The 72,089-nt window shown below is 37.9% G+C and overlaps 1 protein-coding gene and 1 long non-coding RNA gene across 2 annotated transcripts; both read right to left on the reverse strand.

Annotated features, from left to right (window-relative positions):
• Nucleotides 1-431: 431 nt before the first annotated feature.
• LOC135073466 (uncharacterized) lies at nt 432-27,320 on the reverse strand. Its single transcript, XM_063967649.1, has 2 exons — nt 27,200-27,320; nt 432-5,923 (listed from the first exon to the last, which is right to left on the reverse strand). The coding sequence occupies exons 1-2, from the start codon at nt 27,318-27,320 to the stop codon at nt 450-452; spliced, it is 5,595 nt and encodes a 1,864-aa protein (XP_063823719.1). The 3' UTR covers nt 432-449.
• Nucleotides 27,321-61,761: 34,441 nt separating this feature from the next.
• On the reverse strand, nt 61,762-64,441 carry LOC135073544 (uncharacterized). The gene is made up of 4 exons (XR_010257635.1): nt 64,175-64,441; nt 63,414-63,628; nt 63,009-63,236; nt 61,762-62,249 (listed from the first exon to the last, which is right to left on the reverse strand). It is a non-coding gene; the product is annotated as an uncharacterized LOC135073544 (long non-coding RNA).
• Between the last annotated feature and the right edge of the window lie 7,648 nt (nt 64,442-72,089).

A 72,089-nucleotide genomic window follows, 5' to 3' on the forward strand; every position in this document is an offset into this window, starting at 1 on the left:
TGGTTTCTTATTTTCTACAGATGCGTAATTAAATTATCTACATTATACAAAAAGTTTCATCTCAAAATTTCCAAAATTGGCGAAGTTATTGACAAAAAACCTAAAACGGCTCTCTTTACGGTATTGCCTCGCGCAACGGACCATCCGTGCAAGACAAGGACAAAACATATTGCTATCTCACGCTCTAGAATGTTCGAAGCGAGAGGTCCGATATTTCTGTCTCGTTTCTTCTCTATTTTTTCCTGAACATTCCAGATTTTCCAGAAAAGTGTGAAAGAGAAGCTATTTTGTGGAAGTGAGAGATCAGATAATGCAAGAAAGAGGCCTACCGAGTGAGTAAGCGAGAGAGCCTGATGGTTTTCGCTACGGTATTGCCTTTTTGGCGAAAATTTCATGTTCATTTTCTTAATTATGAAACAGATTAGGTTAATTTGAACTAATTGACATGATTAATTCTGACTATTCTTGACGTCGCTAACATTCTCCCCCGCAGTGCGAAGCACTCCTTCCTCCGGATGCGACGTCTTGGCAGGAACCAGGACTACCACTCGTCGCGTCGGTCGCCGCAGCACTCCTCCGGGTGTTCGCACGTCGAGGATTCTTACTCTGCCGTCCGGTCCAGGATATACTCGCAGCACTTCCCCTCGTGGCCAAGTGTTTCTTGGTAGCGTCGCGTCGACTATTAATACGATGTCGCCGACTTGAGGGTCTTCGGTCTCCCGGCCGGCTATTTTCCTCGGCATCAAAGTTGGCAGGTATTCCTTCAGCCACCTTTGCCAGAAGTGGTCCGTCAAGCGCTGCGCTGTCCTCCAGTTCGCCTTCCCGACGAGATCGTGGTCTTCAAACACGCCCGGCGCCATTGCTCCGCAGGATCTTCCGATGAGGAAGTGGTTCGGCGTTAGGCTTTCTTCGTCTTCGGGATCCATACTGATGTGGGTGAGGGGACGTGAGTTCACGATATGCTCCACTTCAAGGAGGAGCGTGTGTAGGACCTCTTCTGGTGGTGATTTTTCTTTAAGAACGGTCATTAATGATGTCTTTACCGAGCGGACCATTCTTTCCCAGGCGCCTCCCATATTCGGACATCCAGGTGGGATGAATCGCCATGTGATTCCTTCCCTTGAGGCGGCCTCTTGCAATTCTCTATTGGCCCCCACGAAGTTAGTCCCGTTGTCGCTGAAGATTATCTTCGGCGTCCCTCTTCGTGCAGCCATTCTTCGCAGGGCCATGATCATGGAGCTGGTGCTTAATGAATTAGCCAGCTCCAGGTGTATCGCTCGGGTCGTTAAGCAGGTGAACAGGGCTCCCCATCTCTTCTCAGTTCTCCTCCCGATCGTGACTTGCATCGGGCCGAAGTAATCTACTGCTGTGCAGGTGAAGGGTGGTTGATGATGCTGCAATCGTTCGGCCGGCAAGTCTCCGGTGGGTGGTATTTGAGGCTCTCCCTTGTGGACTCTGCACCATTGACACCCATGTGTGATCCATCTTGTGGTGCTGCGCAAGCCGAGTACCCAGAACTTCTGCCTTATTTCGTTGATTATCGTTGCGGAGTTGCCATGGTAGAACCGTTTGTGATAGAACCCTATGATGAGCCGGCAGATTTGACTTTTCCCGTCCAGTATGATCGGGTTGGTTCGTCCTTCTCCCGAACCAATCTTCCTGGTGCGCGTCCTCAGTTTTAGGATTCCGCGGCCATCCAGGTATATGTCAATCTTCTTTAGTCGGCTCGAGTTCTCCAATGGCCTCCCTTTTTCGAGGCAGCAAAGTTCTTTGGAGAAGCTCTCCTGCTGGCTCCTCTTGATAAGCTCCTCTTCTGCCCTATGTATGAACTTATCTTCCAGCGTTAAGAAGACCTTTTCTTCTTTCTTCTCCCGGGGAACGTGACTCGGTGTTTTCTTCCATCTTCGGTTCCTGACGATGTGGACACTTCTTTTTTCCGCTACTCTTCTTCTTAGCAGGTCGATGAACTGGAATATGCGCGCTGTACTGCGTAGCAGTCGAGTCCAGTCGGAGAATCTCTTCGGGTCCGGAGTGACTTGTGGTATGACCTTCAATGTGGCAACAACTTGGGGATTCTTCTCTTCTCCGGTGAGTTCTTCTTTGACTTCAAAGCGTCTCGCCGGCCAATCTTCTTTGTTTCCATATAAGAAGGCGGGACCTTTGAACCATCTTGCGTTTTCATCAAACTCGTTCGGAGTGCCTCTTGTGGCATCATCTGCGGGGTTTTCCTTTGTCGGCACCCATCTCCAATCTTGAATTCGCGTCAGCTCTTCAATTTCCGCGAGGCGATGGGCCACGAACGTCTTGAATTTTCTCGGGTCTGCTTTCAACCATTGAAGGACGGTGCTGGAGTCTGTCCAGAAGGTCCTTTCTTCAATCTCCAAATCGAGCTCCTTCTCCACCGATGAGGCAAGTCTGCTGCCCAATAATGCTGCTTGCAATTCCAACCGTGGGATAGACACTGGTTTGCTAGGAGCTACCCTTGCTTTCCCAGCAATCAATGCGACGCGTATCGTGCCGTCTGGGTCTTCCGTTCGCCAATAGACGGCTGCGGCGTACGCTTCTTCACTCGCGTCGCAGAACGTGTGGAGTTGCCCTCTTCTGGTTCTTGGCGACAGGCACCTTGGGATCTTCAGTTCCTTTAGTACGGCGACGTCTTCCAAGTATCTGATCCATGCGGCGACTTGTGGTTCGAGAATCTTCTCGTCCCAGTCGATCTTGGTACGCCAGATCTCCTGTATGAGTTTCTGGCCCTGTATTAGGATCGGCGTCGCGAAGCCCATGGGGTCGAACGTAGACATGACGGCGCTGGTGACTTCCCTCTTCGTTGGTACTCTTTGCCCAGCGAGTACTTCGGGCGGAGTGTTCCTGAAGCCCACGTTGAAGGCGAGTGCATCTTCTGTGATTAGCCATCTCAGCCCCAGGGTTTTCTCTTCCTTGCCCAGTTCGAGGACTTCCTCCTGTCGCTGATCTTCAATTCCTTCGAGAACGGTTGGTTGATTGCTCCCCCATCCTCTCAGGTGGAAGCTCGCCTTGTTGTGGATCGTCTGTACCTCTTTCGCGATCCGCTTGGCTTCTTCTACCGTTGTGAAACTTTGCAAGTAGTCATCCATATAATGGTTCCTCCGTATTGCTGCCACGGCTGCCGGGTGTTCCTCCTTGAAGTCTTCTGCGTTCTTGTTCATGACATAAATTGCCGTAGACGGTGATGACGTTGCCCCGAAGATCACTGAGGCCATGCGGTACTCTTCCGGTTTGCCGTTCCTCTTGCTGCCGCGCCATAAGAACCGCAGACTGTCCCGGTCTTCTTCCCTCATTTTGATGCGTAGGAACATCTCCTTGATGTCGGCGACGACGGCGACTGGACCTTCCCGGAACCTGAGAAGCACTCCGAAGAGCGACTGCAATAAGTCAGGCCCAGGCAGCAGCGCATCGTTGAGGCTCTTCCCGTTGAACTTGGCGGCGGCGTCGAGAACTATCCTCGGTTTCTTCTTTATCGGGTGCATCACCGCGAAGTGAGGTAAGTAGAATGTTCTCCCTGGCGTCGTGGTTTCTGGAGCTTTCTCTGCATATCCATTCTTCAGCAGATTTTCTATTTGTTCTTCATACGAAGTCTTCAGTGCTGGGTCCTTGTCTAATTTCTTCTCCATGTTGATGAGACGCTGGTGTGCCTGATGATAGTTGTTCGGTAGAGTTTCCCTTTCATTTTTCCACAGCAGCCCAGACTCGAACCGTCCATTTGGTAGCCTCTTCGTGGTCTTCTCTAGGACGTCGAGTGCCCTTTTGTCGGCGTCATTACTTGGCCGACGTGCTTGCACCCCGAGCGACTCTATCTCGAAGTGCCGGCGGACCAGGGCTTCTGTTTCGTCTTCCATCAACCTGCTGTGGTGCACGAACTTGACAGGGACACTTCCTCCGGCGTCGCATCCGTGTAAGACCCATCCCAAGCTGGTCAAGGAGGCAACTGGTTCGGAGGCCTTCCCTTTGCGTAGTCTCCGCGTGACTATGAGCCCCCAGTTATCTTGCCCGATCAGTAGTTGTGGTTCTTCCTTGTCGTAGACCAGCTTGTCCTTGATCTTCTGTAAGTGTTTACACTTTTGAAGCATTCTTTCTTCGACCCCTTGTTTCGCCAGCTTCAAGTTGTCGATAGTTCTTGCTTCCATGTTGAGCTTATTTCTGCAATGGACCCCCTTGATCTTCATGTTGATCTTCTGGGAGTTGCTCTTCTGCATACCGTTCCCCCCGACCATCTCGATGGTGATGGCTTCCGGCTTCCCTTGCGCCCCAATCTTCTTTGCCACTGATGAATCCAGCAGCGTGACGGTGGATCCTTCGTCCAGGAGCGCGAGCACTTTTGCTGTCCCTTTGGGCCCGTAGAGGTTCACCGGCGTCATCTTCAAGTAGGCCTTTCCGCAGCTCGTGGTGTGTACCGACGATACAACTCCTTCGGCGGGCTTCTCTTGAGTCTTCGCCGCTGCGGGCTTCTCTGAGTGAAGACTGATGTGATGCCATCTCATGCACTTCTTGCATGGTTGTGCCCGACACGTGTTCCTTGAGTGCTTGAAGCGCAGGCATTTGAAGCACATTCTTGCCTTCTTCACCATTTCCCACTTATCTTCAACACTGGCTTCCTTATATTTCTTACATTCGTACAACCAGTGGTCCTCACGGCACTCTGGGCACTTCTTCGCGTCAGTCTTCGGTTCTTCACGGCGTCCTTCTGTTTGTTGGACATGGTGAACCGGCCTCTTGAACATATTTCTCTTCTGGTCCCAGGACACTTCCGGGGGAGCGTAATCACTGTTAATATCTGCTTCAACTTCCATGAAGTCATACATGAGTTCGAGCGCTGGTTTTCCCTCTGCCCGGCGCTCGCGTTGGTACATCAGCCACCGAGACTTCATGGTCGGCGGCATCTTCTCTATTAGACACTCCACGGCCCCTGGTGCGCACAAATATTCTGTCTTGCCGAGTGCCCTGATGGTGGCCACGGCATTGCGGACTCGGCTGGCAAACATGCAGATCTCCCCTGATGACTCGTTGACCCTTGGCAGCCTTTCCATCTTCTTTAACTCCGCCAGGGCTATGGCTCCAGGTCTGCCGAACCGGACCTCCAGGCTCTTCATCAGCTCTTCTGGATCCTCGGCGGTGAACAGGAGGCTCTTGACTGCCTCCCTCGCGTGTCCCTGGAGACACCTTCGTAGTCGCGCCAAATTTTGTGCCGGCGTGAAGGAGCGCGCGGTGTCTTCATATGACCTTCTGAACGCGAGCCATTCTTCACATGCGCCATTGAAACTTGGGAGGTCGACCAGTTGTCTCGTGAGGCCACCCTCTGCCCTCTGTGACAGCTTGGTGATGGCCATGGCTAACTCTTGAATGTCTGTTCTCCCTTCCGTAGGTAGCGGCTGTGGCGGCGGCGGTGGCAACACTTGCGGCGGCGGTGGCGGCGGCAGCGGTAGAACTTGTGGCGGCGGCGGCAGCGGCGCGGCGGGCGGCGGCGGCGGTATCGGTTGTAGTTCCGGCGGGACCCTCTCGGCGATGGTGTTCGAGTGGTCCAACCAATTTTCGACCTGCATTTGCCTGTACTGCACTTCTTCTGGATCCTCTTCCATGTCGGAATCCAATTGGGCCAACTCCAATTCCGCTTTGGCAACTTCTAGTTCCTGGCGGGCCACTCTTAATTTGGCCTCTATTTCTGCCCTTCTTCTTGACGAGCGGACGGAGCGCGTGTCCTGATTCACTCGTGACAGTCGCGGCGTTTGTTCATGCACTTGCGGCGTGGGTGGCGCGTACTGTCCTTCAACAGTCGGCACGGTGGTCACCGTAGTCGCGGGAGTCGCGGCGGCGGCAACATTGGCCGCGGTGGGCGTGGAGGCGGCTGCGGCGGCGGCGGCGGCAGCGGCGGCGGCGGCACGTCTCTTCTCTGCTTCCGCGATACGGGCCCTTAGTGCTTCGTGTGGCTTCGTGACGTCGGCGGTTATCTCCTCTGTGTAGGAGCGCGGTGCTGGTTCCCCTCTTCCCAAATGCACGCCGGGCTCTCCCATAACCCGGGTGCTAACAGCCGGCGCGGCGTGGTCCCTGGCGATGCGCGGTGAGGACGCGCCCCCGGCGGGATACGGGGTCAGCGTTGATGAAGTATCCGTGGTTTCCGTCGGAGTACTTCCTCCATGAACCGGCGGCGACGTAATTCTCCCTGCGGCGGCGGCGCTAGCCGCGGCGGCGGCACCTCGTAGCTTCTCCGACCTGGTGACAGGCATCTTCGCTATTCCCGTAATCCGGCTACTCGAAGGACCAGGAAAATGTGGTGGATTGCAGTGGACTGTATGCGTTTGTGTGTGTTCGAGAGCGCTGACCGGACGATGATGACTGCCGTTGAGAGCTTGCCCTTACTATGTCAGGCGTAGTAGGTGCTACTTGCAGGAATAAAACCACTATTTCACTTGCTGAGACTTCTCGCGTTTATTATTCGCTTCCTTTTCTCAGTTCTTGCTTCTTCAGATCACTTGTTGCTTGGAGCACTTGTTCTCTGAACTGAACAAAACAACACATGCCAGCTGGAGCGGTCCATTCCGTATTTATGGGGAGCGGCTATCTCCGTCCCGCTTTCACACGCTATTGCTATCCCTGTCTTCGGGAAATCCACAGATTTTGCTGATTTTCTCCAACTGGCAGGTAGTTTTACAATGGTTTCTTATTTTCTACAGATGCGTAATTAAATTATCTACATTATACAAAAAGTTTCATCTCAAAATTTCCAAAATTGGCGAAGTTATTGACAAAAAACCTAAAACGGCTCTCTTTACGGTATTGCCTCGCGCAACGGACCATCCGTGCAAGACAAGGACAAAACATATTGCTATCTCACGCTCTAGAATGTTCGAAGCGAGAGGTCCGATATTTCTGTCTCGTTTCTTCTCTATTTTTTCCTGAACATTCCAGATTTTCCAGAAAAGTGTGAAAGAGAAGCTATTTTGTGGAAGTGAGAGATCAGATAATGCAAGAAAGAGGCCTACCGAGTGAGTAAGCGAGAGAGCCTGATGGTTTTCGCTACGGTATTGCCTTTTTGGCGAAAATTTCATGTTCATTTTCTTAATTATGAAACAGATTAGGTTAATTTGAACTAATTGACATGATTAATTCTGACTATTCTTGACGTCGCTAACAGTGATAGTAATTGTTTTTGTCATCCATTGTGATGGTAAATATCTATTGGCATTACTTTCTGTTTTATTATGAACTCCAAGAATAATACTATAATGTTTCATCAAAATCGTTAAGTAGTTGTTGAGAGCAAGAGCAAAAAACATCCATCCAATCATCCCTACTAATTCCTGAATGGTGGAGTAATACACTCAACATCAAATAAACCGCACCTTCCGCGACGCGAACTTTAAAGATTTTCTTCTGACACAATCATGGTACCCCAACAATATTGGTGTTGTTTGAAAGCCCAATAAATATCCTCAAAGAAAAATACATTTCATTTCTAAATAAATGATTAACATATACCATAAATGTGACTTGAAAATAGACCTCACTTTGGGCTCACCTCTGGGATCAATTAGACCAATTTTTATGGTTATAAAACCAAATAAAGATCTCACGTGTCGTCTTTAACAGATGGATAGCGATTAATCCCAACTTAACGGTTTTAGTCTATAGTCATAAAAAATGGCTATAGCGTAACTACCTATTTTTTGAAGAAGTGACTCTGGATCCTTTTAAAGACACATTTTTGGGGTAAAAACCTTTCCTTTAATGAAATGAAGTTTAGAACTAGGCTTTCAAATGGTACCAATGTTGGTGGGAAGTGGGGATGCATACGTTTGATAAGTGCTTGTCGCGGGAGGTGCGATTTATTTGATGCCGAGTGTAGATTGGAAAAATAACAATATGACTATTTTATGGTCTAACGCTTAACTGAGTGCCAGAGGTATAGGAGCGGCACGGGAGGATTTTTAAGATGGTCAAACGTCAATGAGACTTCAGATCTCCTTCAGATTTGTATGCTCTGACTCGTCATAACCTATGTCACCCCTCCCGTGCCATGGGAACGGCACCTAAGCCTAAGGCGCTATACCTTAAAATATACTGGTCATCATAAAAATCGGCCCACCCGCGACAAGCACTTTCAAACGTATGCATCCCCACTTCCCACCAATATTACTATACTATATTACCATTTAAAAGTCTAGTGCTAAACTTCATTTCATTAAAGGAAAGGTTTTTACCCCAAAAATATGTCTGTAGAAGAATCCAGAGTCACTTCTTCAAAAAATAGGTAGTTACGCTTGAGCCAACTTTGTGGCTATAAAACTGTTAAGTTGGGATTAATCGCTATCCATCTGTTAAAGAGGACACGTGAGATCATTATTTGGTTTTATAACCATAAAAATTGGTCTAATTGATCCCAGAGGTGAGCCCAAAGTGAGGTCTTTTTTCAAGTTTTTCAAGTCTCATTTATTGTATATGTTAATCGTTTATTAGGAAATTAAATGTGTTTTTCTTTAAGGATATTTATTGGGCTTTCAAAATAACACCAATATTGTTGGGGCACCGTGATTTTGTCAGTAGAAACGAGTTTTCCTGTAAAACGTAGGTGGGCCGATTTTTGTTATGACCAGTGTACTTTTGTTATTTATCCAATCTACTTAAAGTCTCATTTTGAGTGTCGAGACTAAGAGGACCATGAGTCACTAAAATAACAAATGAGTGCCTAAAATACGAAACCTAATTGTTCAGTCTGAGCTTACATTGTTCAGTCAAGGTTTGTCGTCGGATTTATGCTGTAAAGCAAATTCGGATCCGTGATCAAAACAGTCGCATTGGTATTCTCCATTAATCCCGATAGCATGGTCCGCAAATGAAGATGGAGAAATAATCATGTCCAGATTTTGGTACTAAAATCTTCGGTAATATGGTGGTAGCTAGCCAGGCAGACTTAGAACGAGCCCTACCACCAACCAAATCGAACAAGGAAATCTGCCCTTACTGGAAATGGAACCCGGGACGTGCCGGGACCTCTGGGTCTGAAGCAGGTGGTCTTATCACTAGACCACAGAGGCAGAATAATTACTTCATTTATTTACTACTTAAATTGATTGATTTTTTTATGGATATTTCACATACTCGATGACCATTGCCAAGATATTTTAGTAAAAGACATACAAAGATATTTGAATATATCGTTGAATTATACGTTTGCTCACGGTACCGAGTGTTAGACATTCCAAAATAATACTCGTGCTTTGTTCAAATACCACAGAGTTGTGTTATTATCTGTTCATTATAATTCCATATCCACTTCCAGCAATTTTGAACTCTATTCTCGCTGCATAAGAGTGTTCATTTTAAACCACGCTCCTAAGTCATTGTTGCAACTAAAGCACAGCTCCCGAACTGTGGCAGTGTGTAGCTAACTTTATGCTGAATACCTGCCTATGATTTAGCAGTTTTAGCCCCACTTCCTCTGCGCTATATTAATTTATTTAGTGCATACTTGCACTTTCATAGCCCAAGCGAGAGAGTTTAAACTAGTTGTATCACTAGTTGTTATATTTTATGCAATGAAAAAATGTGTTAATTATGCAATTTAACATCGTTGTATGCGCTTTTACCAGTTACCACGTGTATGCTTGGTTCATATACAAATTTTATTAAATAGTTACATTATCAGATTCAAAATTATTATGTCAAAATGTGGACAAAGATTCCTTAAATTATCTTCTGTGCCTATAATTGGACTCACTGCTTCAGTATATAAACATAATTATTTGTTCTAACAGCCTTTGCTATAAATCAAAAGCCGAATCAATAAGCACCAATTGTTTCACAAGCGAACTTCAGTTTCAACTCCTGTACCGTTTAGGAAATAATTTGTTATTTCCAATCTCTTCGCCGAAGTTCCGAGCAGTTGATTCTTAATGATCCACTTTTAACCGATTGTTACTAAGTCCCTAATTCTGGTGGGCTTCAGTAACGTACTGTGCCCATCTAGGGCCCCGTATAAAAAAAAACAACAACAACAAACAAAAAGTTTGTCGGGGACCCGTAACGGGAAATGTCTTAAAAAAAGATCTTATCAAAGGTTATCAAAACTACAGAGCTTTTCAACTGCAGGTGTTAGTTTTTTTTTTACTATAAGGGGTCAACCCTCGATCGCAAAGCTCTGGCAAGCGAAGCGATCGACCTAAGCTTAGGCGCAGACCACCGACTTTTAGTTGGCCGATAGTTGGGCCCGATTCTAATTTGTATGAAGAATCGGCCGATGCCAAATCGGTGTAATGTGCGCACTTTCATACATCTCCATACTGATTAACAGTCCGACCCAACAATCGGCCATCTAAAAGTCGTTGGTCTGCGTCTAGGCTTAAAAAACTCGAAAATTCACGCAGGGCGTCTAAACGGCCCTGGGGCCCCTGTAGCCCGGGCCCCGGCGGTAGCTACGCCCCTGTTGGAGTTATTTGCCATTGATTGTTCGTGACGCCCAGTGGTTACTTATTTAAGCCAGCTTTGACTACGCAATTAATTTTACCGCTAAAAGTGTAGGAGGAAGCCATCCTGTAATATTAGAACAGAGGTTCCACTAATTAGTGTAACTTGATGTTTTAAGGTTTGAATGTAAAGAGAAATGGGCTATTTTTAGACTAATACAGTGTACATTAATTAATTGATAGTAGACGGAATCCAAGCCATTCAATTTTGCTAAAAACGCTTCCAAGGCATAGTGGCTAAAATGTTGTCTATCAATCTGGAGGTATAATCATATGTACCTACTAGATTTTAATATCCATGTGATATTACAAAATTAAAAACCTTGATATTAGGTACCTTGAAGTATCTTGGTTGGTACTATTACTTATTCTGTGCTTAAAGCTTTAACTGGTTTTCTTGATCGATATTTTTGAAAAATGAAGGAAGGAAGACCTGGTACTACAAGTACACAGCTATAGTTAAATTTCAACTTAAACACAATGAAAACTGCTTGAATCTAAAATGCTTCAAGTACTTTTAGGCTATTCAAAGCTACAAAGTTCCGCTATTAACCTAACCCGCCTATTTCATGCCTATAAATCAGACCCGTAACGGAAAAGTCTTAAAAAAAGATCTTATCAAAGGTTATCAAACTACAGAGCTTATCAACTGCATGTGTTAGTTTTTTTTTTTACTATAAGGGGTCAACCCTCGATCGCAAAGCTCTGGCAAGCGAAGCGATCGACCTAAGCTTAGGCGCAGACCACCGACTTTTCGTTGGCCGATAGTTGGCCCGATTCTAATTTGTATGAAGGATCGGCCGATGCCAAATCGGTGTAATGTGCGCACTTTCATACATCTCCATACTGATTAACAGCCCGACCCAACTATCGGCCAACTAAAAGTCGGTGGTCTGCGTCTAGGCTTAAAAAACTCAAAACTTCGCGCAGGGCCCCTAAACGATCCGGCCCTGGGGCCCCTTTAGGACGAGCCCCGTATTATTGAACGGCGGTAGCAACGCCCCTGTTGGAGTTATTTGCCATTGATTGTTCGTGACGCCCATTGGTTACTTATTTAGGCCAGCTTTGACTACGCAATTAATTTTACCGCTAAAAGTGTAGGAGGAAGCCATCCTGTAATATTAGAACAGAGGTTCCACTAATTAGTGTAACTTGATGTTTTAAGGTTTAAAATTAAATGTAAAGAGAAATGAGCTATTTTTAGACTAATACAGTGTACATTAATTGACAGTAGATGAAATCCTAGCCATTCAATTTTGCTAAAAACGCTTCCAAGACATAGTGGTTAATATGTTAGCAGCTCAGGTTTAATCATACTAGATTTAAATATCCAAGTGATATTACAAAAAACCTTGATATTACCTTAAAGCTTTAACTGGTTTTCTTGATCGATATTTTTGAAAAATGAAGGAAGGAAGACCTGATACTACAAGTACACAACTAAAGTTAAATCTCAACTTATACACAATGAAAACTGCTTGAATCTAAAATGCTTCAAGTACTTTTAGGCTATTCAAAGCTACAAAGTTCCGCTATTAACCTAACCCGCCTATTTCATGCCTATAAATCAGCACAGTCTAAATACCTAGTTAGTCGTGATTTCACCGAAATAATGAGTACCCATTTCCTCTGTTATACAACGGGAAATTTGTCCTTTGTACACACGACAGTTAAGCCAATTGTTTCGAACGTGTTCGGCGTTATGATCATTGTTCTTTGTCACATAGGGACTATTATTACCTGTATGTAATTTGTAGGGTCTGTGTAGCTTGTTACTACATAAGAAATAATAGTGCTCAGTCGCTTAATGGGTATTTGAAGAAGGCCTAATTAGCTACGGAGGCTCTAATTTATGTCAGTTTATGTTAATTTATGTATTATGTTTTTGTTTCATCTCATTTATCAACATAATTATAAGAGCTACGAGTATTTTCTTTTTTTGGAGTTAAAATTTTAAAGCTATCATCAAAGTCAAAGTCAAAATTTCTTTATTTGTTTAGACTAATAAATAGTTCTTACAAATCGTCATATGCTCTTAAGGAGCCTCTAACATGTCTCATAATCTTTTTACCCTACCAGCGCTTCGAGACCAACATTTGGCAAGTGCTGAGAAGAAGCGCCGCAACAAACTCAGTCACCACTGTCTGCCGGTTAATATAAATAAATAGAAATAGTAGTAGTAGGTACATTCGATTCAGGAGCAGTTCACTGAATTTACCATGCATTCTTGTATGGTGTATCATAAGAATGGGTATACAAGATTGCGTGGTATATTAAACAAGGTAGTGACGTGCTAATATCTAGACTTACATATTAAGGTACTAGTAGAAATGACTCGCATACATAAATTTGAATAACTTGGATTGACCAGTCCCCGAAAGCAGCGCCTGTTCACAGACATGACGAGTGAACCAGCCATCGCTTCACTCGACCATATTAGAGGGAATGTAACGACCCGCCTCACTACGCCGTGATATCGTTATTTTTCATGTGAATTAAGTTTCCTTTCAGTTCAAGTACTTACCTACTTGGTAGGAACTTGAGATCAAGAGAAGTTGTTACTACACAACGCATATAAATTGTCTTCTTGATAAAAAAAACCGTTTTGTATGAAACTAGTTTTCTGCCCGCGACTTTTCTCGAGTGGACCACTATCACTTGTGGACCCTAATTCATCCCCATTTTATAAAATCAGTTCTTGAGTTCTATGCCTATGTCATAAAAACTATCTGAATGCCAAACAGCTTATTCAGTTCCGAGGTTTGATCCGTGAGTTGGTAGATCAGTCAACTAGAAACAAAAGTGCCGAATTTTTCAACTCATTAAAAAAAATATAACTGTACCTACTGCCAAATACCTCTTTCCACTTGACAAACAAAGCGGCGTAGCAATGTATTCTAATAACATTTCAATAACAAACTTGTAAATCAGCAGACACCTCCTGGACATAAATATCTGGCGGCTCAACTCGCGTAAATTGACAGGGGTCCAGGATTTGTGGCCGCCATCTTATGGCGAGTGGACCCCAATAACTCTCGCCGCAAATTCACGAGTTTTCAAATGACCGATATAGCTATTGTATCTATCGATTCTCCGTTCAGATGTTTTGGATGGACTTAAATTTTTTTAGTGTACGGATTGGAAATCGTATTTTTGGGGGATTTTAAAAGCTGCTGAAATAAATGATGTAAAGTAGCTGAAATAAATAAAAAAGCTTCGCGAGCATTCGTTTGAAATCGTGCCGAAATCACCTTAAGTTTTAGCTGGAAAATTAAAAAAAGTAGAGATACAAAGTAAAAGATAGTAAAATAAGTATACACAGTCCCTGTATGAAGGTACTCCTTTAGTTAGCAAAATTCCTGTGTTTGCGAAAACCAGTGATCAGTTAGTATAACTTGAAAACCAGCACATTTAGCACATTTGACTAGGTAGGACATTATTGTTGCAAACCAGCATTCCTATTGTCCTATTGTACTAGACTAGCTTGGTAATCCATGTATCAATAGTCTTCTTAGAAAAAAAGCACGCAAAAAGCTTTAGTACAAGTGGTCAATTACGCAAAATAAAGGTCAATATCGCAAACTTCGACCACTATTTGACCTTAGTTCCTTGAAAAGTGATCGGGTAACAATAATTCGGCATTCTGTTTGCGGCGGCATGCGGGCGGTAAACATGTCTGTTTGAGTTCGAGCCAGAGCTGTTTTCTTGCTGTGTTGTTCAGCGCAGTTCAGCGATTGGGGTAATCACTTAGGTACATACGAGTACCTTGTATTGCAATTATTACGTTCAGCATAACATGGTTTTGTACAAAAAGAAAAAACGAGATAAAATTGAAACAGATTTTATAATTATCAAAATGCCATGCATATAGTATAGTGTCGCAATGAGCGATGCGAGCGATGGTTTTGGTTCGCAAAGTAAGAGTAGTGTTGATTACTAGTTACTACATAAATAGTACTAAATAATAACTATATTTTATAGAGGTTTTGCCGTGATCTGGGGGCACGGCAGTGCCCCCACCAAGTCGAGCAAAAAAGCGGCACGGCCGTACCATCCTTTTCTCGAAGCAATTCAGGCCATTTTCGACCGCCTGTAACTTCGTTGTGGATAAAACTAGAAGGCTGAATTTTCATTAGCTATGCAGGCATTGTAAAGACACGGTATATTTAAAATTTCATTCAATTTGAACCAGTAGTTTAAGAATTATAACGGGTCAAAGTTACTTAATTTTGTCACTCACTGACTGACTCACTGACTCACCGATCATCAAAACTCTAAGGCACTTCTAGCAGACCTAGAAGCTTCAAATTTGGAATATAAGTAGTGTTTGGTGTATGAATCAAGGAAAAACTAAAATATTTGGGGGCACGGTAGTGCAACCGCCAAGTCGAGTAAAATTTTTCAATTTCGGTCCAGTTTTCTAGATACATAACTGCTGTCTACAAAATACAAAAAGAAATGATATTTGGGGGCACGGTAGTGCAACCGCCAAGTCGAGTAAAATTTTTCAATTTCGGTCCAGTTTTCTAGATACATAACTGCTGTCTACAAAATACAAAAAGAAATGATATTTGGGGGCACGGTAGTGCAACCGCCAAGTCGAGTAAAATTTTTCAATTTCGGTCCAGTTTTCTAGATACATAACTGCTGTCTACAAAATACAAAAAGAAATGAGATCCCATCAAAAACAATACTTGTCAAAAAAACCAAGTCTCGCAACTCAGTTGTTCTACGGTAAAAAGTTGTGAGATCCATGTAATACCAAGTCCAGGCCAGGAAATCTTTAACGTTTTACATAAATATATTGACTTGGCCATCGCATGAAAACACGTGTAAATTAAATTATTTAGTGCGATGGCCAAGTCAATAATTTATGTAAAACGTTAAAGATTTCCTGGCCTGGACTTGGTATTACATGGATCTCACAACTTTTTACCGTAGAACAACTGAGTTGCGAGACTTGGTTTTTTTGACAAGTATTGTTTTTGATGGGATATAAATATGCGCTGCCTAAGGGCCTAATCTAAGAAGCGCAGTGATGCAGGGTCCAGCTATTTTTCAGGATACTGCATACATCATCAGCGTAAATCTTATTGTTATTTTATTAATGTTTCTGTAAACATTAAACCAAACCACACATTATATGTATAAATAGCTGCAAAGTAACAACATTAAAAGCGACACAAAAGTTAGCCTCATCGAGATACGAGCAACACAAATCAAAAGTTTCCCGCCCGCGTGTAATGAATTAGCACACTCTCGAACTGCATTAGATAACGCCCGCTATAATTATAGTCGATTGATCGCGGACCGCTCGCAGTGAGCGGCATTGGCAACGCCAATGAAGCTATAACTATCAACAATGACGGGTTAGAGGCGCCGCAGACGAAACATTTTGGTAAAAGGACGGTGAACTACTGTCAAATTGTATGAACTACTGTCAAATTAGGAGGTGCAAAACTGTCAAAGTTAGATTAACTAATGACGAATACCTACGCTGACGACAGCTTCCATTGTGGTGGCCATTGTCACCAGTTCAGTATCTAAGCGAGTGGTCTAACCATTTTCCTGGGTCAAAAAAGAACCACTCTCAATTTCCACGCGGATGACGTTAAAAGGTTTAATGCTATTTTTTTTATGCATAACAAGGCAGGTACTTGACCACAATCGCACCTGATGTTAAGTGGGATGCAGTCTAGGATGGTACATATCTGCCCATAGACAAATCCTCCCCAATCTGACTGCCAGTGTGGGAATAATCCAAATCCTCCATATTTTGCTACTAATAGATAAAAGAGGGTTGTGCTGCTGAAATAAAAACTAAATGACTCGATGATGAATATAAAAATTAATAATAACCATAAGCATAAGTTAATCTAATTCTTCATTTCCCAAATTAAAGTAACCGGTAAAAGTATATTTGACAATCGGAACGGAGAGATCGGACATAAACCGGTGTCCTATTTCACGCTGACTTTTTTCCGTTTTTGCTCCCGTCACTCTGCCCTGTGACGCGGTAAAGGCCATCAGCGCTCTATAAAAACGGCAATCAGTCATTCCTTTACTGTGTTTAACTTACTACTGTATTGTCACATCTTTATTCGACTATTTGAATATTGTGTGCTATAAATGATTGAGCATTTCTTTTTGAGTTGTAATCATCCAATTAATGATGATTGAGCATTTTTTTGTACGTTGTAATAATCTTTTCGCATAAAAATGGTGTTAAAAAAAAAATTCCAAAAAGCAGATTTACAAAAAATATCTCGCTATTCGAAATTCGAAGGAAAAAACTCAATTGTTCATGTTATTGTGTTGAATAATAGTAAAAAATGAGTTTTTTCTTGCGCATTTCTAATAGAGAGTAAACTTCCATTATCTCAATAGAGACCTCTATTATCTCAATAGAGATAATAGAGGTTTATACATTCTGTCCACATGCAGTCGCATTTTTTCATAGGCAAAAGGCGCGATTCGGAACGCACGAATAAAAACACGTCATCTGAACCAGCTCTCTATTGAATAAATGAAGACAACAGATTCATGAGAAATCCATAGCGTTTGCATTACTTGCAATATGGCTTGTGCCAGTGTTATTACCATTTTATCTGACCGATAGTCATATCGTCTGCAAAGAGCCTTATTCCCGACGGGCAAATTTTACAGCGGCGCTTATGACGGCTTTTGAGTTCATAAAGTGCATGATAACGGGGCATTTGAGCCGTATGTTTGGCTTTTCATTGCCAATGCGCTCCATTTTAGCAACAGAATATGTAGAAAGTTAGGAATATTGTATTTCGATACTACACTCAAATTGATTACATGTAAGTGCATGCGATTGACTGAGCTAATTGGATAACAATTTAATTGAAATTGGAGTGAGGTGTATTAGATTAATCCTAATTACTATGAGATGACTGGTGGTATGAAGGATGTAAGTAGGATGAAGGATGTAACTCATACCTATAGTAGAGTCTTTCGTGGCTCTAGAAAATATGATTGAAATCACCAGGCACCTTTCAGACACCATTTTCCATCTAAAATACACCAACATATGCTATTCCAACAAGTCTACTCCTAATAGGTAGGCACTATTTCGTTTCCATACATCTTTTTGTCGTGATGCATCAGAGGGCCTTGTGTGAGTTTATATCAAACGCGCTCACTAGTGCGTCAAAAAATGGCATTAAATGTATAACGGATTGTACAGCGCCCCTAGCGGAAACGTTCAAGTACAAAAAATTGCATACACTTTTTTAACGCGCTCACTAGTGAGGTCGTTTGATGTAAATTCACACTCAGGCTCCTGAACACAGTATCAACTTAAATATAACACAAGCACGAGTAAAGCTATTTTAGCATTGTAGCAAAAGCAGAACATGCAAGTTAAGTGGCACGTTACAGCCAAATATAAACGTAACAAGCTGCAGCGGGTTCCTTTATCAAAGATACACATCGTCCGGCGATACTCCGCCGTAAATTAAGGGAGCTCTCGTCCTTATCTTTAGTGCCCTGTCCACTCGCCGCCGAATTAACTAATCCCGGTTACTAGTGTGTGTTGTGTCGCTATGATCGTCATTTGTTTTTTTATGATTTATATTAGAAATTGTTGTGATTGTGACGCTTGAAGGGATAATAAAATATCGTACATTGAACTCAAAGATCTGTCCATAACCACTTCCTAAATAAACTCTATTTCTTGTCTTTCCGGCCCCTGTCCACTCGCCGCCGAATTAACTAATCCTGGCTACTAGTGTGTGTTGTCTCGCTATGATCGTCATTTTTTTTGTAAAATCGATGATAATAGTTTTCTGTGTGACGTCATTCTGATCTTCATTTGTTTTTCGTGAAAAAAAACGAAGTAGGTAGCGCTACTAAGCAAAACCCTAATGAAGTATCGTACATTGAACTCTATTTCTTATCTTTAGTGCCCTGTCTACTCGCCGCCGAATCAACTAATCCCGGTCACTAGTGTGTGTTATCTCGCTATGATGATAGTTATTTGTTTTTTTTATGATTTGTATGTATTAGAAAATGTGACGCTTGAAGGGTTAGTAAAATATCGTACAATGAACTCTATTTCTTGTCTTTACGGCCCCTGTCCACTCGCCGCCGATTTAACTAATCCCGGTTACTAGTATGTGTGTTGTGTCGCTATGATTTTCATTTGTTTTTCGTGAAAGCAAATTAATGATGATCAAGAATTTGGCAGATTTTTGACGTTTGTCAAGTTAAAGTAAGATGGTGCAACCCAACCATAGTAGGTATGTCTTTGTGATGCAATTCTGATCGTCATTTGTTTTTCGACACCAATCGCACGACCATCGCATGAGCCTCGCTGCTGGTACCTACCTTCTGTGTGTGATGTCGCTATGATCCTCATTTGTTTTTATTCTGAAATCACCTTGAGTTGTGAGTGGGTGACGTCATTCTGATCATCATTTGTTTTTTTCTTGTGTAAATAATTCAGTTGATGCGTTTTGAAGAAGTTCTAATAATTTTTTTCCCTTGATATAGGTACATAGGGTTTCCACAGAAGAACCGGAGGTGGATGACGTCAGGATGAGCTCAGCAGTCTGTGCGTGATGAGCTTACAAGTGCCAGCGTGCTCAAGTCTGCGGTGAGTCGAGACGAGCAGTATGCGGTGCTCTATCCACGGTGAGTCGGGATAGTGAGCGGAGGCGTCTTCGATGGTCGGGCGTGGAGCTGGGCCAGAGCTGTACCCGTGACCAGTGAAGTGACGGTTGCTTGCTGCCGAGGAACCAGGAAGGTCGGTTGCGATCTGCGATGGTCCCTGAAGGCTGGATGCTGGCTTGTTGAAGACTGGAGCTGATGACGCAGTGGCGGAGATGGTGAGGATGGCGGAGGCTGATGCCGAAGATGGTGGCGATGGAGGTTGCGTCTCACATCACGTCGGGGTCACCAATGTGGGATATAATGTTCATCCACAATAAGGAAGCTAGATGTTAGTGCTTCCTTCCGAGCGGGTGTTGTGCTCGGGGACCAAGGTCCAATTTACACCATCTTGGTTTGCCTATATATACTTGGCGGGATATAAAACTCCGTCACCGCGATGCAGGTTTGTATGAGCGGCGGAGTGTGCCATAGTGAAGTAGTAACAGCGCCATCTGTTGGTCACTAGTTTGTAGTGGCGTATCGTCCATGTCGCCACACCAACAAACAGATTTAGTTTTCGTCCACAAATATCCAGAAAAAGGTAAGCCTTTTACAACTCGAAAACTTTTCTCGCGAAGAGATTACTAGTAAAGGACAATGTTCGTTCTCCATACATTGTTCGCCGTTAGATCAACAGTGCCGAAAAAATACTTTCTAGGTTCTAAATGACACAAATCTTTATGTAAGAACAATTATTCCTGGCGGACCAATTCTATAAACTTATTGATAGCAATTTTGTTATCATAACCTCTTACTTACTAGTATTGTATTATATTATTTTATGCACATCGATTTGGGAGATGTTCTGTATTGTAGTTGTCGCAGCCAAATTGTATTATAATATTAGACGGGTTTTGGAAACAGCTCGGCGTTCCACTTTTATGATTTACTTACTTACATTTTGCACGTAAATAAATAACATGAATCCTATGTTTACTTTCCACTCTTGACATTTAACACGTGACTTACCAAACTAACTATCTCCATGGTTACCGTCTTAGTCTATGCATGACTAGGGATTGAACAACTTTTAATTGAATATTATTAACAATTCGCGATAATTATTATCGATTGAAAAATATTCGGTATTTGAATCGAAAGATATATTCAGTTTTATCAATATCAAAATATTCAATTTTAATAATAAAATAAATATTATTTACTACCACCTATGAAATGTTCTGAAAATTGCCTGGAGCGCTCCCCCAATCCTGGGTTTTCCCTTTCCAAGCTGAGAGGACATCATTTTGGTTCTATCGATACATTATAAAGGTAAGTACTTAATATTTGAAATGTATTACCAATTATTGTTATAAGCATTTTGAGCGAATAAAACTTTCAATTCTATTAGAACTTTAGACATTTCTCTCACTTTAAGCGGCATTGGATTTTTCATCGGATTTTGAAACTGTTACAGATATATTAAAGATGATCCCATATTATTGTCATTGTCTATATCAGTGTTATGATCACAATTCTTTTTATTTTATTCATGACCTTCGACCAGTTAGACACATTAGATAGCTTCTTGTAGTATCGTGCAATATATTTTTAACTTTTAATTAAAATCTAGTCATACTGTAGCAATTTGGACGATTTATTTTATTTACAAGATCGGTATCTTATTGTCTATGATGACCGCAGTCAACATCACTATTACATGGATTCCTAACAATGAAGTACGGCTATTTTTAACTTTTAATTAAAATCTAGTCATACTGTAGCAATTTGGACGATTAATTTTATTTACAAGATCGGTATCTTATTGTCTATGATGACCGCAGTCAACATCACTATTACATGGATTCCTAACAATGAAGTACGGCATTGCCTTGTGCCGATTTTACATAGATTTTATCGACACAAATTATGGAACTTCATAGGATATGGAGCAGGCCACGCCCTAAAATGTCCGGATGTCGTCATAGTATTATCACAGAATACATAACAGTAGCAACAGAAATTGCACTCCTTTGTGTAGGATCAGATGCCGACATTTTAACGGTAATAATAATAATGCAAAATATCCAACGCACATGGTGCATTCGAAATCGCACCTTACTACTACGCTCACAAGAGCGCATTTTTTTTGTGTTTAGAATTGATCTACGTCACCGCTCAAGCGTCAGGGTTGTATGAGCAAAGTAAAATAAATAAATAAAAACTTAATTTTAAGAAGCATTTATTGTATTTACGATTAGAAAACTTTAATCTAGTGGAGTTTGTATAATCGTACCATCTCTAAAGTACCTATTAATAAACTTCAGTGTTGCGATAATTCGAAATTAAACAAACAGTTTTAAAAGGTGTAGTGTCGGAAAATAGACACGGTGAAGTAAAGTTAATGTTTTTATTAGCTAAAATAATTTTTTTGCTATAGTTTTTTGTCATAAGTATTTCAAAATAATTTATTATTTAAAAAGTGTAGTTTTTTTTTATTATTTAAATCACTACAGTTAATTATTATTCCTAAATATTACAATTTTTCATTAAAGAAGAATAACAGTGCTGTTGGAACAATAAACCTTGATTGCGACGATGATCGACCGAGCGTGTATAGAAATACGCGTGCGCAAACAGGCGCGTGGCGGCCCGGACTGATTTGCAACTTGAAGTTGTCGCGCGCTGTAGGTAATTATCTCGGCCGGCATAGGCGAGTGACGGAGGCCTGGTATTATGGAATACATATAAAAGACTTTTAATATTTCATTTTCTAATCCTCAAGTGTCCGTTACAATCTAATTAATATTTAAGTATTCAAAAAGTAAGAGATTAATTTTGATACTTTACTGCTGTGCCCAGGAATCTAAGGCGGTTTCTGACAATGTCCTTTCATTTACATCAAAACACCTTATGTAATCCGAAACTCGTGTAAGTTAACTTCAAAGGTAAGGCTCTATATCACCAAGTTTGCTTCGCAAGTTAAATCGACCGGCTCGTAAGGTACGCGAAGCTGCTTTGACTTTTCGGCACGTACAAAGTTGATCTGTTTTAGACTAGGGTATTTTTATCGTTATTTAGTACATGCTTTACCGTTTTTGCGAGTGATGATGGAAGATGTTTTGCTTTGGAAAGTGCGAATAAGATGTGGATGGGTTAAGGTGAAATAGTTTCAACTATAATCAGGCCTGTTCATCTTCGCGAGTTTGCATCGAAAACAAAACACGCGCGACTACCCCTCCTGAGATACCAAATCGACAGGACAATCACGAGCGAGTATTGACGCACGCACGTATTCTTCACCCATTTGCATTGTAAAGACAATAAACCATATGTAAAAACGGTGTTGCAATTAATACTCTGCAGTATTTTTTAACTGCCTGAATAATATTAGAAACACAAAATATAATTCATGCTTATTCATGTATTTCCTCCGCCATTTTTCGTAGTTTGACACCTCACGTCACACATCATTTTACCGAAATCAGCCCTATGTCATTGGCGCAGTGCCGATCACTGACGTTTGCCAACAAAATGGTGCTCGACTCTTGAGACAAGCTAAATGACATCATATTGTTAACGACATTGAGCATACATTTTTTTAAATACCTTCGCGAAGAAAATCTTCTGTACGAAGTACTTATTATTATTCTGTGCTATAATTCAGTTACTGTATATTGAACTTTATTCCCCTTATGGTCCAAAAACAATGAAAAACTAGAACTTGTTATGCCCGTTAAAGGCTTTTAAAGTCCGTATTACAAAATTAACTACTTTCAACATCAACTTCATGTATATGATTGGTTATTTTAAAAATTTCAACCAAAAACATTGGCTGAAATCTTATATATACTAAACGTATAGATTCGTCATAAGCTTATGGCAGTCCTGAAAAAAAAAACGCCTGAAAATATAAACTCGTGGTTTTTTCATCCAACTGCTGCCACCTGAGATTATCAGTACATCGAACAAGTGAATATCGAAAAGACAATGTTAATTTACGCAAAAAACTTTTTCATTATACGGGACTATTCCCACCTCTCATTCTCACTGCTCCAACTCCTGTGTAGCCAGGCCAAAACCCAACCAGTGAAGGTCAAGTTTGTCCCGGGGGAAAGTTAAACTGTCATTGGGCTCAACGAAATGAATCAGAAAAACATAGGAGGAGTTCGAAATTAAGGTATACTTTGAAAATTATAAATAACTTGAAAAAATCGAACTGTCTAAGGCGCGAATTGAACCCACGACCTTCCTCTTGCCGGGCGACTGCTCTTCCAACTGAGCTACTTAGACACTGTATGAACCCGTCGAAGTTTTCAAGTGTAATACGCTGTTACGGCCAGTGTTTGAGATGCGACTCTTAACGCTAAAAATTAAACAAATAAGGTATACTTTTTATTATACAAAACATTTTAACAAATTAAACCACACCGCGAATATTTTAATAACACCGGTACATTCGAAAGTTACACGACCGCCTACCTGCAAAGTTCGGGCAAGTGGAAGCCCTCCAGTTATCATTAGCGCAAGTTCGGAGACCGTAAGCTCGTGATGGACGCGTGTTGGCTCTTACTATACCCGTTGTTAACAACTACAAGTTTTCATTTCGTTAGTCCCGTTGCAAGTACATAAAAGACAGGATAAGTTATAAATGACATACTGTTTTCATTAATGTATAACATAGTTTGATTCTCAGACAATAAAATCGGATAATATTTTGCTTAACTACAAGTGCTCTTGCACATTTTTATTAAATACGTTTAAATTAGGTTTTAATATTATTTGTCCAGTCAATTTATAGCTTAAAATTTTATTTAAAAATATTTATTTATTTAAATATTTATCTCTTTTAAAAAGACGATCATAACCTTACAGCACATTTCGTTAAAATACCTACTAACAATATACTCAAGAATACAAAATACAATGTAAAAAACAAGTTCAAAGCTCATATGCTGAAACCAAGGTGCCATTAACAACGAGTTTACTCGAGTCTAAGTCCATGACGTATGTGTTGTCTCTACGACTGCATACTTGCCGGCTCCTGCTGAACTTTTTGTTTAATACTCTTCTACTTGCTCATTAAAGTAACATGTAAGATTGTTGGCGAAATCAGACATACTTTTCCGTTCAATGAAGCTGACGCCCGTATTCACAAACGATGCTTAAGTGAAGCAGTAAAGAGAACGCACAGCGTTGAATAGAGCTCTGTGAATGGTTCGTGTGTCACCTCATAGTAATGTTTGTGAAAACGGGTGAATATTAATGCTGGGTTGCACCATCTCACATTAACTATAATAAACGTCAAACGTCAGTCAAACTCCATATAGATACGGTTAAATTACTTCATCAATCTCCAAACAGTCGCTTATGATCGCATAACCATTGCTTTTATTATCTATTGTCTCGTTTTGCGTGGTGCAACGTAGTTTTAGAAAATTTTCTGCTTTGTGCGAATATAAAATGCTTAATATTTGCACACTAAATTGAAGACCTGAAGGTTGAAAAACAAAAAAGAGATATCACATTTACAATCGTGTCGTTGTTGTAATAACTGAGGTCACAACTTTGGTGACAGACTTTATGACGTCTGACAAGCTCAATCAGACCGACAGCTTAAGGTGCATATTTCTTTTCAGGCTGAAAAATTTTCCAAGAACAAAAGTGCAAGAACTCGGAGCCTTTATACGTAGTAATATTATGTATTATTTGCTTTAAATTCAAATTAACAGGAGTGAGAACAATCCGACAAAGTGATTTCGTACTAATATGTACGTACCTATGCCACCTATTGATTGAACCTAGATCTAACTACTTGATAGTGGTGATATGTTTTTTGTATGTAATAAATACAAATTACACACACAGTAGGTATATCCATTTAAGTGTAAAAAAGAAGTGTCTTTTACACAGTGGTGTAATGTTTTTAAGCTCTCGATCTATCTGTAATAAGTCACCCTTATCGTCACCGGCAACGTTGCACTAGCACGACCTGCCCACTTAATTTTGTCCCTCAATTAGCGAGTGGATGTCATCTTTTGCGTCTCATTTGTCGGGATTAGTCTTGTAGCGACTGCCGGGCTCCGGTTATAGGCAGTTATAGCCGGTTATCGCCGGTAAGGCGCGTCTCGACGGCTAATGGTGGCTGTGCTGTTAATTGGACCCGTCTTTTGGTAGGTTATACCTTCATTACGTTCTATTCCATTTTGTTAGATAATAATGCCGGAGACGTCGACGGTTTCCAGTGTCGTTTGAGTGTTTCACTGTCTCGAGTTTCTGAGAGCGAGCGATAAGGAATTTTATGTTTTTAAGAAGTTTGCCCGATGAAATCTTTTATCGGGCTATTGCTGACGGACGGAACTTTGGAAACTCGCTCAATGTAAAAGAGATTAAATAAAGTATTGTTGGTTCAATTTCGAAATTGAAATTCCTATCTTACTATGCAAACTTTATTGGAGGATTATTAGAAAGCGTAACTCCAATATTGATAAGGGTTGATGGATGCATACTGGATGATAAATAGCTCAAAATAAATTCTTTTTGTAGCCGCTCTACCTCTTTCTTTTCGTAAAGTTTTTACTCAATTAGAGGTCGAACAAAAAGCTTTACATTTACTCGAATATTTCATATAGATTATAATAACTTTATTTCAAAATCTAAAATAAACTTTTAAAGCAGACGGTTAGTATTCATAGACGTACCTACTCAAACTTACAAAAAAATCTACTACTTATACTTATACTATAAAAGGGCTTTCACTATGACCTCCCCTAATATCATTCCCCAATTAGCTAGTGGATGTCATATTTCGCGTCTCATTTGACCGGATTAGTCTAGTGGCAACCGCTAAAATCCGGTTATGGGTGGTTACACTCACGGTAATAAGTGGGGGTGTATTTCCGATCGTGGTAAAATGACTCATATCGACAAAGTGCGAGATATTTTGTTAAGATGAAGTCTACTGTCAAGAAATCATTGACCTCAATGGGTGATTTTGATATTATTTAATTGTAAGAATAAAATCTGTACAATTAAGAATATATAACGGGAAATACCCGCCCTAGCTAAGTATTGTAAAGCACACAGACAGGCAACACAAGTCACTGGTACTATGGACTTTTAAAATGGGATCTACAAATTTTGATCCTAGACCACTTACTTTCCCCAAGAGCCGATATTTTAAATGCAATCTGCATTTGGCACTTAAATTGATAAATAATATTAAATTACTATGAAAAATCATTTATCAAATCAAATCCTCATAATTGTGTTACGTTGTAAAAACGTTCATTATCACCGCGCTTAACCCGATTGATTTGTTATTAATCCACTTTAACCAGAAACGAGTCTCGATTAATAGCTCCCACTGCATATAAATGAAAACGAGCTCGTTACGGTAAACCGGAACGAATTACCTTTAAATATATGACACTAGATTAAAACGACACAAATTTTAGAGCGCATGCAAATGCTGCAACTATTTTACATGTGATTTACAGCCGCACTGTAGACATTACTTAAAATGGTCGTAAAAACTGTTCAGATTACACCAACAGGCGTATGTGTCACATAAAAGGCAGTAATGGTCGCTGTAAATATTGCTACTATTCTGGCGACCGTGCTCATTTTTGCCGAAATGTGACCGCACACGCCATATCACGACGAAAATCTCTTTTTTTGACGTTATGGACTCATACGTTATTTCGCGAAATAACTGAGGGTTAACTACGGATAACGTTTCGAGACGAAAGCTTTTCTTTTCGTACTCATACGATATACGAGTAGAGATTTTGTAGTGTGGAAAATATGAAGTTATTAAACTGCAATTGAAATTCATAAGCCAAAAGCACACAGCTAGCATAATTTGTTAGTAGACGATGCCACAATATGCAAGCAATTTGCTAAAGTCAGATACCTTAAATAGTGATTCAGGGGCAAATGCGCCATACTTCAAAAGCATCACTTAAAATGACAGTTTCCTCGAAAATAAAACTTGGAAAATAAAATGTATCCTAAATATGCACCTAAACACAATGCACTGAGAATTTTCAATGGAAGTTTCTATAAGAGGCTACTAGTTCTTGGAGTACCTTCCCTCTGGATTCTCATGGGAGCCGAGAACGGGCTGGAAGTAGGAAAGGATGCGTTCAGCTGAGTAGTTTGCAACTTTATCAAGTTTGCTGACGTCGCAGCGTCTTTTCTGGATTTCATACTAACGCCGAAGCTAAAAGTAACATTGAACGAGTCTATTTCTAGTGTTACAAATTACTGTCCAAGTTAATAATAAAAATATTTGGGCTAATAAATAATCTAGCTCGCTATTATATTTTAAAGACTGTAAACTCTTGAAAAATAGTCTGACAATAGTGACTGACTTTCTTACGAAGCGCTGCTTTTTCTCAGCACTGACAAAAATGTTTTTTTTTTTTACCATTTAAACTTTAGCTGGAGGAACATTAGAATCTGGCTCACATTTTACGGCAATAAATTACTTTTTATTTGTTGTTGATTAAATCCAAATGAATCTAAACCACAAAACCTGTGAATATTACGTTATGCCAATACTAATGCAGACAAAGTCACGTGTGACTGTCAGTCGGTGTAACGGACTACAACGCCAGCTGTGGTTGCGGTTTCGATTCCCTCTGGGAGATAATATTTGTGTTGTGGACATAAACCTTAATTTTATGCACAACGTCATGGGCACAATAAATTATGTCCTGATATTAAAAATTCTTTTGCATCTATTTAAAAATATGATTGATCCTTTCCCTAGTTACACTACTAGTGTACCTATAAAAAAAATAAGTATTATTACGATCAATCACCTTATACATAATTTGAATCATTAAGTTGATTGCACGAGTATGAGTTACTAATGAGATTTTCTTGCGAATTCATCTAGATATCAATTTTATTGGAAACCATATTTTATCATCATCATTTCAGCCGTGGAACGTCCAAACCGTATTTGCAGGTACGGTCAACAGCACGTCAACGTAAACACTGTGGTATCTTACGTAGTTGCGATAGGGGCGACTTTGCAACGAAAATGTATAGCTTGATGTGCTGTCGACTGTACTAATTTGTTCCAAAACTCGAGCGTTGCGTACTCATAAAAATATTTATGTAAGAATACATAACACCCTTATATCCGTAACTAATTAGGTACCTACATAAAGTCTCTGCCCTTCGTTCGACAAGGCTACAAGCTCCCATTGTTATTAATTGCCAATTTATAAGCTGGGTGTTTTACTATCAATAAAATTCGTATTGAGTATCGACAATTGCTTATTACTCAGAGTAATGCTTTTCAAATGGAGTCGTAACTGTAATAGTTGAGCCATAAAAATGTAGCCCGACAAAGTAAATGGTCGGTGTTTTTTGATGCTAGTTGTTTCTTTGACAGTACTTTTGTACTTCGTAGAAGCTAAGTAATTTAATAAACTACCGAAGATTATTATGGTTTCTTAAACATAATATTGCTTAAATATTAATTTCAAATTGTCATAATACTTTTTTCCGTTGATTTGTATGGAAATCAACGTTTGACGACACATTTGTTAATAAGTATCTTTCTTTAAGTTCAGCTGACGGAATGATTTTATTGGTTTCAAAATAAAAAATACTTAAAGTACCTCTATCAATACGAAAATAACCCAGTTTTTACGCATAGTTAATATCGTATCTTTATGAGTTGTTTCAAGGAATTTTGTTGATAGTGAAACACGATGTCATATTTCTTTTCACACACGCATTTTAACGCCTCTATACAGCATTTTTTATTCACACCTGTTTATGTCCGTAATAAATGGAATATTAAACTAAAACAAAAGCTATTTCGTTTACTTCGTTAACTTCATGGCCGCACCGCAAAACGATCGACACTAAAACCCGTAACGGCGTCTTCAAATGCACAGTTTGTGTGCATTAAACGTCTCGATAACAGTTTCATATTATTATCTTATAACGGCTCTATGGCTTACTGGTTTCTTTGGCTTGGCTTCTATGGCTTACTGGTTGGGCAGGCCTCCCACTAGGTGGACCGACGATCTGGTGAAGGTCGCGGGAGGTGCCTGGAAGCGAGCGGCGCAGGACCGGTCGGTGGAAATCCTTGGGGGAGGCCTTTGTCCAGCAGTGGACGTCTTTCGGCCGACACGAGATGGCTTTCTGGTTTCACAGTTTTGCTCTTGATCCTAAGGTCTTAGGTTCGATACTTATGTGAGACACTCGAACATTGCACGTGACTGTGATTCTGTCCATCAGAAAGAAGAGTTCTGGGAGCGTAGTGTGAGTTTAAGTCAAACGCATTCCATCCACCACCTAACTTTAATGGTAACTATGACGATGACCGGTGTGAACCAGTTTGAAAAATGTTTTACGTTTGTCAAAGTTAAAGTAAGATAGTGCAACCCAGCCTAAATGTAGGTATGACGGATTGTACAGCACCCCCAGCGGAAACTTTTAAGAACTAAAATCTTCAAAGTGATGACGTTTGATGTAAACTAGCCCTCTGCACTCGGAGTTCACATTAGTTCGAGACGAGTGACCGATTTTTGAAGGTGGTGAAGGTTTTCCATGCTATTTTAATTAAAACGATAATTGTGCCCCTGCGTATTAAACTGGACAAACCGATTCAAAATACTGTTTAACCTTTTAATCGCTTAAGCTTTTACTAGTCAAAATGATTAATTTGGCTAATTCCCACAAATTACGACAGCATGCAAATGCAATTGTAAGCTGCCATTAGTGGCGCTCTCCTGCTCCCATCAAGCACTAGTAGCTGGATTACCGCAGAATTGGTGGACAAATACAGCTGTTATGCAGCTTAAATACAGCTGGTATACAGCTCATTTCACTGCTCGACCTAACCGCGCCATTGTTTCACGTTACTGAAGTTCTTACTTAAACCTTTTAATCCAACAAATATTTTAAAGTACCTAGCAGATATTCCTATTAGGGTGGGTCAAAAAAATGTTTTTTGAGTAATCGATTTCTAATAGCGAAAATATGTTGTAGTTAGGTATCATTATAAACCCTTTAAAATATTATTGAATTATTTTAAGTGGAACAGCCCGCGCAACGTCATTGAAGTTTTGAAAGAAAAAAGTTTCAGTATCACACACACACAACCTGCATGCAAGCCTATGTTTCTTTTTTTTGCCCCTTTGACTGTTTTTTACGAGATTGTAATAATATATAGAATCCATTATTGGCTGTAAGAACAAAAATACCTGTTTGTATTATTATTATAAAGAGCTGTGGTTTCTGAATAAAGAAAAATAAAATAAAATAAAATAAATCAACTTTTACACCCTAAGTTACACGTTTGAAGTTGGGTATAGTTTAGCGTTTTAATTAGTATCCATTGAAATACACGTTACTTCTGTTAGAAACCGTGTTGTTTATTAAAAGACAATTTTTTTAGGTAAATACATTCAGGCTAGTTTTTTCTGAAATCATGTGAAATTGTAAATTGTGTAATTTTTGTTTTATGCTTTGGAAGTTAAATTTTTCTATCATGTCAGATAATAGACAGTCATACAAGTGCCCTATATTAGTAACTATAGAAGATATAAAAGAAAACGAGTTACCAACACACCAGGATGTCATGAAATGTTACGAGTGGAATAGACTACAGGTAAAATTTTAAAATAGCAGTAACTAAGAGCCCCCGTGTTCCGAAATTGCAGAAATTGTAACTGAGAAAGTTGAAGAAGTATGGCAAAAGGCATCAATTACTGTAGTCTCGCATACAAGAGTCATTCAGCTCCTGAAAGCTTATCATTCTGTCAGCTGAGAAAAAAACTGAGTTCTTGCAGCTAAGCGAAATTTTGATCGATATTTGTTCATGCAAATGCAAGTTAATAAGTCAGTGCAATTGTACCAGAGAAATTACAGTCCCTAAAGAAGAACACAACTTTTTGATTGATCAACAGGGTGAGAGAAAAATGAGAATCGGCCGTATTGATCGCAATCGAACAAAAAGTTTACAAAAAAGATTGTACGAAAGCAAGCTTCAACAAAATATCTGTCTGAAGAACGATAACAACTCACCCAAAATGCCAGAACAAGAGTTAATGTTATCAACGAGTAGTGATACCTGATATTAGTGTTTCTTTTCCGGAAAGCATATAAGAGAATCTTGCAGCTAGAAAAATTCTAAAAACGCGTATTTCACCTACAAACGGGAAAATTACCACGTACTTTTGAAGTGCAAAACTTAATTTTGATGCTAAATGTTACATTGATCTAAAAAACTGGCAAGATACCAGCTTTGATCCACCTATTCTAAGTAATCATGCGAATGACGAACTTATTCAGATAATAGAGAAAAAAGGTGACGAAAGGATTTTGTATATTAGGCTGCCTTGACATACACAGGCGATTGAACTATGTGTAAGGATAGTGACAGAAGCTGCAATATCGGCATGTGATAAAAGAAACAAGGAATGGCATGATTCATGCAAAACTTGCTTCTAGGAAAGTTATGCCGAAATAATAGTAAGCTGGATTTTTTGTCCAAAAATAAATATTTTTTTTGATAACTTATTATATGTACTGGTTTAAGTTTTTTGTTTTAAACGTTAATATATGTCTTTCACTAAATATTTGCATTGTTTAAATAGTAACGTAAGTGCGCCTATTAACGACCCCCCAAAATTTGTAGTCTATTACCGCCCTATTTTTCTTTCTTTCATGAAAGACATAATAACAGGTTCCAGAAAACACGTTACCTAAAAAATATCTAGATATGTTTATTGACTATCACAACGATTAAAGTTTGTGTTCGTAAATAACCAGTAAACGGAGTTATTTGACATTAAATGGGACGCGCCCGCAACGGGCGCATTTTTCATACTGATGCGCTCCCCAGTGGCGTAGCTTGGGGGGGGCAGGGGGGGCCATGGCCCCGGGCGGCATATGAAAGGGGGCGGCGGATAAGAAAAAAAACAAATAAGGTGAATAGTGTACCTGAAGTCCATTCAATATATAGCCTGACCAGGAACATAAAAACCCTCGCCATTTTGCGGAAATCTAATGGTACTAATTTCTTTTAATGGCAACAATAACTAAAAACTTCATTGACATGTCACCTTGCATGTCAGTCTATTGCTGTCAAAGTGTAAACAAATTTTATTTTAAATGTGCGCAATTGATTTTGTGAATGAAATTGCTAAAATCTTTTTATAGTCGTGAAAGAAAAGTGGTTCACAATGTGTTAAAGTATTTGTCGAAGAGAAATACCAAGGGTTCGGACAATATTTTCATTGAATAATGTTTCCAACAAAGGTTGTCAAATTGACTGACATGTTTATCGTATAGTACAGTCCACTATGAAAATTAGCTGTGGTTTGTTTCAACTACCTATTTTAAAGTTTTTTGTCACTTTCTAAGTGTTGAATTTTATGGAATTGGGAAAGAAGTACCGAGTTTGAAGCGTTCATGGGCAGACATTGCAGTTGAATATTCAAGTTCTGAATTTGATTATTGATGAATAATAAAATAAATCCTACTAGCTCGATTGATGGTTTCATTTAATTTATTTAAACCAGGTTACCTATAATAATATGTTTTCGTTAATTTATGAAAATATTAAATTAGCCCGTAATCCTGAATCCTGATACATAAAGTTAGCCTATTAATTTAACACAGGTACGACTGTACTCAGTGTTGCACTATCAAATGCAATTGATGCGCCTCTATGCCAGGGTTTTTATATTCCTGGTCAGGCTATAATATTTAAACTTTAACCCTCGCTGTACGAGGTGGGGTGTGACACACCTCAGTCCTTTAAAAATCGCCATAATTTTAAAAATTTGCAAGTGCTGAATTTGAAATTCTCAGTAGCTGGAATTATGGCGCTGCTGCTTCAATCAGCGTTCCAAAATCAGTCCAGCGGTGACTACCAACTGAGTTACATGCCTTTAAAGTGCGTATGGGTGTCACACACCCCACCTGGTACGGGACGTTGTTAAAAAGTTTTAAAAATAATCTAACAGTTTTGGTGGAATTTATATATTTTTAGCTTTGTTAATTGAATAAAATTCAATACAAATAATATTTTTCGTGATTTTCACGGAATCTGAAATTTTTAAGCACTTTTAGTCAAATGAGATGACTTTTAGTGCGAATCTGGAAGTTTAGTACTGAGATCCGAAGATGTATGTGAACATACACTTATGGGCTACAATTTATACTTGGTGATACAATTTATGGGCTACTGAAATGGAATAACATATTTTATAAATAAATAAAATTGTAACGCTCCCATTTGCATTAGGCTAGTTTCCTAAAAAAATTTTTTTAGTCCGTCATGTTTAATATCAAAAAATATTGGACACATATATTTTTAATTGTCAATCTAACTAATAATTACATAGTTATGGTGCGTTGAAGTTCCGCACGACGTCACAACGTGCGGCACTTTTATGCACGCATTGACGTCACGTGCCTCTTCTTATGAACTTTGGCGCGCTTTATCTCTTTAAATTTTCATTAGTTTGTAAAAGTGAAAAATACGTGTAGAGTATTTTTTGATAAGTTAACTGACGGACTAATTAAAACTCTTGCTTTTTGACCCAAGAAACATCCCTACTTGTACTTTGTTAAAAAAAACTGTTCTCATAATTAAAGGCACTAATTAAAAATTATACATAAGAAACTGATTCATAAATTACAAGAACAACGGAAATTGCGTCTTTTTGTTTTTTTATGATAAAAATTTCATAATACATATTTTCAGCTCAGAGCTTTTCTTAAACCTGATTAGCATTTAGCATACGTAAATAATCAATATTAAATATTAAATTCCACCTAAAAAAATGTGCAATGAAAATTTTACCACTTTGTATATTGGGGTCTGTCATACCCCACCTGGTACGGGACGTAACTTTTAGTCACCTGGTACACGGAGGGTTAAAATATTTATAATTAAAATAAAGGGCGGCGGATTTCCGGACGGCCCCGGGCGGCGAAAAGCCACGCTACGCCACTGGCGCTCCCAGCTACTTAAGGTGCACCTTGTTATTAATTAGCGATTTTAACACATTTAAAATGAGTATACCAACACGTTTTTGCATAACAATATTAATTCGTACTTTAGTTTCCTTAATAAAACTTCAATATAGCCCTCTCGCTGTATTTTTGTCGCTTAAATACAATTTTAAATAAGGGCGGTAATAGAAACACTTTTAATAATTTGGTTCCTAATAACGACCCATGGCGTTTGTTAGAATTTTGATAACGTTTTTTATTTTAGTATTTATATCTTTAATTACGCATTTAACCTCCATTTTGTTATCTTTATCGATTCATAAGAATATTTCACATAATTAAATCAATTAACGCCATATGTTAACTGTCATAGGTTTGGCATAAAACTGCAATGAACATTAAAGAATATCTCTAATAATGTATGACAATAGATTTTATAAAAACCTGTTAAATTCTAATTAGTACCTATTTGATATAAAATAAAACCTAATAAAAATGTCACTTCACTGATCACGTCTTCATTAAAGTAGATATTTTAGCTGGTTACTGTTTTTTTTACGGTCGCTAATAGAATAAAGTAATAATCATACTTAATTCTATTACCGCCTCATAACTATAACGCCACCTGCGAAGACTTATAAGCCTTTATTTTGTATATAACTAACATTGATGACATGACACCAAACCAATCATGCGTTATCACAACTACTATGTAACTTTTTAGGATCTTTTGAATAATAAAAAAATAATTTAAAATAATTATACAGACAGTGTCCAATTGTTCATAGTTTAAATTAAAATACAAAATTACACACAATTAAAATCAATCAAAAACTAATTAAAAATTATAGTCAAATTAAAAATAGAAATAAAATATTAAATGAAAATTAAATTTTATTAAAACTCAAATACAGTTTAAATAATGACCCCCACTACTCACTAGAACACCGGGTACCGCGTAATCAAGTATAATAGAGGAATTTATTATTTTACTATTTCTGCTTGATTATTTATTTATTTTCGAGAAGCGTGCCTTTTCTCTTTTAATAATAAAAAAAATAACTTGAAAAAAAAAAACAAATTTAACTAAAACTAAAAGCAAAACAAATTTAACTTGAAAAAATCAAGTGGTTCCCGAGCCTCTGAGTGGGAATCGAACCCGTGCCTCTTGGAATATACCCAATTGAAGAGCAATATTCTTAGCGGTCGGTAATAGAAACAGAAAAAACGTTAATAGAAACACTCCTCGTCTATAGGTCGGTAATAGAAACAACTGCTTTTTCAGATTAAATTGCTATTTATTAATTATTGTGTGATTGTATACTCATTGTTACTACTTGAATTCAAAGATTACTTCATCATTGTTTTAAATAAATTAAAGTGTCTTTTCTATCACCACGTCTTATATCTAATTTTCTAACGTTTATCCGAAGACAGCTTAAACTGGCGGTAATAGGCGCATTTACGTTATTTTAAGTAATTTATAATAAAAAACAATGCCATTTAGTAATGCGTGTTTTTTTGAAAAACCTAAAATTTTAAAGCGCATGCGCGGGCTGAAGATGTATGTTTAAATATCCGTTTTTTAGCTAAAACTACTTTTTATAGTACACTACAACATAATATTACTATTAGAATTTGATTCACCAACTTTTATTTTTTTCCATACTAGAGTGACCCACCCTAATTCCTATCGAGTTTGAATTCGTAATACGCAAACCATATGAGGTAAATAGATACTTTTATAGGTACTACGTTACAGTAAATGTCATAGTGTACAATTCGCACGTACAAAGACAAGTTTTTAGATATTTTAAAAATCAAAATAATAATATTGCAAAACTTACTGCAGCAAAAGGAAATATAAAAGTTATTGAACTCGCTACAAAGCTTCTTTCGCCATTCCAGTGTCGGGGAGATTGCGAAAAAAACCGCGATATTCATCCAACTTCTCGAAATCATAAATTTGAGTTCCAATCGGGGGTTTCCGGTAAGATTTCGTAATAAAAAATATCGAGACTCGATATTTTCCGCAATCTTTAAAGGACCTTTGCGAAGTTCGCGATGGACTTCAGTTTGCAAAGTTTCTAGTTGAGGTCCGTGGTAAGTTTGTTTAAAACACTCGAGAGGAAACCTTGTGTATGATTTTTCAATTACTTAAAGATAATTTTTCTTTAGGGATGCAGTAATTTGACAAACGTATTTTTTTTTAATTTAGTACTTAATCCACTGATCGTGGAGGTGCCAGGAAAGTGACCATATTGAATAGAGAACACTTTTACAACACAATCACATTGTACTGGAGAAAGTTTGATGAATTCAGCTACAGCTGCACACCAAACGTGGCACACTAAGCCACGTTGTGAAAATTCATAGAAAGTACAAGTCATCGACATACTTCTTTTGAAATAAAGCCGTCGACGCCAAGCTGTTAGCAGGCTTACAGCAAGGCTGGGTTGCACCATCTTACTTTGACTTTAACAAACGTCAAAAGTCTGTCAATTATCATACATAACATACCAGTTATTGTTATAGCTACGGTTAAAGTTACATGGAGCAACTAGTCTCCACAAACATTACTATGAGGTCTGACAGAGCGCATGGACGCACAGGGTAACACAAGAACCAATCTTAGAGCTCTATTCTACGCTGTTCTTTCGATTTGCTGCTTCACTTACGCAAGCATCGTTTGTGAATAGGGGCGTAAGTGTGATAGTGCAACAAAAATGCCTCAAATTGGTAAGAGACGTTTGACTAATACGACCAATTGGATGCCCTCAAATGACTCGCGTCCTCTACATATTGCCTCAAGCCTTGAGGCGTTTAGGACAGCTTGAGGCACTCCAGTAATTGGGTCAACCATTAGACTCGCATGCTTCAACGTACTGGCCAGACTATCCGAATGATGGTATGTACAGTCGATATTGCTATACGTAGGTAATCGTTGCAAATTCACACTTAATATGATCACATAAGATGCAATGTTTACGTTCATGCGTCGTCATCTGTACATACATTTGCAAGAATTTATGCATTTTGTGTTTTTACGATTGATTGAAATGTTATCGACGTCTGAGATTTGGAAATCAATACGTCAAATTAAATGACAAATATTGGTTTTAAACCTATTTAAAACATTTTTACACCATAAAAACGTATAGCTAAGCTATCTTATTAAACTACCACCAAAATTGTAACTAAGTTAATCGTGTTATCTGTGTCCGGTAAATAAGCACAAAATGATATTGCCACAATCCCTCTTAAAGTTGTGTACACAACACTTGACTCTTGTCTCAAATTTATTTCGGTCCTGTATGCAAACATCCCTTCCCAAATTGTAAAGGCAACTTCAAATCAACACAGAACCCTCCAGAACAAACTCGAAAAACATCCCGGGAGTTCATAATACAGCGCTGAAAGATGACAACTCTGATCAAGTCGATCGAAACCCTAAAGTTTCTCTTTGACATAAAACGCCACTAGTCTAAGAAATCCCTGAAGAATCTTGTAAGGCCAGCCGCGCGTGAAAAGTAAATTACACCAAAAACATTATATTTCATACTTATCCCTTTCAAATTGAGTTGTAACCTGTCTCCTGCTCTGTTTAATTCAAGATGTTTACTTCAAAGACCCATTCTAAGTGAAAAGAATACAAAGAGATTTTTAGCATTGCAAGATTGCAGTGATTGTTTTAAACGGTTTTTTACATTCTATTAAGAGTCGATAAGTCTTTCTTTTCAAGCAAAAAGGACTCAAAAGCAAACCAAAGGACTTTCACAACGACCGGTCCTACGCTACCCGCATCCAGTTTCTTCCCGTGACCTTCACCAGATCTTAGATATTAATGAACTGTTACTTAGTCTTTTATTTTTCTTATAGTTTAATCTTTTATTTTCCTTCTTTTTCAGACAGCCTGCGACATCTTAGACAAAAGCGATCGTCTGCGGTGCACCTAACACAACTTGAAGGGTTGGAGATCTCAGACCCAGATAAATTGAATCGTAGGTAAGACCCAACGTTTGTTTTGATTTTAAAAGCATGTCGTTTCTTTGGGAAGCCCTCATGTTTGCTGATACGTATGAGCAAACTTTTAGAAGGCTTCTGAAGAATTTCTTTCGTATATCAATTAGTAAAAAGGTACTTACAATAGTAACTTACTATAACAGGTTATCGATTATTGAGCAAGATTTCACATTGCGTTATGAGTTTGTTTGTTTGGGGTCATCTTAGGCTGGGTTGTACCATCTTACTTTGACATTAAGAAACGTCAAAAATCTGTCAAAATCCATACAAAATACACCGGTTATCGTAATAGTCACGGTTAAAGTTAGGTGGTGCAACTCAGCCTTAGAATCTAATTTTCACGTATAGGCAAATAAAGCAATTATTCGATGAAGTTGTGATCATTATGTGAAAATATGGTACTAATAACGATATTTAATATTCTCATCGAATCATTATTATTGAAAATTGGAGAGAATCTACAGTTAAATATAATTGTAAAACTTTTATATTTCACCTGAAATTCTCGTTAAGTGATAATTGCAACGACGCGATACACGAAATTCGTGAAATTAATTTCAACCCATACAAAATGTAGGATTGTTTCCAGAAATACGTTAAAAGAGGCGATTCATCCTCATGCAATAAACACCTCAACTGTCCTTTTTGTGGACATCGCATCCGGACGATTTTATTTAAGCATTTTGTATTAACTCCATGATACGTTGTTCAGTCAATAGCACATCAGAATATACATTTTTTTGCAAAATCGCAGCTTTTACAACTATACAAAGATACTGGTGTTTGGCAGATGATTTTGATTAGTTCTGCAACTGACAAAAGACTTCGTTGAACGTAGCCGCTAATTTTTAAGGTTCAGCCAAACCAACGCGATCAGTCGGCGTGCAGTGATGGTGACCAGACTTAAAAGCATTAGGTCAATGCATTTAAGTCTAATCGCCAATTATAGCTGCACGCCGGCTGATTGCGTGTGGTCGCGTTGGTTTGACAGAACCTTTAGTCTCGCTGCTGAACTAAAACTGTGTTATTTATTTACACGATACAGTTACATGTTTGCGCTAAATGTTGTTTTTGATTACAGTTTAGAATTGATTACATAACAATATCTCAAATTAAGTCAAAGAATTACAACAATATTTTATTACCTTTGTTTATAATGAACTGTCTTTTGCCCACAGCTTCGCCTTCGTTAATTTCTATCTATCACGAATGTCTTTATCCATCCATTATTTACCCTATGTTCATCAGAGACCATGCAGAATTTCAATGGTGAAATAATTTTTGAAGTCGTAGTTTCGGAGCCTAGGTATTCAATACAAACAAACAATGAATAATCTTTCTTCTTTAGACATTTATAGACAACGTCTCAAAGTCAATGTCAAAATTTTCTTTATTTGTTTAGACTAATAAATAGTTCTTACAAATCGTCATTTTGCTCTTAAGGAGCCTCTACATGTCTCATAATCTTTTTACTAATATAATGCACTTCGGTGGTTTATGTTTATAGCCAAAATTATTACCTACGTATTTCTACGACGACTGCACAGCCGAGATGGATTGTTGATTGACTTCTCCCCCGAAGTTAGGACTGCCTAATTGGACGGTTTGTCTAGTAGACATTCTAGTCAACTAGTTTAAGACGGAGTTTCTGGCGTTATAACCAAAAACAGAACAGCTAATCCTGCTAACATCGACTGGCGAATATTTAGGGTGAGTTGCACCACCCAACTTTGACCGTAACTATAACGATAACCGGTGCTTTTTGTATGAAATTTGACAGATTTTTGACGTTTGTCAAAGTTAAAGTAAAATGGTGCAACCCAGCCTTAATGAATGAATATTTAATAGGCAAATGGGAGAAGTAGCTGAGATGATAGAAGAGAAGTTATAGGCTGAGTTACACCACCTTACTTTGACCGTAACTTTAACGATAACCGGCGTTTTTGTATGGAATTTTACATTTGTCAAAGTTAAAGTAAGATGGTGCAACCCAGCATAAAGAGAAGCTCTACTTAACTTTTCCATTGAGATAGATTATTAAAAACATTAACACCTGAATATAAGTAAGCTGCTTCATTCTTTAATCGCCTCCATATTATTTTATACCAAAAATATGCCCTATAACATGATCAGTGGTCAAATAGATGATTTGAAACCACCAATCAATTGACGTACTTTTTAAAACTGTCAAAACGAAACTCTCCCATAGATTTTGTATGGCAATACAAGCAATTGACGTCACTATTTTGTCGACTCAAAATAGCCTATCTATTGTGTAAGAGTAAATAACAGCTTGAATTATTGACTGGTTCACAACATGAAGTAAGCAATTCAATGTTTCATTTGAAATAGGTACAGTTTGCAACATAAATAACTTAGTAAAGCAAACAATCGTGGAAGGCCTGATTCAAAAATTGCTAGTGTTAGGGTTTCCTTTAACTCTGACAAAATAATTATACCCATGCTTAAATATTGCAAATTTTAGCTGAAGCCATTTATCTTGCAATAGTTACACAATTTAGTCTTTTTTTAAATGCAGCACAAGGTTGGTATTTGACCGCAATCACAACTGATGTTAAGTGAGATACAGTCTAGGATGATACATAGCTGCGTAGTAAATGCCTATTCACTCTCATATTAAAGAGGCTCAGATAATACTCAACTGTGTGTAGTATTCGGGAAAGACAGCAGTGAGAGCACAAGCACGACCGATTAAAAAAAAACATCCGCGACAATGTGCGGCAACCCTAAAACTAATCGTGTGAGCTATAATAACTTTCTCACTACTTTATAGCGCTTACTTGCCTCATTTTAAAGCTACGAGTGAACCAAAAACTTATATTTTGCATGCATAACGTTTTTCACGACTGTCCTAATAGTCAATTTAACAGTGATCGCATGCCGATACCACGTTATTCGGTTTATTTAGTAATTTTCAACCACAATCAGTTGTGCATTCACCGTTTTCAATGAACAAGTAGAATTATTAGGTTCTAACTAACCCTATTTTACTGTGGATTTTGTTGGCTTAATTGAATCCAGGCTCCGATCTGCGCTAGCTAAATAATTAGATTGGGGTTTATTTAATGTTGTTTCATTGTATCGTCTTAATAATGTCGTACTAGAGTCGCTAAGTTTTAGAGCTCATAGATATTGCTTAAACCTACTTCAAGACGTAGGCCGTAACTTTGCCAGAGAGGGCTTAGGCAGTCTACGAACCAGAGATAAGAGAAGAGTGTACGAAAACTTCGCGCGTTTCGTGAGAACTCCACTTGTATACAGACAGCATAACAAACAATGTAAATTTTTGTTTAAAATAACTCCTTTAAAGTGACAAGGCGAGTAGTCAAGACTGTTTTTTACCTATTTTTTATCGAACACGTAGCGTTGATGTTCTTCATTCTATAATCAGTACATGAGGCGAACTTAATGCCATATGGCATTATTTGCCAGCTAACCTTCTCGGGTTATGAAAAAACAATATAATTTTAAATTTTATATCTTTAATTTTTATTAAGTTTCAGCTAAAAATATAATGAACTTGTTCAGAAAAAGTGTTAAATTGTTATTTAAGTTAAAATTAAACCCGACAAGCGCAGGGTATGATGATAATTTGTGGTGAAAATGACTCGCGTTCAGTTCGTTTTAATACTACGTAAATCATTACAATGACGCAATGAATCAAAGTGAAAAGTTATGATTACGTTAACGGGAGTTTCGTTATAATTACTTTTTGTGCTGCTTAAAACTACTGAACTCACGAAAATTTTTTGTGGTCGTGAAATAAGGTCAAACGTCCGAAACGCTCGTATAAATGTAGGTGGAGTATTGAAAGAGTATATTACATAGATGTTTATCCACCAGTTTAGTAAGTAATGGGAAATATGGGCCAAAATCTCCATTTGTAGGTACTTGTTTACATACCCAGAGGGTAAATTGGAGAGGATAGGACTCCCTTTACTGCACTGCAATGGCTACAGGCGCAACCACCATTTATCCAACCAGAAGTTCAGTGTGCTTACTATGAGTTTACGTTTGTACTCGATAGCGAGGACGCGGACGTCATTTTTTACGTAGTCGCTAGCGAGCACACCTAACGTAAACTCATGGTAAGCACACAGCTCAGCTCTGCTTAGGTTTTTCGCAGACTTTGCCCAGTGATCATGATTTATCACGAATTGTCACCTATAAGTGCACTACATGTAGTTACAGGACCATTTGAATGGCAGATTCTTCATTTGTAAGGCAACTGCACTGTAAGAAGGACTGTCCGTGTTACTTATCCTAATCCACGTGTGGAAAACATTTGGAAATTCGATGTTAGAAGCCTTTCATGTAGAATTTAAGGTTTTTCCACTTCATCCCTCTGGATGTAAATCGCGTTAAATTAAAAAGTACTTAATTTCCTGATTATTAGCGTTGATTACACGTTGATAATTACCGCTGGACCGTTCCGATGCGTTTGTAACAAGAGCATTTGTCATAAGTAGTTCCGGGCCGGACGCGCGCGGTGAACGGTTCCGGCATTATTATTAAATTACGGTTTAATGTAGCGGCGCTGAAAAATTGGTGCGTTTTATCTGTATTCCCGAGGGCCAGAGGTAGTAATGTATGAGTGATATAAAACACTCTTTTGTTTCTTTTTTAGGGAGTTTTGTTTAAAAAAGTTACACCCATATTCACAAACGATGCTTGCTTGTGAAGCAGCAAATCGAACGCACAGTGTTGAATAGACTGTGCGTTCACGAGCACTGTAAGACCTCATAGTAATTTGTGAATAGGGGCTTTATAATTGTAGCATTCAAAGGCTATATTCAAGTCAAGTTCTATGAAGCAAGTAGGTACTTTGAAAAGGTGGACAGCTGAACAATTTTGTTATTTATAAAACGTAGGTAACTCAATTTCACCCAGGTAATGTGAAAATGAATATTTTTTTAGATGTGATCATTTTGTTGCAACTTATTTCAGGTCAGGTTTTTTTAATCGTGATAAATATCATCTATGTTATTTATTGAAATTATTGAAAGAAAGAAGAAGAAAGAAAGAAAATACATTTATTGGACTATGTTCGGCAGCTGACGTCCTATCGCTGAAATGATGATTATGATCATAAACATTATCTTTTAAAAACGTCTATTGTGCTATGATTTAATCAAATTCAATGAATTCAATTTGATTCAAAACCAAATCAATTCGATTCCAAACCAAATCAATTCACAGCTTCAAGAGATCGCGGTTACGAACGCCTTCAAATAACTTGAACGTAAAACATTGAACTGGCAAATTGCCGCCTATTAAGTATCAATGGTACAGTTTATATTCACAAGTTGACAGAGCAACTTTGTAAGTATTTTAATCGAGGAAATATGTTAATTTGATGAACAAAATTAATTTCATCAGTCGAATAATGGCGTTTAATAGTACACTTCAAACGCGCCCGTCTTTTATTAATTTCGGCAGGACCATTACAAAGTTTATGAGGCTTTCAATATATTAGTTAATTAATTCGTTATAATGTAAGCCTCGCTGCTTGAGTTATAGGGCGGTCATTCATTACAGCGAGGTGTAAATTAGGTGTAATTAGACAGTTAGGCTGAGGCTACACGAGGTGGAACGTCTTCTTGTACGTATAATAAAATTGGCGATGAAAAATCTCCAGCTTTCTGCATGTGAATTTTGTTAAAATGTAGTCTTTGTTACTTTTACACCCGTGCCCACTGCATATTTTTGAGATCATCTGGAAGTCATAAGTTCTAATGAAAATCACGAATATTGGGTCGGATTCTTTAGAAATTTCCCTATATGTAAACAAATATGGCCAACTGACATTAAAACATTTTTAATCTGTGCCCTAGTGAGGCGACAAAACCTCTCGTTAATCGCGGATTGAAATTATTGTAGTACTTACGTATAGCCTGACCAGGAACATAAAAACCCTCGCCATGTTGCGGAAAACTAATGGTACTAATTTCTTTTAATGGCAACAATAACTAAAAACTTCATTGACATGTCACCTTGCATGTCAGTCTATTGCTGTCAAAGTGTAAACAAACTTTATTTTAAATGTGCGCAATTGATTTTGTGAATGAAATTGCTAAAATCTTTTTATAGTCGTGAAAGAAAAGTGGTTCACAATGTGTTAAAGTATTTGTCGAAGAGAAATACCAAGGGTTCGGACAATATTTTCATTGAATAATGTTTCCAACAAAGGTTGTCAAATTGACTGACATGTTTATCGTATAGTACAGTCCACTATGAAAATTAGCAGTGGTTTGTTTCAACTACCTATTTTAAAGTTCTTTGTCACTTTCTAAGTGTTGAATTTTATGGAATTGGGAAAGAAGTACCGAGTTTGAAGCGTTCATGAGCAGACATTGCAGTTGAATATTCAAGTTCTGAATTTGATTATTGATGAATAATAAAATAAATCCTACTAGCTCGATTGATGGTTTCATTTAATTTATTTAAACCAGGTTACCTATAATAATATGTTTTCGTTAATTTATGAAAATATCAAATTAGCCCGTAATCCTGAATCCTGATACATAAAGTTATCCTATTAATTTAACACAGGTACGACTGTACTCAGTGTTGCACTATCAAATGCAATTGATGCGCCTCTATGCCAGGGTTTTTATGTTCCTGGTCAGGCTATACCTATAGAAAGAATTTATAATACTTTATAAAGCAATGCATTAAACAATTAGTAGTACATTCAATGAAGAAAAAATACATTGTTGATTAAGACCCTATTTAAATCTATTTAAATGCAATCAGTAATAAAAATGATTGAATAATTGAAATAAAATCGATTAAATTTACCGACTATTGTCTATGACTTACAGGTTACAACACTGATGTGTCAGAGACAACATGGAGATAACAAATAATTTTAAACTTCAAGTCAATTTGACAAGTCTCACAAATTTTCATCGTCCACATATTTTGCTAAAATAATTTGTTTAAAGATTGATTCCAAACTTGTATAATCGTGAGAATAAAGTTGGTTTCATGGGCTTGTGAAATAATTTGTATGATATTATGAACACGTAAGTGATTATGGTGTAATTGTGTGCAGAAGTGTTTGTTTACATATAAGGAAATTTCTAAAGAATTTAGGTATAAGCTTAAATTCAACATATTAGTAATTCATATTAATATTCCTATACATGGGCCGGTGAATGCTAAGTCCAGACCTATTTGTGGTTTCATACAAATAACACTCTCGAAGTTTACCATGTAGTAGCTGCTCCTGAAATAATTGAAATCTATCTTAATCGAATCGAAAGTTTTGAAAGACTAAGGCTGAGTTGCACCATCATAATGTTACGGTTAAAATGACAATAACCGGTGCTTTAAGTATGGAATTTGACAGATTTTTGACGTTTTTCAAAGTTAAAGTAAGATTGTGCAACTCAGCCTAAGAGTTATTCCTGCTCGGTTTACTGTTCGAAACTTCGCATCCACTCGCAGTGACTTGCTAAAAATACTTCGCGAACCGAAGGCCGGGCCTCCAAGGCGCCTTCGTAATTATTTCTGAACGCAACTAGCTTATTAGGCTTCATCGGAGTACAATTCACAAAGGCAGAAAATTAAAATACACCCCGTTCTCGTGAACGGCCGCGGTTTGTGCAAATAGATTTAGTGATGTGCTCGGTTAAAGTCGAAAATATAGTCGATTAATTTCGATAAATAGAACTAGGTACCTACATCCAGAAAAAAAAATCAGTTTTGAAAAAAATTGAAGCGCCCACGTCTGATCGGGTCGGATCCGAGGAACGCGGAATCGAACCTCGCCGCGCTGGACTATTGTGGTGAACCCACTCGTAACACAAGCATATTTAGCTTACCACGAGAGGTTAACACTTTCCTGGACAGTGAACTGCTATGACAGTCATTACAATTAAACTTCTATTGTGTCTGGGTCAGTCCGGAAAAGTGTTAACGGAACAAAAAAACTTACGGCCATCTATTATACCTAGACAAGCGAAAGCCAAGGCTTACAACAAAATATTGCGAATCTTAAGTATCAGGTACACCAAAATAAAAACTTTATTTAAAAACTTCATAAACATCTTTTTATGACGACCATACTAGAGCCTAATTCAGCTTGAATATTTAAAAACTTAAAAACATAAGAAAGTACTGCGCTATTATAAAAAGAGGCCATGTTCCTTAAAGAGATTATGTTCCTTAAGAAAAGCTACTTTAAAAAAAGAACATGTTCCTTAAGCAGCCGCACATCACTAGCAGTTACCGCCAAACTTCCGTGATTCAGCCTTATTAACAGAAGGATCATTATTCGGCTGGCAATTTAATTCGGGCCCTTACAAATTACGAGTGCTCGGCACTCTATTACTGCCTATCTCGTAATAGCATCCACGCGGCACCGGTTCATGAATGAACTGAATTTTTCCTTCAACAAGCTCATTCATTAGCTTATTTTGTTAGTGGCTACTTCATTGGTGCTTCCTCTGCGGGAATTTTCGCTAAATCCCGTTATTTTGTTGCGGAATTATTGGCTAGTGTGGAGATTTTTAATCGAATGTTGTTTGTTAACTTGCTGAAAGTTTAAGAGGAAACCAAACTTCACGATTAAAGTTTATTGCAAACGCTACTTACTTATATGAAGTCATTAATTTTCTACAAATAGGCTTTTAAAAAACGCTTTTACACGTCCCAGTGTTACTTTAACCTTACCACTGTTTTGTCCCGAATTGGGCCAGTGTTGAGAAGAATTAACGTAAGAAACTCAGATACCATTGCCTCTTTTTCAAAGGTTTACAGGTTTTTTTCAGAGGGTATCTATAGTATTATTTTATAAATGTTGAACTGAGCTAGGCAGTTAAATATTCCAAACTTCAGTACTATTAATAGTGGAACATGAATAAACAGTAAAATAATAGCAAATCCAAAAACTCATACAGAGGAAAATGCAACAAGATGAAAGCAAAAAAACATTCTACAGTCATTAAAGATTACAAACTCTTCACAAAACGAAATGTTGGTGCTCAACCGTCTGCAGCGGAATCACTAGTTAAAATTAATTGTACGCCGCTTCATTCACAAAGTGTACTGCTTGACACAAATCGGAATGGCATACTGAAATCATTTCAATCTCCGCTCCCAATAGTTATTTCCCTGTATAACACGCCGCGTGTTTCCATTTATTTCCTTTATTGACTCGTATTTCCTATTGATGTTTTCATCAGCCCTTCCATCTGTAATTAAAAATGTATACTCCTTTGAACATAAGTTATCTACAAAAATGCGAGTTGAATTTATTTCTGAATCGACGCTTTTTATTTGCGATTTAATTAACGTTTGATTTAATGAAAATACTTACACTTAATTAAAAAGTAAATTATTAAGAACAAAGAACAAACTTCTATCGCATGTTTTACAACTTTGTTGGTTACATGCTTCTTCTCAGCACTTGCCAAATGTTACTTACGACGCGCTGGTATATAATAGGCAAAATAAATTATGGAGACATGTAAAAGTTTGTGCAACTCTATCACATTATCATATTTTCATATTCTTTATCATCTTTTGATAAATTGAGTATGTATGTAATTCATTGCTAAAAACAACGTAGCAGACTTAAGACCGGGTCTCCAAGGCGCTTTTGTAAGTTATGTTTTTTAACTGCATTAACAATAATTGACCATTATAGGAATAATTTGGACGAATTAATTCGTATTGTACCTATCTAGAATAATAACACCTTATTATCTACTTTAGTATACGACTAAAACATAAGAAGCAACTGTTCCAAGTTCCAAACTCAAAGCTTCTGTCTTTTTGTTAATGAAAACAAGGAAACTACACTTTCGCTGACTTCTCGTTTCACGCAGTGTTGCCCGTAGTTCGCGGAACAAAAGACGGCGATTGGCACATGCCTTGGATGCTTGGTGGTAACGCCAACAATCTGACAGATGTTATGCAGTTTCAGCTTTGTGTGCAGAGCAATCGGTGCCGAATTTCGAGAGCAATTTGGACGCGTTCGGGATATCTACTCGAGTGGGTTTTTCTTGTACCAATATGAATAGTAGATAGCACGTTTCGTTGCCAAATAGCGTCTATTACAACTATTACTACTACATAATGTAAGCTGCAGTGCTTAGCTTGATGTACTGTAGTTTATGCACACATTTTTGTTCAAAATTAAATTAATTGTCACGGGATACAACGTCATTGCAAAATAATATTGCAAATAAAAAATTAGGTACTCACACTTGATAGCTTGATAGACTGTCACCCCCTTATTATTAAAAAGCTTCACCCGGGATAAACATGAACAGCACTGGATTAAAATGAGATTTCCATACTAAATGACAATTTAAACCAGAGTTCAACTAGGGTGTAACTTTTATTAATAAGGGGGTTAGAGTTTATTTACTATTGCTAAAATTATGTTAAAAATATTTCTGCTTTTTTAATTAACTAATAATTAACTGTATCTCAATGCTCTTTCTCAGAATAAAATTTCGACACATCACTCAATGAAATACTTCTTATTTGCATATCAACATCACAGAAACACTTACGAAGGGTCAACTTCCACTTGAAAATTCATATTCACATTCGCCTCGAAATATCCTTGTGCAATTTCAACACACGCAGACAAAATATGGGAAGATCAGACAGCATATTGCACTGACTCCGTAGAACTTACAGACGAGCGACATTATGTTATTATATAGCGACTGCTTGCGATAGATAGACTGGAATCTGGATAGACGACACCACAAAAGCTACTGAGTCCGCTATGGTCCAGTGCACTCTCGATGCCTCTAACAGTCAGAAAATGAAGCACATCACCAGGAGATTTACCCTCGGAAATGACATCGAACCCCCCCTGTGTACCTCGTCAGCGCAACCTTGACCCCACTCTGGCAAGAGTGCCCGACTAAGAAGAAGCTTACGATAGTGGTAGGTGACGGTCAGCAATTGTAGGCGACTGTCAGCGACAGCCTTTTGCTGTCATGACATGTTGACACTCTGACTATACGTTAGTGACTGCCCGTCTTCGAGAGTCGCGATGCATCGGCGACCATCGGCAGTATTCGTGATGTGTCTGTGACGGTCTTCTAATTTGAATATCTGTCAATTATCAGCGACTGTCGCCGACTTAGTCGCAAGCAGTCGCTGATACTCTGTCGCTCGTCTGTGAGCCCCCGTATTCGATGTGAATTGTTAACTCGGCACCATTGACAGATGTAGTTCGGCTTCCGCTATTTCAATGTGCAAGTTGAGTGGTGAGAACTCCGCGAATATTTTACATGTGCTCTACTCTGTGTAGTCGGTATGGTTGGGAATTTGGGTAAAAGGCAGATGACGTGAAGTTGTCTAATTAGTGTAACTTCTGTTTAGATTTGGAGTAACATGCTGATTTAGAAACTAGTTAATATTAAGAAAAGTAAGGCATGTTATTACTCGTACTAGGAAACAAGATTCATCTACGAATTTAACTAAGATGTTTTCGGTCTCGCACTGAAAATTAGTTCAGCAGTTTTGACGTAAATATCTATTTTTATTAACCGACTTCAAAAAAGGAGGAGGTTATATGTTCGACTGTATGTATTTTTTTTTCTATGTATGTTCACCGATTACTCCGTCAATTGTGGACCGATTTTCAAAATTCTTTTTTTGCTCGATAGGGTACACTTCTGAGGTGGTCCCATTGTCACCAAGTCAGGATCTGATGATGGGATCCTTGGGAAATCGAGGGCAACCCTCAAATTTTATAGGCACGTATATCGTTTTTCAAACTTTTTCTTAAGTTATTTAAGTATTTGCTCCTGGAAATCATCATCTCATATTGATAAGCTGATGATAGAAGGTAAAACTCCTTAATGCTTAGGAGTTGGAGGATAATTCTTTTAATTTTATAGATAAGTATGGTTTCTAAAGTTATTCAAGTGTTTACATCAGATATTCATCATCTCATCATGATGAATTGGTCATGGTAGGTACAACTCCTTAATGCTTAGGAGTTGGAGGATAATTCTTTAAATATTATAAGTACAAATAGACCAACAGTTGTATTCTTTCATGTTTTTAAGGTGGGCTGACGGTTTAACGTCTTTTAGGTTTCCTATATGGTAACCTGTATTTTGTATGGAATATTATTTACACTAGACATGAAAAATATGGTGTCAATGTACCTACTGCCTACCTTCAGTGGTAACATCAAGGTAATAATTAGTTAACTAAAAAGCAAGAAATAAGTAAAATTTTATAAAAAAAAATAAAACCGACTCCAAAAAACCTACACTAAAAAGTAGAAAAATAATTACTAATTTCCTACTTATTTATTAGGACGAATTATTATTTATATAGGTATACCATGATTGATACTTTTGGAGTCGGTGCAGGCAAACTTTACATGTTTCATAATCTTGGCACCGACTCCAAAAGTATCAATCATGGTATACCTATATAAATAATAATTCGTCCTAATAAATAAGTAGGAAATTAGTAATTATTTTTCTACTTTTTAGTGTAGGTTTTTTGGAGTCGGTTTTATTTTTACACAATATTATTTTATTAGGTTCGTATTAAAAAAATATATCAGCGACTACGTCCGCGCTCATTTTGTTAGTTTTGAATGAAATGAAATGGTGATTCTAGTCACATGGTCTTTCGCATGAAAATGTGCCTTTTCTAAACAATATTTTTACTACACACAATGTGTTTCATTACTGTTATTACACCATAATAGACGTAATTACATAAACAGTGCCTTCACACCGCAAGTAACAAGCAATAACCATTATTTCCGCAAATAAACAATGAATCTTCAGATCATTGTACCAGGGCACAATAAATCTTTGGAGCTGGCGCGGAGACACGAGCCAATGACTGCCTCCCACGCCCGCTGATAATGAGCCTGTTTGTTCCCGGTTTAACGTTTCCTAGCACGTTCTGTGTTCCTGGTACATCGTCTTGTGCCACTATTAATTCGATGGAAGCAGCCAGGCCAAAAAACTAAAATAACATTTTATACTTGGCCGAGTTGCACCACCTAGCTTTGACCGTAACTTTCACGATAACCGGTGCTTTTTGTATGGAGTTTGACAGATTTTTGACGTTTGTCAAGGTCAAAGTAAGATGGTGCAACTCAGCCGTTGTTCATTTTGGTCATATTGTCTGAATTATAGGTTTGAATTGTTATCGCTGTTTTGAACATACCTACTCGTAATTGTTGATCATGACCGGCCGATTGGATACTTGCGTAAGTTAAAATTAAGAATCTACAAAACACAATCCTCATTCTCAAAACAATGATTCAATCCAATCATCCTCAAAAGCTCATTCAATCATCCTCAAAACAAGTTCAATCGAAAAAGTTTTAAAATATTTTCCATCCATTCTAAAATGAAACTTTGAACTGCCTATTCTATTCCAGCTGTGTTGTTCCTCGTTACAAATACGAGCAACTACGGATTTAGCACAACTAAATGGCGGTTGTCCTTATTTCGAAGTGTGGGATTAATTTCGGAACAGCAAATGAGATATCACCGCCTTCTCAGTTGTTTGGGTAAGACGCGTGCGAGTGTGGCATGTTGACAAAACGTGTAGGAACACCTGGAGGTGTAATTTTGAAGAATTTGAATTCCAATCGCATGCGTAAAACATACAAAAGCCGTCTTGTATACGAAGTATTTGTAAGATGCTAGCTTGTGGCCTCGGTTTCACCCGCGTGAATTTTGGTCTGTCTCAGAAAGTATTTCAAAGTCAAAGTCAAAGTCAAAATTTCTTTATTTGTTTAGACTAATAAATAGTTCTTACAAATCGTCATTTTGCTCTTAAGGAGCCTCTACATGTCTCATAATCTTTTTACCCTACCAGCGCTTCGAGACCAACATTTGGCAACTGCTGAGAAGAAGCGCCGCAACAAACTCAGTCACCACTGTCTATTTATCCTGGATCGGATCGGACGAAATATCAACTAAATAATTTCAGTGTTTTAAGCTTGAAAGAGGAACAAACATTTCGTCGTTTCAGCCGAAAGACGTCCACTGCTGAACTAAGGCCTCCCCAAGAATTTTCACAAAGACCGGTCCTGCACCCGCATCCAGGCACCTCCCGCGACCTTCACCAAATCGTCGGTCCACCTAGTGGGATTTAGGATTTTTGACATTTAGGATGCCCTAATAAGCGATAAAATTATCTGAAAACCCAACCCCATTTGTTAACACACGTCTTTCATAAATTGCTTGCATTTCTAGGAATATTAAGACTAGGCGCAGACCATCGATTTTTAGTTGGCCCAACTATCGGCCAACTAAAAATCGATGGTCTTAAATAAATGCCCGATTTGCATTTGAATGCCGAAGAATCGGCCAAATCAAATCGGTGTAATGTGCGCGCTTCCATACATGCCCATACTGATCAACGATAGGCGAAGTCAAACTTCCTTCGTTAACACGTTCTACTTCACATCAGAGCTCAATCTTCCGTTTTGAATAAAAATACACGGATCCTTTATGCCGCCACTGCATCAATGTAAGCAATTTTAAACGCTGTCAATTCTTCCCCTTATCCTTAATTATTCAGCAATAGCCGCGACACGCTGTGAGTCGGCGATAAACGCACAGCAGACAGGAGCTCAATGTGTATTACTGTAATCCGGGCCGATGAGCCGCTGCATTTGTTATGCGGGATTATATGCCGCCATTTTGCGAGGACAGAATAAATTTGATTCTGCTTACATTTAGTTGTGATAGCCGGAAAAGTGAACTGTGAATGCGTGAACTTTACCTGCTTAGCTCGTACTTACTACATATAATTATCTTGTCAATTTTATTACACTGTAATAAAGATAGTAACAAAGGTGACTTATGCCCGTTTTCACCATCAATCCCTAATTTTAAAGTGACCCATAAATGGTAACACATAACAGGAATTTTGTTTACATAGGAGTCAAACAAAAATTGGGGATTGATAGTGAAAACGACCATGAGTTTCTTCTCAATAGCATCCGATATGTACTCCTAAAGTGGTGGTAATGCCCAGAAAATGGCCTACATGCTATAAAAGAATTTGAATTTTGACGACAGGTAGGTAATTCAGATACCTAATACATAGTTATTCTCAGTAGGTACTACTGTACTGTAGCAACAAAAAGCAGGGAATAATCTGAAGTTCAGTTTTTGTGAAATTCACACAGTTTGCGATGAAAGTAATATTACGCACATCACATTTTTGGAACAGAATAATGCTGCAATGCGGTAAGTTGCATCACAACATTTTAGCACATTCCTTAGCGTGGATTATTTCTATCAAAAGCATACCATGCCCGTATTCTGAACCACTTATTTTCAGGATTTTCATACAAAATAAACTAAATTGTGTCTACCTGGCTGTTTCTGATTTAAGTCTCTTTTAGAGCTTGAGTTAAAATTAAAACTCCTTTTAGCAAATAAGTACTCAACATTAAACATGAGGAGATAGAATATCATTTTTTTTTTTACCAGAAAATCTTCAGAAGAAAAGCATATTCATCAATAAAAGTATGTTCTAAGAACTCTTCTTCCAATCTCACAGGAAATCTTTGTTACTAAAATATCTAACAGTTCTAAGAAGCTGATGGATGTTGAAAACTTCAAAGCTGACTATTTTCAGCGAAAAAATATTTTTGTAGGTACCTGCCTACTTTCACTTCGCTTAAATACATTTAGTTTAAAGTCGAGTTTTCATCATCGGAAAAGTCAATATTAGTGATTGACCAGTTCAAATCGGTTTCAAACTGGTCGCGTCATGTGTGGTCTCTCAACGGAATCTATGGCAGAAACTTAGATGCAACTCAAAAGTAACTAGAAGTTGCAGTTGCGTTTCACTGTGTGTTCTGGGCCTAAGATGTGACGAGTGGATACTGACTGTACCCAACTCTTTCGAATCCATTAAAAGGGTGATTCTGAAGACCATATTAGGTACACGATCTTTTCGTCTTATGGACGCTTGTTTATCTAGGTAATTTTAAATTGTATCATAAACACCAATGATCCTTCTCTTATACCTACTCTCCGACGCACTGTATCATTATTTTCACTAACTCCCGTATTCACAAACATTACTATGAGGTCTCACAGTGCGCGTGGACGCACAGGGTGACACACGAACCAATCACAGAAAATTGAACGCTGTGCGTTCGATTTGCTGCTTCACTTAAGCATGTATCGTTTGTGAATACGGGCGTAAGTTTTTTTCACCACATATTCCAATCATTAATTGGTGTAAACACCAACTACGAGTAAAGACTTTAATTATTGTGTTTACCATACATCGTGATCTAAACCCACCTCAACATGTCCAAGAAACCAATTTCGGTGAACTGGCGCCCCGGCTTAGTAGCACTTATAACCAGTAACATGCCCCGAGGGAATCCAATTAATTATCAAGACGGGGACATGCGCTCAAGCATGCTTGGTTTGGGACAAGATCGAATGCATCACTTGTAATTATCGTCACATATGACATATACATACATGTCCATTGATAATTTCGCGTATGGATTGATAATTGTGTCATAGATTGGACGTATGGACTGATTGTACAGTAGGTAGAATGAGTGAACATCGCAGAAAATCTCAATCATTACAAACTTTAAAATGCTACAGTGTTCTGATTCATCAGTCAGTAAATGCTGAAAATGGCAATGAAAATAAAAATTATACATAGTCTTTTAAAAGCACTTACATAGTTGACACGTCATAAAATGCTCAAGCATTAGCATTACCTTTACCGCGCGTAACACTGTCCATTGTAGGTACCTACATAATGTTATTAAAATTATATTTTTTCACGAATTTCAGTTAAAACAATCTGTTTCGAATAATAAGCCGGCCAATAAATTAGTTGTTGATAATAATTGTATCAAACTTCCAATAAACAAACAATCTCCTTTTTGACGGTGCATGGTGGCGTTCAATGCCATTTTAATTTATCCCGGGCACTTAATACTATCACAGCGGGATAACAGTAATCAACCGTTATAATTAAAACAATAATGGCGTGTGCAAAATGATTTACTGAATAATAACACGACATGCGACCTAGGTTTCTACTGAGGACCTTAAATATGGGGCACAAACTTAAATATTTTAGTAGATTAAAAAGATTGGACTATCTGATTTTCTACAGGCAAATAAATGAAGGATTTGGCCTTCAATCCTCACGCTAGATTGTAGAGATCCGATGATCGCATATTTGACTTATAGACCTCCATATATAGGGTGTCCCAAAATTAGCAAGTCACATTGATTCCGTAGCTGGGCCTAAAACGCATCGAATAAAATGGACTTAATAAACTTGTTCAAAGCTTGTGAGGCCTTCTCTACCTCCGGTGTTAGTGTGACTTGCTAGTTTTGAGACAGCCTACAATCCTCTCACTAGATTAGAAAGGCCTGATGTTCGCATATTTGACTTAAAGACTTCCATATACAGGATTTCCTTAGGGACATCATTAACAAGTCATATTGATACCGGATATTGGGCCTAAGACGCATGGAATAAAATGAATTTAATAGACTTGTTCGGTGTGGCTTATCTAACTCCAGTGTTAGGCCCGCCATACACGGGCAGCTTGAAGCAGCTAGTATTCGACAGCTTCAAGCTGCGACTGCACAGTGAACTGCAGAGTTCTATGGACGCACATACACGAACCGCTCGAGCAGTTGCAACTAATTCGGGCTTCAAGCTGTCGACCCTGACTGCTTCAAGCGGTCCGTGTATTGCCGGCCTTAGTGTGACGTGCTAGTTTTTAGATAGCCTATAATAGACTTGAGTACATTATTTATTTTAAGCTTTTCTAACACCTTGTATATCTTGAAAAAACAAAACACAGCAGTATTTCCCAGCCACTGTATTTCACTGGACCAAATTTTGTTGAGATCAGTCGGGCGATAGCACCAAAACGAGCGTAGCTTAGACCCCGTTTAATAACAAACTGCATATTTCATATTTCTGTTTTTAATTAAAGCTTGGACCTTTGTAAATTTTTCTCTTTGTAGGTGCTGCGTTCATTAGTTGTCTGAAATTAACATAACGAATTCGTCTGATACGCGTAATAGTTTTTTTCGTTTTTTTGACCAGATGGCGCGGAGGTAAAAAGGTAAAAAAAAATGCCGTTTTACATATTTATTATGTTGGAAAATTTGCGAGTAATTTGGTGCACAAATATTTTTAAAGGGGGCCTCTCCATAATGCTTATTTAGTAATTAAGCGGATTAAAAGTCTATTTGTTCGTTCGTTCGTCCGTTTCAACCAAACGACGTCCACTGCTGGACAAAGGCCTCCTCCAACGCTACTCGCTACGTCTTCCAGTCCGTGGTCGCCACTCGAGAACTTTTCTTCCCCAACGGCCATCGTCTCTACGAGCTATGGGCCCCGGGCTACACGAGCTAAAAGTATATTATCATAAATTGAATGTATCTGTGGTATTCTGAACAAATATCTAGACTTTACTACATAGTACAGAACAAAGTCGATTCGCTGTCTGTCCATATGTATGCTTAGATATTTAAAACTACGCAACGGATTTTGATGCGGTTTTTTAAAAAAATAGTATTTTAGGAAAAATTGTGTTCACCTACATACTTTTTAGGTGCCCTCAAAGTTGCAAAACTTGCCACACAAATGGCAAAACTATGCTAATCAAGGTAGTTGGATTCAAATCCGTTCACCCCGCTGTTTATTTTCGCTGCCTGTTTGAATTGGATAATTTTATAGTGCTGTTGTTTGGCCGATGGCGATAGTGATTTTGTACGGATTTGGTTTAGTTATGGTTAGGTTGTTTTAGCTTTAATTTAATACTTCGTACAAAATGTAGCACGCAGACAGCACAAGACTGGTATGTATTCCACTAATGTTTCAACCACACCAACGCTTGCAAATCGCCATCGCCGGCGCGATCATAGGCCAATGACAGGTCGCGCGACCCATGACAGTCCACGCGACGTTGAAGCTTATAAGCGCCTCCAGAGGGACCCGACTGGTTTGAGTAGGCCTTGCCCTTCTGGGGAGGAGAACCCCTAGTAACTCATCGGCTCCCCGGGCTGGTCAGTATGCAGTTTCATGCATTTACCTATCGAAAAAAGGCAGTAATCAAATAGACCTCATATCAATTTCAATACTGCGTGAGAATACAATTGAAATGAATGAAATGACACATTATTGTCTTATAATGTTCATGTTCATTGCATGATACAAAGACATGATTAAGAAATTCATAAACCTTAAAAAAAGGTTTTATGCTTCACGTGCTTTACAACCATTGTTATTACACTCGACCAACGTAAGCTTTGTTATCTAATATTGTTATTAAACCTCGCATAAACAAAGAAAATGGAATGTAACGCAAAGAGAGCAAATCTTGCTTACAATAATTTTATTGCATGCACCTTCAGAGAATATGCAAAGTACAGAACAAGATATTAATTAAATGAGCTTTGCAACTGTCTGACTACATCTAAAGCGTTTTATTTGAACCACTTTGTTATATTAAATCTAGTAAGTAATTCATTTGATTTGATCTCAACAGGGATTTCAACGTTTATTGTGATTTCAAAGCAGTTTACCATGTTAAACTTTTAAGTCTATTCGTAAAAGTTCTTTTGAACACTCATTTCAAATTAAGTCTGAATAGATATTGAAAGAACTGTTGACTGACATAGAATACCCTGTAGTATGTTACTTAATCGTTTAGTACAACCCTCATTAGAGATCCTTCCATATATCAGAGAAGAACATGTGATACTTGTTGTGAAGATAAACCTTGAAGGAAGTGAAATAGGCGATGAAAGTTTGAATGGGAAATCAATCATTTCTAAAATTGGCGATACACGCTAAATCTTGCCAAAAAAAATAATGTTGCTAAAAACGAGACCATAATGGCCTAATTGTGAAAAATGATCACAATATGTAGAACCAACTAGAACTCTAAACGCCCTAACTCTACAAGCCCTAACTTAACTAAGCAAATTAATAAAATATGTGTAACGGCCGTTTCTACGTTAAAAAGACCTGATTTACCTACCTACTACCTACGTTAGAAAGACGCGGATGAAGCCGGGAGCAAAAGCTAGTTTTAACAAATGTAATTAGTAAGATAGCCAGTTCTTCTGTGGTTGAAAGAACTCCGAATGAAGGTCGCTTCACCTTCGGTCTGATCAACTCTTTCCATCAGGTAAGATGCAGGACAAGAGCTTCTTCGTTGTGTTTAAAAAAAAGTTCTAATCTTGTTGTCTTACGTATAGATCAACTCATCTGGCAATCTCTCGCACTAAACAGAGGTGGAATTGTGTAAAGCAATCGTAATCATTTGACAGTTCATAACGTACGATAAAGTCAGTTAAACAAAGCGGTTGACAGAATCATCGTGCGTTATGAACTGTCAAATGATTACGATAGACAGCTCTGGAGCTACAGTTCTGGAGCGTTTTACACTTGATCGATCCAGCTTTACTCCGTTGCAAAGCAATATAAAACATAAGGGGCAGGGTATCGGCGGCTGCAGCCACGTACGGTGATTTAGGGCCCTACCTGCGGCGGGCAGTCACGCCCCAGCTTTAATTAATAGAGCGATATTTACTTATCGTTTTGTTAAGGGAACTGCACACTGGGCAAATAAAATAAAGATCATTGACTTATGTGGGCTAATTCAAATGCATTTGTCGAGAGTAGAAATCGTCTGTCAAATAATTTTCTAGTAATCAATTTTGAACTGATTGTCAAGGTAATACAGTTGAAAATTGAATATCAAAGCCAGACTACGCCTAATGTCAGATCAGCCGATGGTAGATGCCAAATTTCCAATATCGCGTACGAAGACGGAGAACTTTGTCAATATAGTGGTACATAAGGGTCATAATTAGTGGATGCCGACGATTTTCGCGCTGTCATCTCAACGACTGCCCACCCTTGTCGTTAGAGCAGTCGACTGGATAGAAAGCATGGAATTAACATGGTGATTGATAAACTAGGTGCAAATAAGCATAGGTATTTTATAACCACAGAATGCTTTTTGCTTAAATTTGAAAATAAAGGATATTGTTCTGCGTCCATACATCGTTCGCCCCAAGACCCCCAAGCAATGAAATAATGATTTTTATATGTGAAATTACTTAACGATTGTCACCTTATACTCCACTAGCTTTTCGCTCGCGGCTTCGCGCGCGTGGCCTACATTAGGTACCTACATATTTTACGGAACCCTATTATTTTCCAAAATAAAATTTAGCCTGTTACTCGTGGATAATGTAGCTTTCGAATGGTGAAAGGATTTAATAAAAACGGTCCAATAGTTTTTGAGTCTATTCATTACAACCAAACAAACAAAGTTTTCCTCTTTATAATATTAGTGTAGATGTTACAGGAAATGTATGAATTCTAGGAATTGTATACTATTCCTAGGAAATGTATACAATTCCGAAGCTATTTAGGAAATGTATAAAATATTGCTTCAGAGATTTTTTAATACGCACATATCCTAGGAAATGTATACTTTTCCTAGGAATTTTATAGAATTCCAATATTGCTAATACAATGTATGTATATGTATAAAACTAAGCGGCACTAGCGCGGTCGCGTGATCGGGTGCCCCTCGGCACGCCTAAAATTTCATTTAGCCAAACCACATTGGCCGATAGGTAGGTACTTTTAACTCACAATTATTATTGTTTAGCCTGACAGTTGTTTTCGCAATATTATACTTTGGCCGAAAAAATATTTCCCTAAAATTTATTGGCATACCTTTCTTTCTAATATGCTGAAGTATTGGAAATCCCTAATTTTAACATCTCTTTCATTAAACTATTATTGACATGAAGGTTTTTGTACTCCTGTAGCTGGATAACAAAAGTCTCGGTTAGGTTAGGTTAGACTTGCGACCTTACACATACACAGCTGCCGCGGTAGCAGCCGTCGAGCGCTATTTAAGTTTCTGAGAAAGAAAAGTGGCGTAAAAAAAATTTAGGCTTAGTGTGCTATAGACAAATAGGGGTACAAAAAATTTGGCGATTTGATAGAGACCCCGCGTAATCGGATGATGCAATACCCTCCCCTCGCACCGCATGTCCACGCGTATTCATTGAAATCTTATATTACATTTCCGATTGCTGTTTAGGAAATGTGTAAATTTCCTAGGAAATGTGTCTAATATAATTTACATCACACATTTCCGGGTGATTTTAGGAATTATACACATTTCCTAGGAATTGTATACAATGACGGATTTCATACATTTCCTGTAACATAGATACTTAAAGCACGGATAAGCGGGAGATTCGTTACAATAGGAAAAATGCTTCAGATTTTGAGGTTATTAGCATAACAGAAGTACATTTCCATTTTCTATCTTCTATAGGTACTTATAATAAATCTGTAGAGAGGTCAACTCTGTACATGAAATATATTTTCAAAATAACTATCAGGGGGTGATACTGATGCCAAAAATGCAATCAGTAAAATTTTTGTCTGTCTGTCTGTCTGTATGTTCCTTATAGAAACAAAAACTACTCGACGGATTTTAACGAAACTTGGTACAATTATTCTTCATACTCCTGGGCAGGTTATAGTATACTTAGGAATTCCCACGGGAACAGGAATTAGCGGGAAAATCCTTTTGTATGAAAAATCTAAACCGCTTAAGTTAGACGCTTGAAATTTGACATGTAGGTATCTTAATAAACTTAAAGCTTAGTTACAACAGGATATTGCAAAATTCCCACGTGAACGGGAAAAACATTTGAACGAAAAAATCTAAACCGCGTAAGATAGATGAAGGGGGTAAAACGGGATCCACGCGTACGAAGTCGCGGGCGGCCGCTAGTTGCTAATAAAACTATTTATTGTCAAGAATTATATGTATAATAATGCGAATTCCCGTTCCCGTGGGAATTAGTTTACTAAAGTACCTACGTGCGAAATTTAAAGCGTCTAACTTAAGCGGTTTAGATTTTTCATACAAAAGGATTTTCCCGCTAATTCCTGTTCCCGTGGGAATTCCTAAGTATACTATAACCTGCCCAGGAGTATGAAGAATAATTGTACCAAGTTTCGTTAAAATCCGTCGAGTAGTTTTTGTTTCTATAAGGAACATACAGACAGACAGACAGACAAAAATTTTTATCACCCCCTGATAGTTATTTTGAAAATTATATTTCATGTACAGAATTGACCTCTCTACAGATTTATTATAAGTAGGTATAGATATGTAGGAGAGACGTCTTAATTACACTTTAAATCGTAGATCGTTAAAGAACCCCTTTGTCAAACCGTATGAATAGCAGCAAATAGAACTTTGCGTATTGGAAAAATAGGAATGCCTAAAGCCAAACATTTTTTAAAAAGAAGTTAATATATTTTACTTACATTTAAATCCAAAAATATCTTTATTCCGACCCAAGGGTAAGTAGGCAGTTATGTAGGTATAAATGAAAATACGTATGTAGGTACTTATTATTTATTAACCTTTGGCGTGCTATTGAGCCGCGCAAAACTGCACCCCCCAACTGCTACGGTTTTCAAATGATGTTCCAAATGACAAAGTAATCTTGTCTCAGATCTGAGACAAAGCAGTTGACAGAGGTTGCACAGATATGAGACAAAGCATAGGAGAGGTTAATGGTCATGTTCTACATTTTCTATTAAATATGGGCCCAATACATCAATGATGTCGCCATCACAACAAAGTACCATAAATGGTTTAACGAGATTCCGATATTTGTATAGGGAATAAGTTTTTTTTTTGGTATGCATAATTGCTACTTTTTTGCACATAAATGTATGTATGTACCATCCATGATGACAATAGCCTTTCTTTGTGGTAAATCGTTTCCTGGCTTCCCGAAAAGAGACTGGAACATAAAGGTTTCTTTGGGCTACTTCCTCTCTACTAATATGTTGTAACCCTAAATGTGCTGGTACGAAATGTTCCTCCATCATACTGCGTGCTTTCATTACATATTTTGTAAGAGTACTCCTTGAAATGCCAAGTAATGTAGCTATTCTGTCATCTGAATCACCGGTCCTCAGCTTCATTAAATAAGCACCAACTGTAGTAATTCGTGCTCTCTGATAGTATCTATGGCAAAGAAGATCTGAAGGACGAATCTGAAAATAAAATAAAACATCAGATTCACAGTTCAACAATAAGAAGAGCAATATTTATATAGGATTAACGACTTTTGTGTGTAACGGAATAGTAAGATGAGTGATGAAAGATAATTTATGATTTGAACGCTGAATGATGAGGAATGATTGGTCTATGGAGGAAACGAAAGGGATGAATGAGGAACGAGGATTGAGAGTGAGAATAGTGGTAGTTTAAAAGAGTAGTCTGTTGTTATGCAGGAAGTATAAATAAAACTTTACTGAGTTTATTTGGCTCAGGGAATTTTTAACTGGCTTTATAATAGTAAAAATTATGTTTAATATTATGTAAGTAATAATATTGCAATATTTTAATAATATAAGTCTATTTGTATTATACAGGGTGGAAACGATAAGTGATCTATAACACTTTTAATATTGTGTGGCTGGCATACATTTAGTATGGAGGCTGAAAACATTGAATTTTCGGATAGATCCAGTTAATTCTGTAACTATTTACTGATACCGTTAGAAAGAGCTCGTGAAGCACTTTCAGGATGAGTAACCAGTTTTTCGATATCTTGTGTAGTTTAGAAATAATCGAGTGAGATCACTTATCGTTTCCACCCTGTATAACCTGTATGGATGAGAGTAGTGGCAGATTGAAAGCAATGGAAGGAGTTGAAGGATGGGAAGGCTGATTCGGAAAAAACCTTTTTTATTATTATAATAAACCGGCATAATTATTTTTATGTATTATAAAACTGGCAGGGCTCTTACCTCTCTGGGTTGAATCCAATTTCGAACAATGTTTAATATATCTTGATTATTCTCTGTATCCAAACAATGACTTCAAGTTCGCAATAATGAACAACCACATCCAACACAAACTTGTTGGTGACCTACCGGGGCACCGGTTGGCATATCTGGAGAGTCTTGTGAAGTAGGTGTGGTATCTCTTTGCAATAATGAGTGACAAGCCCCACAGATGTAGTCATTTGCAGTAACCTGTTTAAAAATAATAATAATTAGAAATAAGTTTAAAAAAATTATCAGTTTTTTAATGTCCCGCACTTAAATTATTTTATTTTAGTATTAATTTACAGAAACCAATAACTTTACAAGAATTAGACTGATTGTATAGCCAATAACATTTTATTAAATAAGGACTTTAGCGTGCATTACCTCTAATGGAGTTAGTCGTTCCACAATTATGTTCCTGATGTTAATATGATGTTGAGTGTTAGTTCTCAGGGACATGAGCTGATGTGAACGTGTTCTAGGCTCTAGTGTTCTACTGCAAAGCACACATTTTCTGCTAAGATTTGAAGTAGATGCATTTGTGATGTATCTTGGGCTTGGGTCCAACATGTTGTGCATATAAGATCATGAGCTGTAACCTGTAAAAATAAATAGATTCATTGCATGCCATGCCACACATACTCCTGTGCGTTGAATAAATTGAGCCGCAAACCATAAAAAAATGATAATTCAATATTATGTGCTGTTAGTAGAATTTTGGGTCAGAGGGTAGGGTTAAACAGCTTTAGTAAATAAGCATTGTTGTTATAATAATTAATTATGACGTGTTACAAACTTAGTTACAAAAAATAATAATCTAGTAGTCTTAGTTCCAAAAAACAAAACAAAACAAGCTTTCATTGAGAGCAGGGAGATAGTGTCAAAGTAAATAATTCCTTAGATTTACACCAAAACCAGCTGGATTGTCAACATAATTGTTGTTTCGCTCATGCCTCCATTGCGCTGTACCATCGACTAGTTTCTTACAATCGAATCGGGCCTGGCTGTCCACACTGTCCAGGGTTGAACCACAGATAATAGCGGAACATTCATTTCAAGACAACCCGCCATGAGAATGGCAATTCAGAAGTTTGGCAAGGCTAGTACTTATTCATAAGATTGCAGAGCAAAATGTAGGTACTTACCGATCGAGGTGCTGCCCATTGTTGTGTATAATAAGTTGCTCATTTTCTAACACCATAGAACCACCAGCCGAGCCTTGGCCGAGCCACACAAAAACAGTAAATCCCAGGCTGAGTATGTCGTTATTGCAATCAATCAGAGTCCGTTTGAATAGCCAAGTTTGTAGTTAATAAAGTTCCGAAAATAAAAGCTAAAACACAAACGAATCACAAAGAAGGATCAAGCAAGACAGCAACACAGCAAGAGTGAGTGAGAGAGAAAAGGTGATGCGAGCATGAAGCTACAGATAAAAATGGAGGGCAGAGTTTGGAACAAAACTTGAGTCAAATACCTACTTATATCTATCTCGCTCTCTGCGGCCCTACCTCTCTTTTTAGTGTGAACTGTAGTATTGCTATCTTCTGATTTAAATCTCCTTGTAAATTCTTCGAAATAGCCAATTCACTAACCAAATCAGAAGTTAAACAAATAAATAATTAATATTTGAAACTAAGATTACCTAGTTAAATAAAAAATCACAAAATTGTCGGCCATTTAGGCTTAATGTGTTGGCGAATCAGGGAATTACAATCCCAATTCCTGGGTAATCGGTACCATGTGGCAACATCGGCCCAATCCGGCCCATCATGGCGGTTGTTTACTATTTTGTTTATTAAGCAGTTAATTTCGTTTGAGATTGTTTACAGGAAATAATCATTGTTTTATCACAAGAATTGGTGCAAAATTTTGTAGTGCGTGGTTGCGGTAGTACGTGCTGTCCTGGAAGTGACATAAGATTCCACGCGTAAGTGTTTATTTCGTGATTTCCGACATTGGATCATTGTAAACATTTTTCACATTTTTTACAGTAATTTCTTCCTAAAACGTTTTACCAGTAACTACACTTATCATTTTTAATGATACCTATGTCAAGAAATAAAGATTTTACATTGGTTTCATTGAATTTGAGCAATTTTATATTTTTTGTTTATTTAGAAAGAGCAAGTCTGCCCACAGAGAGCGAGATACTGATACTTAGTTTGTGCTTCAAGTAGGTATTGGGAGTCTGGCCTCCATTTTTATCTGTAGCTTCATGGATGCGAGTGAATGACAATTTGACTAACAAATAGGGATGTCCATTTAGAATAGACATAATCGATTAAATTGATCGTTTTTGAAAAATTTTATTTTTAAACATTGTGTTGCTATAAATATTTATTTTATTTATTTAATAGGACAACCAACAAGACATACACTGGAAGACAATCAATATTTACAACGTATTTAACTTAATCTAAGTGCTGCCTTAATTATAGGTTGCCACGGCATGCAATAGTGGACTTATACATAAACAGTGTCTACACTTAAAGAAAAGAGTAAATATGTAAATGTAGGTAAATAAATGTGATTAAATATACATAAAATGCAATAATCCACTGAAGCGCTGCGGAGTGCGGGCGCGGCGGATCTGCGCCCGTCTAAAGGTCTAATGATTAGACTCTAGTCTAATCGATCATACCATTATTTACTTAAATCGAATTAAAAAAGCGCATCTCTGTCTCTGCTCTGTCAATATGTCGGTGACTTTGATTTCGTTTAAATACTTTTAAAATATTTTTTCGAACTGCAACTTGTCCGATAGGTTTGGACACTTGCAAGTAAATAAATAAAATATACATAAAATTATGGTACATACTAAGTCTTTGAAAATCTTAGGGCGATTTTTATCAATGTCCTTTGTCTGCTCGATTGCATTGATGGTAAGGAGCAATGGTATTATCTATAATATCATTGGTAAGGAGGGACTGTTCTAAATACATATTATGATAATTGAGATGGTTGAGAATATTTCCGGGTCGATCGCTTCCACCTTCGGCCTAGATAGTACCTACCTACCTACTTATACGCCAAACTATCTTATGATTGTTATGCATTGTTAAGTAGGGTTATAATACCTAATTATGATTGTTATGCATTGTAAGTAGGGTTATAAATAATTATAATTTACATAAGCAGCAGGTCGGTTATTTTTATTTAGGCAAGTGTAATATTTTAAAAGACAATACGTACGATCAGATATTAAGAACAAAGATAAAGATTTCTGCTGTGAAAAAAAAATATAAAACAGCTAACTTCTATATCAAGTTCCAACGTCGCTATACGTACCTACCTACTTAATGCTACTGGATTATACGTTCATAGCTCAGAAGTTTAGTCCTTTTTCAGCAGTGTTTAGTAAGAATATTATTACAAATGGGCTTTTAGGGATTTTGTTCACATGGAATAAACGACAAAGTTCTTAGTTACTTATCCAATAGGTAGTAGTAACATATATGTAGAAAACAGGAACTTAGATGCCAACGAAAGAAAATAGGCTATTAAATGTTGTTTTGGGGACTTACCTTTATAAAAATATCACATTTAAAAATTCATACCATTTGTTGTTATTTAAAAAACAATGTCAATTTTGACGATTAACTGAAAGTCTATTATCTATGAATATAGTAGCGATATATGGTATCCAGCGGCAATGGCAGTGCAAAATTTTGACAATGACTGTAGTTATCATACTTCGAGTTTGTCCATGGAGACGGCAAAAGTCCTTTAGTTGGCCATAAAGTAAACTTAACGGAAAATGTTACTTAATTGATACCGAGGCGCAACCTGGAAGCATTGCTAAGTGTGCTCCTCGTTACTGGTTCATCGTTCGTCATCGTCATTGTTCGTAAAAACCGGGTCGCGGCAGGCAAATAATAAAATTAGTCTTATGTCTTCTCCCTTATTAACTTCGATGGATAAATAGCTAAACCTCCTTGCGCGTAACTGACGTTTGTTGAAAAACCGATTTTTTCAGGTCATCGGATTTTAATTTCAAAAGTCATTGACCAATCCCAGTTCATATAATAACTATTATGACGTTTTCTATTGGCCAAAAGATTTAACTCTCTAAAAATCCGCGTGCAACCATATCCTGCTTAAATATTGTGCACTTTATTCAGCACAGATTAAACAAGCTAAATGACAAATAGAATAGATTGAAATGACAGATTGCACTTGAATTACCCTAATGGTCTTAGGTATAGTGCACGTTTTTGTGCGTCTGGTTTTGTAGGATTATCGTTCGAGTTCGGGATTTGCGTGTTTTTATTTTTTATTTTAAACATTTCTTTAACCTAGCTATTTTTTTTATCCACAACCTGAACCATCAGGTGAGATACAAGATCACTTACCAAAGTGATGATCAGGACGAAGGTGGAAGCGAGCGACATCATCCAGTTACTTAACCAAAATCGCTTGAAATACCTAAGATTTGGTTATACGGCACTATTCCCACCGTTCGTTCCCACCTGCAACTCCTGTGTAGCCAGAATCTACAGCTTGACCGCTAATAAAAACCCAACCAGTGAAGGCCAAGTTTGTCCTGATATTTAGTAAGATTCGGATATTATCGCCAAACGGCTAGAGTACCTTCTGTACTCGCCACTCTGCCCGGTGAAGCTGGAAAAGCTCTTTAAGCTACCAGCGTGCGTACCTTAAAAAAAAATGAAATCTCATGACATCACATGCCACGTAGCTAGTATATTCTGCAAGCCTATGGGCTAAACGTCAAGCTCAGTTAAGTCCGTGCAAAGTTTAAACGCTTGAGATAATCTGACCATACATAGCAGATTCACAGTTTCACAATGCACTTTATGTAACGTGCGTGGGGCGTGTGACATCAGGTATTTTGTATGAGAGAAGAGCCATATGGAAACAGACCTTTTATGTGCATAACTTTAGTAGGGGAGACCGAGGAGGATTGTAACAGAGGAGAGTTGTGAAATTGACGATTTTCTGGAACTTATTAATTACCAGCGAGCTCGCAACAGCGTGTATTTTTAGCGTTAGCTTGAGACTTGAACTAAATAACCTTCTACTTTTTTTGAAGTCAGTTAAAAACGCGCATTGTTACGAAATTCGGTCTCCCTTAAATCTTTTCTAAGAAGTCATAAACAAAGTTTAGATTTGAGAGTGTGCAAACATCTTTATGCGCCGTGTGAAATTACCATTTCAGCTCTTTACATATTTAATCTAGCGGGTGGATTGAAATGGCAAAGTGGACTGTAAAAATTCAACGTAGCCGCAGCCCAGCAGTAAGAAAAAAGATAGTTCCGATCGAGAAAGATATCGCGTGTGCAAGCTCCATTTCTTTTTGTAAGCTTCATCGCTGCTGTGCGCTTTTAATAGGGTTATAAGATGAATTTATGGAATATTCTATTGCATTTGATGTGATATGTTTACGTTTTTATTAGTTTCAGGATAAAGGCTTTTGTATTCTCAACGGGGAAACTCTTGGCCTGTATCTCACCTGATGGTAGGTAGGTGATTATCAGACTGAAGGTGGAAACGAGCTTCATCCGGAATCCTCAACCACAGAGGAACTGGCTATTCAGATTCCTTTATATAAATCATCATCATCATCATTTCAGCCATAGGACGTCCACTGTTGTTTATCTGCTTCCCTCAATGATTTCCATAATGACCGGTTGGTAGCGGAGTGCATCCAACGCCTTCCTGTATAAAAAATGAAATCCTTACCTACATCTTTTATTCTATAAGTACCTACACAATTAACCTTTTGTCAGCTTGGTTCATATGCCTGTTGATTGATGAAACTGATTATTAGGTACTGATTTAATGACAATATTCAAGTAACAATGTTATGAAGCCACACCAATTAATGTTTCCCCATTAATAATAAACCTTTTAAATAATAAATCACCTGACAAAAGACCCTTTTAGAGCAACAAAGGACTTAACCCATCAAATGGTCGCACGTACAAACAGTCGAATGTACAATTTATTTGTAGGTGAAATTTATTTGGAAACTAAATAAAAATACCGAAGCACTCTGTCGATTTGTTCCGTCTAATAACAATAGAAGCGTTTAAGGTGGGGTCCCAGTGACGCCTAATAATATGTTTTTAGAGAATTAGAAGCGTTTTTCCATTGTCAGACCGTATATTCAAGCAAGGACTGTATTTATTCAGAAATTGACGTAATTGTACGACTTCATGTCGAAGGGTTTCAATGGGTCGACGCTTTTGTGAAGACTCATGTTACATGTAATTTATCGTAGTCTATTATAATTATTATGAATGAATGCTATAGAATTAAATATAGGAATATAGGTCTGCGCCGACTACTAAGCGGCGCGGAGGGAATACCTCAGGTTTTAGTGGGTTCTAGGTTAAAAAAAGTTTTATAGGTCTTGACTTTTCACACTCTTTTATTTCCTATCCCGCTAAAATCGCTCCCGTTCCCACTAAAAACACAGCCGCAGGGAGAGGGTTATAAATTGAGGGTTCGAAAGAACGTTTTTAAACGCAGAAAGGGGAAATTTAAAAATGAAATGGGTCTCTTTAGGAATTGCTAATAGCGGGGTGTTAAGGTAGACAAGCCAAATAAAATTAGGAAAGTACCAAAACAATGGCGAATGAAATGATTTGACAGCTGATATTTAAATTACCGCGGGGTGGGAAAAATGGTCAGTGAATTGCATTTTGAAATGGGAGTAATTTTGTAATTATTTTTCGTTCATTTGCTTCACCCAAATGAAGTCCACTGCTGGACAAAGGCCTCTCCCAAATTTATTGTTAATTGTTGTTTTTAAATATTTTAATAAAAAAAAATAAAGTAATTTTTGCCTGTTTGCATTGCATATTTTGTTACCTAGGTACAAAAAAGGCTGGATAGGTTGAACTTTTTCCATAAACAAAGGTTTTATTTTCAAAAAAGTTTACACATAACCAGCCAAATTCAATTTTACTAACCATAAAATATTCTGTTCAATAAATGTACCATCAAACGATTTCAAGCTTAGATAGCCAATTTAAACGTCACGTCATGGCGTATGACAGTAAATTGACAGGGGAATTGCAACAATTTCCCGTATGCTTTACAACCACTTCAAAGCATTCTCGTGACGTAACTATTTTTTGACATGCAAAAACGATATTTCAGTATAATTTTGTAACTTTGATGACGAATAAAATAATCATTTTTACTTGGAACTGAGTCCTACTTTCACTTCAATAAATGTTAATAAGTTGAAGTAACAGAACAGTAAATTTTCCCTTGAGTCGTAACCCTAAGCCATTTATTTTATTGGAGACTTAATATCACTGAAAGTTAATATCGGTATATTGCCGAACAGCTTAGCACTTATATTAAAATTATGAAAGAACGAAAATTGTGTGGTAAATAGAACTTACAGTGTAGGACGAATTATAATTAATTTCTTTGCATGTCTGAGATTGCATGCTTGTTTTGTTACAACCAATTACACTGAGACCAAAAGTACGACGTGTCTCCCAAAACCGTCCCTAATAAAATGTGTTCTTGAAAGACGTAAATAGAAAGTAAAAACTGATTCTAACCTACTTTGACTCATCGGCTGAACCATTTAAGAACCTAGTAAGTGCAGCGGAGCAAATTTTACAGGAGAGCGAAAAAACGCATTTTCATTTGCCCTGCTAAGATGCTTAAAGATTTGGATAACTTCCGATGTTTATATTGAAGATTAGTTACTGAAGTATACTTTATGGAATAAAAGAATATATTTAGTTAAACATTGCTCCTTACTAACACTAAAAATTATTTTTTTGACATAAGTGCCTCGTAAAAATCAAAATCAAAATGGAATATGAATCAGTACTCATGTAGTCCCCAGATCTGTAAAAGTGTCCCTTACTAGGTTCTTAAATGGTTCAGCCGTCATGTCCTATGGTTATACCTATCTGACACAAATTTGTTATTTTGTAACCCCTTAGATATTGATTCCTGACAATTATAATGATAACCATTTACCGTTCCCAATACGGTTTCTCTTAAAATACTCCTTAAGCCTATTGTTGAAAGCCAATCAATTACCAATAATTAAATTCATAATGATCGGTACACAATAGCACTAACACCAACCCCCGAACAATATACCTGTGATATTAACAACGGGCATAATACGTTTAACCCTTCCACGGGCGGGCAAATTAGATTCGTTGAGTTATATACAGCCTTATTGGTGGAGATTTGAACGGGTTGATTAATGCTGTACACTCGTAGAGCTGTTATCTCGCCTAGTGTTGGACTTAATATACTGCCGGCGGGATTAAAGGTGAATATGCGTTAATAATTTTGTAGCTTCGAAAATAGAATTCGGAAAGTCGAACGCTTTTATGCACCATTGGTTTTAAGCCTGTTTTTAGGTTTTTATATTTTGTTTTTAGCTTCTTTGATGTCTAAAATGGAAATATAAAAATTAAAGAACAGTAACGACGAACGACCCACGACGAGAATCTCTAATGTAACTCATGTTTTTCACAGAGTTTAAGATACTAATCAAAATGTCAACTACCAAATCCAATATTAACATTAGTAGCATTTAGCTACTTCTGATCCATTAGATTGTGTTTATTTTCACAAATAAATGAGTAAAAAAAACTGTGATCTTTGGTTTCAAAAAGGTTAACACAATAATTGAGCACTCAGTAAAACCAGCAAGGTGCATGTGTTTTGCCTTTCAGCTCTGTAATGTGATAGAAATTTTCCCTCCGACTGTGCACCACAACATTTGTACCTATTAATACAGTTTGTACCTCTTTGTTCGCAGTCAGAAACACAACTGTAACCGCAAACTGCAACTGAAAATACGTTAAACGGGGGTTTATGCTTTTACTATTTACTTATGTGCGAAATTGGTCATGCAAGGTTCGGTTCAAATAGAGACTGAATTTTTATCAGAGTTAAAAAACAGTTGAACTTTGATTTTTTTTAAACAAAGTTGGAAACTTTCTAAATTCAAAAAGTGTTCGAATGGATTAAAAAAATATTCTTTTGTTTTAGAATGCAGGGCCGATGTATTGTTAATAGCCCAAGGGTGGGAACGGGAACGTATCTAAC

Source organism: Ostrinia nubilalis, chromosome 7, assembly GCF_963855985.1.
Source record: "Ostrinia nubilalis chromosome 7, ilOstNubi1.1, whole genome shotgun sequence".
Taxonomy (NCBI): Eukaryota; Metazoa; Arthropoda; class Insecta; order Lepidoptera; family Crambidae; genus Ostrinia; species Ostrinia nubilalis.

Coding starts and splice junctions, on each gene's coding strand:
- LOC135073466 (XM_063967649.1), bottom strand. CDS start 27,320: ATGAAATCCAGAAAAGACGCTGCGACGTCAGCAAACTTGATAAAGTTG. Junction 5,924..27,199: donor CATGAGAATCCAGAGGGAAG/GTACTCCAAGAA, acceptor TCGCGGAAGCAG/AGAAGAGACGTGCCGCCGCC.